We start from the raw sequence: 72,089 nt of genomic DNA on the forward strand, positions 1-72,089 counted from the left end.
TCATCAACATATAAAGACATAAGCATACAACCTGCACGAGTACACTTGAAAAATAATGCGGAATCATGATGACTAAGAATAAACCCAAACGAAGAAATCACTATAGAAAATTTCTCAAACCAAGCACGAAGAGCTTGTTTCATACCATAAAGAGCCTTACGAAGTCTACAAACTTCCCCAAGTTGGTGAGCAACAATAGGAAGAGGAGCCATAAAAACTTCTTCATGAAGATCATCATTCAAGAAGGCATTCTTGACATCCATCTGAGAGATTTTCCGTCGACGAACAGAATCAACAACAATTAAAGTATCGTTATTTTAGCAACGGGGGCAAATTTTTCCTCATAATCCATGTCATGCTTCTGAGAGTAACTTTTTAGCAACAAGACGAGCTTTTTATCGTTCAATAGATCCATCAGATTAATTTTGATCTTGTAAACCCAACGAGAGCCAATGGTTGAGCTCTCCGGGTGGCAACAGAACCAAATCTCATGTATAATCATGATGAAGAGCAGTCAGTTCCTCAGCCATAGCCTTCTGCCAAAGTGGATTACCAACATCTTTGCTATAGGATAAAGGCTCAAATAGACGATAAATAGAGGCAAAAAATGAAACGAAAGAGCTAGAATAACACAAGTAAGCAAAATCAGGTGGTTGAGTAGACTTATGAACATGATTGGACTGACGGAGTGGAGGATCGCAATGCCAGGAGATGATTGGGTTGTCTTAGGGGGATTTGGAGGAGCATGAGTCTTGGGTGTGGTCGTGGGCAAGGTCTCGTCGGTGTCAGAAGTGAAAGGGTCAATACGAATAAGATTTGCATGTGTCATATTATGCTAACTAACAAGTATAGAAAACAGGTATAGAAAATAATGGAACATGTTCAAGGAACACAACATGACGAGAGACATACATTTTTTGACTAATTGGATCAAAACAACGATATCCTTTTTGACCAATACCATAACGCAGAAAAACACAGAGCAGAACGTGGAGACAACTTATTGTGCTCGATCTGTTGTCAGAGAAAAAAAACAGGTACAACCAAAAACATGTAATGAAGAATAATCAGAAGTATGGGCATACATTTTTTCAGAGGGTGACAAATCTGAATTGTGTGAATTGGAATTCTATTGATCACATGAACAACAGTAAGATTTGCTTCACCCAAAAATGCACTAGGAACATTAGAAGACAGTAAGAAAGAGCGAGTTGTTTCAACAATATGTCTATGCTTTCTTTCTGCAACACCTTTTGTTCAGGGGTTTCTCTACACGAGATTTGACGTATTGTACAATCTGAAGCAAGCAAACACGATAAATCGTTAGAAGTGTATTCACCCCCCAAATCACAACGAAAGCACTTGATGACAGCTGAATGTTGATTTTTCACAAGAGCTTTAAAATCATTCAAAATAACAAGATAATCAGACGTATGTTTCATCAGATAAACCCAACAATAACGAGTGCAATCATCGATAAAAGAAACATAATATCTCGACCACCTTTTCATGGGAACATGAGATGGTCCTCACACATCATATGAATGAACCAGGTAAAAAAGAATATGAGGAAAAGAAAAACTTTTATAAAAAGGTAAAGCTGAAAACTTACCAATTTACAACCACTATAATCAGAAATATAATGATTGTTCAACTTTCCTAGTGCTCCCGTAGACACTAAAAATTGCAACCGAGACCCGAAATCGTGGCCTAGACAATTATGCCATAAATAAAAATCAGAAGACGAATGACTCAAGCCAAAAAAGAGAGATCCAAACTAGATGCTGCAACATCTGGTACTCTGAAATAATCCAAAATATAAAGTCCCCCCTGTCTACAGCCTGTCCCAATCAGCCTCTGAGATCGCCGGTCCTGCACATAACAATTTGAAGAAGAGAAATAGACTAAGTATCAAGACTCACATAATTGACTGACTGAAACAAGATAGTGTAAGATTGGAAATATAGTGTACATCAGGAAGAAATAGACAACACGTGACAAGATAACCAACACCTACTGATGGCATCGGTGTACCATCATCATTCACAATTTCAATGGAAGAATTGTGAGATAAAGAAGCAAAAGAAGACAAATCAAGAGACATATGATGAGATGCTCCAGAATCCAAGACCCAGATGGACGAAGATATACCTGAAGTGCTAGAGGATGACAAACCTATATGTGAAGAAGATGACATAGCATGAGACTGTGAAGCGAGGAACAGTTGAAACTGCTCAAACAAATACAGATCCAAAGACGGTGCAGCCACTAGATTGTTAGACTGAAGTGGTCGATATGTCCACTAGTTTGATTGATTACCAGGTTTCCATGGAGTGTTCTGAGATGGCTGATGCTGCTGTTGTGGTTTCCATGAAGTGTTCTGAGATGGCTGATGCTGCTGTTGTGATGGAGTGTTATGTGGTCGTTGTTGTTAATGTTGCGGCTGCGCTATTCCTTTACTCAACAATAGTGGGCATGGAGCTTTCCAGTGCCCCCTTCTCTTTACAAAAATCACACTCATCTTGAGAAACCTTTGTATTTGACCTGTTTTGGTGATTAGCTTGAGGTCGTTGAGGAGATGCAAAGATAGATGGTGTAATTGAGATTGTCCCTTTGTCAACGTGAGATTTAAGACGAATCTCTTCATCAATTCGCTTACAATCGAGTCAACAGAAGGAAGAGAGTTGCTATGAAGAATCGTCCCACGCAGACCCTCAAAATCATTCTGAAGTGCCATAAAAAATTGTACCAAGCGTTGTTCTTCTCTCCGAGCAATATAAGGTGAGAATGCTTGCAATTCTGCAGATTCTGTTAGTACGAATTGATCCCAGAGTGTCGACATGGCAGAATAAAAATCTTCAATGCTCGTATCTTTCTGCTGAAGGGCACGAATATATGTCTCCAATTGATATTGTTTGGCAAAATTAGACTGTGTATACAAGCGTGTCAGATGATCCCAAACCTCCTTAGATGTCTCGTATTATGCCAATTGAGCACATATTAAGTGCACAACAGAATTATTAATCCACGTAATAATCTTCGAATTATCCGGCTCCCAAACATCCAATGATGCAGCATAATTAGGGTTCATCTGGTATGTAGGCTTGTCTCGCACACCTGTGACATAGCCCCACATTGATTTCCCCTACAAGAAATTCTGCATAACATAACCCCAATACGAATAATTTTTTCCATCCAATTGAACACTAATCGACTGAAGAGAATCGTCTTTACGAGTAGCCACGATGCCAAAACCAAAGAAAACGAACGAATAAAGCAAAAGACAATGCAGAGAAGAAATCGTACGTTACCAAAGAGAAAATATACGAACGAAAAGTTGTACGAACACAACAGTTCTTCTTTACAATTGACACATCCATGAGATAGAGGCTCTGATACCATGAAGAAACAAAGAATGAGCGAAAAAACTCTTCACAATATTGTAAACGTAATAAAAAATACAAAAAATTATGTTTATATAGATATGATAAAGAAAAAAAGAATAAATGATTAATTTACTCTTAAGAATTAACATTAATATATTCTAACACAAAGGACCCAGTGTTGTGTCATGTGCGTGCCTACCGACCTACCTACCTCTGTATGCTGAATTTACACCGACACACACCCCTCACGCAAACAAGCACGGAGGTTGTGCTTGTTTTCTTCAGTTTTCTTTCAAAACTCCAGAGAGCACACTCAAGTTCATCCACAGTAAGCACAAGGATTGGATGCTTTCCTCCTTGCACACGAGGGCCCTGCCTTTCTTCCAATAATATTGATCTTTGCCCATCTTCTTTCGATCCATTCTTCCTTCATTCTCGGGGAAATTCAGACGTGGTATTATATCGTTTGATTTCTTTTTCCTTTCCAATTTTTTTCCACATTTTGGCCAAACTTAGAAAAAAATAAAAATAAAAAGAAATAAGCGCAATACACGGAATAAAAATATTAGATAAACACAGATATGACAACTAAATTAATATAAATGATGATAAAATCCACGCTTATTATAAACCAAACTAATATGAATATATGAGTTCGCTTTGTTGGAGAAATCACCAACTAAAACCACTTCTTTTTTTTATGAGTAGGTCTCTTGTGAGACCGTCTCACGGAACTTTATCCGTGAGACGGGTCAACCCTATCGATATTCATAATAAAAAGTAATTTTTTTTCATGGATGACTCAAATAAGAGATCTGTCTCACAAATACGACCCGTGAGACCGTCTCACACAAGTTTTTGCCTTTCTTTAAATGTTTTTCTCAAAAAATACATAGTTTGGTTACAAAATCTATTTTTATCAAGCACTAAAAAAAATTTAAATGATAGAATTCCAACTTAAATAAACGAAAAATATTTTTCAATATTTATTCAAACGTCAATTTTAAAATAAAAGTAATTTTAAAAAGTAAACTTATTTAAATGAATTTTTAAAATACAACTTCTATATTCAAATTTACAGTACGCTAAGATCACCTTTAACAAGGGATATACATAGTTGTTATAAGATTTTTTTATAAAATAAAATTTTGTGATTTTTATTTATTTTAGCTCATTTTAACATAAATTCCAGATTTCTTCCTTTTTTTTTTAATGATATTACACAATATTAATTTAGAAAAGCTCGCTGGAGCTTCAAATATGTTGTCGAACAATCATATATTATCGAAACAGTAGATTAATATCATTGAATATACACATAAAGTAAATATGTTTATGTCGTGGCATAACTAATTGAGTGAGCTTAGATGTAAAATTATAACCAATTGGTCGTGTAAAATTACCTAACTATTATGGAAAAGTTGGGATTTTTAAATCTGTTTAGAAAAATAAATATATTCAAATTTAAATGATCATACAGTGAATTCTATCTGGAGTGGAAGAAAAAGGATCCGGCTTTTGAAATTGGCAAAAACTTTGTCAGACGGTCTCACAGGTTGTATTTTATGAGACGGATCCCTTAGTGGGTCATCCATGAAAAAGTATTACTTTTTATGGTAAGGGTATTACTTTTTATCGTGAATATCGATAGGGTTGACCCGTCTCACAGATAAAGATTCGAGAGACCGTCTCACAAGATACATACTCTTTGAAATATCTATAACTATTTAAACTACTTTTCTTATATTATAATTTTCCGAATACATTTATAAACTCATTTGGCCAAACATTTTCAACTATACTTTAAAAGAAAATTGTTATATATAACCGTTACACATTATTTTTTATATTATAAAGTACCTCAAATATATTTTTGAAATTAAAGTGCATTTGGATTCTCAAAAGCAATATATAACCGTGTGTAACCCTTATTTTATGTATAGCATAATTCATTTTTAAAATATATATACCTTCGATAAATGATTTTCCCCCGCCTCTCATTTCTTGATATGTTAAGTTATAAACAAAAGTGAGGTACTATAGACTTGCTTAATGGGTGGTGATCCCCTCATAAATCCGGATCCAAGTGTTGTAGCCCATTAATAAAAGTGACGGGCCATACAAAATTCCACTGGGATCAAGGAAGAAGGCCCAATAACCTAGCTCGAATAAATCACAAGTGCACGAGTAAAGTTATAATATAATGCACAAAGTACGAATATTCACGACTGCTATTTTCAAAAATTAATCTTTAGTAAATTGTAGACGAGAATTTGAATTGTAAGTTATCTAATAAATTCAAAGCGAGATGTACTGCAAGGAGTGAATAAAGATAAACAATCTAAAATCAATTTTAAAAATCAATTGGAAGCAAAATTTGTTAGTAATCTCGATTCATTTACCCTTTCATACAATTGACTTCGACTTTTGTTCCGATTTTTGACACGATCCCTTAAATTATTAACGTTTTATATTAGGATATGTAAATTAACTCGACACGACGAAATAACTAAATGTCTTTAATTATGTACCAAAGGTGAGTTGCATACATGATTCATAGAATCCCCTAACTTTCGATCTATTAGACTATAACTATTAATATGTATTTGATTTCATATGCCTATGCAAATTGTGATATGAATCTGATCGGTTGTTATGAGATAACTATTGAAAAGAAGTTCAAGGAAGCCTCTTAAGGATTCATGGCGAGCTATCAAGGGCTTGATAATTAAGTTTGAGGCCATTATAATATCATTCAAGTGTTAAAATTCCAAGAGAATTTCATCCAGTCCAAGGACAGCGCGCCACAACGAAAGAAAATCCCTGCCCCAATGCATAGGGCGCACCACAAAGGATGAAAAGTTCTGCCCCTCGGGTAGAATTCTAACAGCTTGGGATTTGATACAATCAATTATGCAAACAATATTTTGGCGTTTTGTTGGAATTCTACCTGAGGGGTACGCGCTAGGCTAGGCGGAACTTTTCATCTGCCGGGGCGTGCCCTACGCACTAGGTGGATTTTCTTCTGCTGAGGCACGCTGCCCTGAGCCTGGATGAACTCTCTCGGTCTACTAACACTTGAATGACATTATAATGGTCTCAAACTTGATTATCATTTCCTTGATAGCTCGCCACGAATCCTGGAGGGGTTTCCTTGATTAGCTCGTAATGCCTAATCAGATTCATGTCAAATTATAAACCGACAAATTGTATTACTCGTTCCTATTACAAACTATTCTTTTGATCTCATTCACAATATAATATATTATCAAATTTGTCTAGGCTTCAATAATCAAGAGAAAATAATAGCACAATCAAACATACTGCAAAAATCAACTGTTTAATTATATGAAACAAAGTTTCGGAGTAGAATCCTCTTAAATCCCAACAAATAAATATTTAGCTACTAAAAATCATAATCAAATATTCAAAAAATAATTTAAAAAAAGTTTTCAAACTAAAAATACTATAGTAGATGAAGAACAGAAAAGACGTTGTGCAAAAATCCTGAATTCTTCAAGTTTCCTCAACTCTAGTTTATTTTCCATGCCCGTGGTGGTTCTCTTTACTCGATAAAAATCTCCAAAGTCCTGAAAATCTCCTTAAAACCGTGTACTGAGGCTTTTCCAAGTAGGTACCATCAAGAATGTTGGAAAGAAATCAATATAATGTTTTTTCCTCTTGATCGCAGTGGGGCGGCTAAAATTGCCTGCCCCAGCATGCCCTTTACGCAATTTCTTTTTTTTTTTTCCATATTTCGTGTGCGCTAATGGGCGGCTGAAATTGCCCGCCCCAACGTGCATGGCTCACAGATCAGCTTTTATTTTCTTCTTGTGCGCCCTCGGGCGGTCAATTTCACCCGTCCCAGCGAGTCTGCCTCACATATCAGCTCTGTTTATCTTCTTGTGCGTGCTAGGGTGATCAATTTCACCCGCCCCAATGCCCGGCTCAAATTTGTCCTTTGGAATCCACCTTTCTTGATCACATTGTCTGCATTTCAACCCAAACACGTAAAAAACAGATACTATACACGACATCTAATAAAAACAACTAAATATAGATGCAACCTAAACGAAACATACATGAACCTAAAAACCACACATATAAACCTCTTAATACTAACTGTTTGCTCACCCTCAGAAAATTAGAATACAAGACACAACACAACAAAAAATTAAAATACATCTTAATGATGCATTCATGGTTCATAGTTATACCTCAATGAATATCCAACATATCTCCCATCCATCGACACACAATGTTTGTGTCCGCACATCACTTTAAGCATGAACTTTGAATGTGTGTGTGCGTGTGTGTGCGTGTGCGCAATTTTGGTCCTAGACTCATGCATTTCAAATAGGTCCATTATCAAAGGTCGTAAGAGACTTCAATCAACATGTCGGCGCAAATTTCTCTCTCTGACACCCTTGTATCCAGGGGCGAGGATTTTGGCATTAGGGGGGGACACTTTTGCGACGGTTTTCTCTAAAACCGTCGCAATATGCGACGGATTTGCGACGGTTTTTGTCGAACCATCGCTAAACCGCGACGGTTTCTATATAACCATCGTTAAAAAAATTTTTTAAATATTTGGGGGGCCGTGGCCGCCATATAGCAACGGTTTGTGATAAAACCGTCGCGAATGTGCGACGGTTTCCGTTACAACCGTCGCTAAAAATTTTTTTAAATTTTTTTGGGGGGGCCGTGGCCCCCGTTCGCCCTACACTAAATCCGCCCCTGCTTGTATCACTAATTACCAATCAACATGCATTCATCATAAGGACCTTTAGGCATATCTGATTACTCAAGTGAGAGTTACCAAAGACAGTTAAGATAGACAAAATGGATATAGTATAATGATAGATCAAATTGTGCACATTCAGATCTTTCATTTAATTTCCTTCAACTTCATACATTCTTCCATTTTTTAGTCAAGAATACGATTTCATTCCTTTATTTGGCTCTCCCACATTTACATATCTTTTTTCTCAAGTATTTTTGCAAGAAACTTTGTTTTAGACTAAATAAGGGATATACTATTGACCACCCCCCCCCCCCCCCCCCATAAATCCCGATCCACATCCGAGTGATGTAGCCCATTAATAAAAGTGACGGGCCTATATTAAACAACATCACGACTAAGGAAGAAGACCCAATAACATATGCGGACTCCTGATCACTTCTCTCTCTGCTCGGGATGTTTCTTTTAAGTAAAATTTAGACATCCGAGCACACTGTTGTTAAATAACCGAGCACAGGGCTGCCGAGCATTTGGATTAAGAGCTCTCCGACCAGGATAGATGCATGAATAAAAATGAATAAAGTCGTATTTGTATAGAACTCTGAAACAAATCTTTGTTATAAGGAAAAAATCCCATAAAACAATGATGTATATTTTGAATTTATGGGATAAGGAAATATCATACACAATATAATATTCAAGGTAACTTACCCGCTAGAAGCCTTCCCATTCTAGAGTTCTTGTCATAATAAAATTCTTACCATACAAGTACATAGTTTCGATTCTATAAATATCATATACTCTTTAAACTTTCATTCATTCACTACTGAGACATTTACTATTATAATCATACTGTTCAAGTTTTCTCTCCGAACTGACTTAAGCATTGAAAGGACTACATTGGAAACACTTCCCGTGTCTTCTAACGTTTGTTCGTCCGTACAGGCTCCATCTCGGCTACGATTAGCTCAGACATATTTAGGCTGGTCACCTCCTGACCTAGACGTCTCTGCTTGGATAACATTAAAAATGCAATGAACATTGAAGTATTTGATCAGACCGAACTCAAGGTAAGTGAAATTTTGATATCATCGGGTGGTATAACCCAGTGTTTTTATAACCGGACCGTTAATCGAACCGGTCAAGCCTTAAAAAATGGTTCAACCGGTTCAACCGGTTCCACCGGACGGTCGAACCGGATCAATAAAATTAATATTTTATTTATTTTATATAATAAATAAAATAGTAAAATATTGATTATTTATGTTTTTATAGTTTTTATTTAATTTTTAAGATGAAAATTACAACAAATATCAAAATAAACATCACTTTTCAAATTCAAAAATCCAAATTACACATAACATGTAACCAAATAGTGATGACCAAGTTTAAGTGCTCAAGTAAACATCAAGATTAATTATAAAAAAAGTAGCAAACATCAAACCGTCGCTATTTAGCGACGGTTTGAAAAAAACCGTCGCTAAATAGCGACGGTTATTCCTTAACTGTCGCTATATAGCGACGGTTTTTGAAATAACCGTCGCCGATCTCTGGGCAATTTTTTTTATAATTTCACAGACCCGGCCGGTTCCTGAAGACCGGCCGGTTTCCAGTTTTTCCGGTTGAACCGGGTTTTAATCGGTTTTTTCCGGTTAAACCTGTTTTTCGGGTTTTTATTTATGTCCGGACCGGTCTGGAGACCGGTTCGCGGTTGAACCGGTCCAACCGGCCGGTCCGGTCCGGTTTTGAAAACATTGGTATAACCTCATGAGTTTATTTATAATCTACTCTTTATCATTTCTAGTATTCGATATGATACATACAGTGTGTTTGGCAACCAGGATTTTAGAGGATTTCGTGGGATTTGGAATTGGATTTGGAAATTCAAGTATTTGAAATTCCATTTGGTGTTTGGTTTAAAATTTAAAAATGGTATTTACAAATCCATTTCTTGTTTGGAGAAAAAAAGATTCGAATTTGGAATTTTAAAATTTTACTAAACTACCCTTAGAAATCATATAAACATAAGTAACTAAAAAAAGTTTAGAAATTAATATTTCTTCTCTATTATTTGTATTTGTAAATTCAAAAATTAATTATTATTTATTAATCATAGTGCACATAAAATAATAATTAAAAAATCATCAAACAACTTCAAACTTTAACATGAAATTAATTATTAAACGTAAAAAGAGGCTTTGATAATTACTATAATTTTTATTATATTAATCAGTAAATAACACAAGAAACTTATAAATTTAAACGAAATCTTTCAACTTCTAAAAAAAGTTAAAAAGAAAAAAAAAATCTAATTATTTAGAAATTTTTGGTGGAGAATGATATGTTGGATAAAAAAGTAATTTTATGTTTTTAAAATCCAAATCCCACCAAATCTTATCAAAATCCGAATCCTTTTTTTTTTTAACATCTTGCCAAACAGTAAAAATAGAATTTTGAAATCCAAATCTCATGAAATCCTCCCAAATCCTGGTTGCCAAACACACTGATAATATTGTTAACCTCTTGAAAATCCGAAAATTTTCTATGAATTGCACTTACCTTCAGTATTCAATGCATGTATCATGCAACTTAATCTAGCCTACAATTTTTTTATCGACGCTGATCCGATGATAGTCTTTTTCTAAGTCGCATCTTATGCTACATCGACTCATAACAAGAACACAAATGTTAGGTTGTAAACCCAAGAGAGATATCGTACCAAAAAGCTTGCCTATTTGATGGAATAAATTTTTTTGATTTTAAAAGCGAATCTTTATTAATTTAATATATGAATGTCGAACATTTGTGACAATCTATTTTTATTTAAATATAGGAATATGCACAATTATATAGAGTGGCTTTATATTTTTCTTATACTATAATTTAGTAAATATGTAGAGTCTTCCAAATAATCTACATAATTTTGAAAAAAAGATCTGTATAATGTATAGGGTTTTTTGTTATAAGATAAGATATAAAATGTTCAAATTATATTTATAGCTAACTACCAAATAAAACTATATAATACTATTGTTTAGCATTTATGATTTACCAAACATCAAAATATGGTTCGGAACTATAAACCACCAATAAAATTTTAAATCGAAATAGTTGGGTAGATTAGTCGGCCACAAAACATTTGGTAAATCGCAAAATTGCATTAATAAAATGGTTGATTGGTCCAGCAGTGAATCCTGTTCGATCAAATTTCAAGATTTGCTAAATCACTCCAATCAAAGAAACAGTGTCACTCTGTTGATGAACTTCTGCCCAGAGATTTTCTGCACCAAAAATGGCAGAGATAAATTGAAAAAAACAAAACCCAAAGTCAATGAAAGTGCGGGGACCGAATCATTCAAGATTTTCTTACAAGATTTTAACGTGGGAACTTACTGGTTCATAGTTTGGTTTTTATTATCATGAAAAAACCGAAATGAAAAATACCAATATATTTTAGGCAAAAATTTGTATGAGACGGTCTCACGGATCGTATTTGTGAGACGGATCTCTTATTTGGGTCATCCATGAAAAAATATTACTTTTTATGCTAAGATTATTACTTTTTATTGTGAATATGAATATGGTTGACTCGTATCACAGATTATGATCCGTGAGACGGTCTCATATGAGACATACTCTATATTTTATGTCAATGAAGAATATATTGAATTTATGTTACATTAAATCTATTTAGTTTTTTTTAATAATGGAATTACTATTTTTTAAAAAATAATGAGTTGAAATTAGAATATAATCATTGATACAGTTACTATATTGGGAAATGTTAAAATAAAAAAAAAAAAGAAAAAAGACCATGATATGTCTAGAGATGACAATTTTTTCACGGTTTCGGAGTTTTGCATGAAACCCGAACCAGAGACGAGGATCTCCGATATTTTTGGATTCAGATTTGGATTCAAGTTTTTTTTAAATCTCCGAAATAGTTAGGTACGAGTATGTGATATTATCTTCATCTCGAACCCACATAGAAAATAATAATATTATTAATAATTAAATAATGATTATTTTTTTAAAAAAATACTATTAAATAATCTTTATATTAATACTGATTAATAATATTAGTACAAAATAGGTTTGAGTTCCGAAAATATTGCTTATTTACCCAAGGCAAAAACTTGTATGAGACGGTCTCACGGGTCATATTTGTGAGACGGATCTCTTATTTGGGTCATCCATAAAAAAATATTACTTTTTATGCTAAGAGTATTACTTTTTATTGTGAATATGGATAGGGTTGACCCGTCTCACGGATTAAGATCCGTTAGACGGTCTCACATGAGACCTACTATTTACCCAAAATCACAAAAAACATCGAATTTTGTTTATCTTATAACGATACTCTCACACGTAGTTCATGTAGTTAGAATAAACTTATATACACAGACTAATATAAATTTAAAAACACAAGGAAAAAATAAAACAAGACGACACTCAATATTTCAAAATGAGAAGAAAAAATCTTGTTATTTTCTTTTATTTTGATTTAGATAATTCTCGCTGTATGAGTCATGTAGAAAAATATCAACGTTAAATAAGTAATATCTAGTTGTTCAGACGAAAAAAAAAAACTAGTAATGGGAAAAAAAAACATCAACAAATTATGATAAAAACAAAAAATAAGTTAAATTATATGATTAAAATTACAAATTTTTCAAAGATTTTTTAATATTTTTTTTTCTTGTTGAGAAAGAATATAATCGTCACCTCAATTTATTTAGTTCAAATCACCATAAATGGTCAAAATCGATTGAATTGGTAGGTCACTTTTAATGTGGATTCAGCGGAAAGTGTACCAATGCATATGTAAGAAAATCATTAGGTATCAGAAATCCAAAACCCATCTTTAAAATTTATTATTATCACAAGTCTTGACTATATATATATATTTATATATATGAACTGCTAAATATGTTTTAAATTATAAGAGTATGTCTTTTGCAAGATGGTCTCACGAATCTTTATCTTTGAGATCGGTCAACTCTACCGATATTTACAATAAAAAATAATATTTTTAGCATAAAAAATAATATTTTTTAATGAATAACCCGAATAAAATATTAGTCAAACATATAAGTTTTTGTCAAATTATGAATAATAAAAAAAGAGAATAGTTGCAAAATAAATTTAAAAAGAGTGTCTGTCAGGGGGCTGAAGTAAGCAGGAGTATTTCTCATATTCAGCACACGTTGCTCCAGAAAAAGTTGCAGACTTTGTTTACCGATTTTTATCGACTACTTTTTTGAATTTTGAAAAGGGTTTTTGGGCTGGAGTAACTTTTAAGTAACATTTTATTTCATTTTTTATTAGTTTTTTTTAATTGCTTTTCCTTGAATTCTGGGCTTTGGTGGAATTGGAGTATATGGAATTTACCCTCTTTTTTATTCAAATATTTCCACTGATTTTGTCTGCTATTCAGGGTTTAATCTATATCATTAGGGTTGACATGCACTGTTTTATTAGTCATCGTTTAAATCATACAATTATGATGCCAATTTAAAAAATTCACACCCAATAATATACTTTAAATCCATGATCACAAACCAATTGTGATGCGATCAAATCGTTCCAAAAATATATAACTGTCTCTCAAAGAAAATGAGTTAGATGACACCGTCCGGAGGCGAAGCCGCTACAACGCTAAAATAAGTATAGTATTTGAGAGAAAAATATAAAATTAATATAAATAGTTGTACATGAAAGCATATCTTGATTAAGATTAGTAACTATTTATTTATAGATGTAAAATTCTAGATAATGTGAAATTTGTAGGCAAAACTTGTGTGAGACGGTCTCACGAGTCCTATTTTGTTAGACAAATATCTATTTGGGTCATCAATGAAAAAATATTATTTTGTATGCTAAGAAAATTACTTTTATTGTGAATATCGGTAGAATTGACATGTATCAGAGATAAATATTCGTTAGATAGTCTCATAAAAAAAGGTCAGTTTTTTAATATATGACAATTAGATTTATATATATATATATATATATAATATTTTGTAATATATCTAAAATATAATTTATGATATGACCATAATAAAATTCTCAAAATTGGTGGAAGTTTTCAAAAATCCAGTTAAGTGTGAATGGATTAGTTCTATCTACTCAAAATATTGTTTCCAATTTATTTTTTTTAAAAAAAATTACTTACGGTATTTATGCCTAAATTGATTAGTTTGAAATCATAATAGTTGACATTTAATCCACGGAACATCAATCACGCATGACATAGAACATAAATCATTAGTGAATTTTAAATTTGTTCGTTTTTCATTTTGGTCATGTTGTCAGTCAATTTACAATCTTAATAGACTACTTGTAACTTTTTTTTTTTTTTCTATTTCAGTAATTTTTCATCGAAGTGTTATTGTAGCGCCGAAAAACGAATGTGATATCGAAAATTACTGACTTATATGATATCACATAAATAATCTAATAAAAAATATATAAAATTGAAAAAAATTACAAATGAGTGGAATCTAACCGAAATTAAAAGAGTAACGATGCATTTATAATCAAATTTGTACACCAATTTTTATAGCATAAAAATTTAATATAGCAAATCTTATTATATATTGAATGCAAAATCTCATTATATAATAATAAAATCTCATTTTTCGATATATTAGTTTGACAAAAATTTGTGTGAGACGGTATTACGAGTCATATTTTGTGAGACAAATCTCTTATTTTGGTATTCCATGAAAAGTATTACTTTTTATGCTAAGAGTATTACTTTTATTGTGAATATCGATATGATTGACTCGTCTCACAAATAAAAATTCGTTAGACCGTCTCACAAAAAACGTATTCTATTAGTTTTATTGAAAATATAAATATAAATTTTGTTTTTCTTCTGCTCTTCCTTTTATTGGGTCCCACGTCACAAATTTCAAAATGAAAGACCCCGCGGTGATTTAATTTTAAAAATAAAAAAAATAACGAAAAGAAATTTCGTTTATTTTAAGCGTCCTTCCGCACTCTCCCGCTCACCAGTTGTCCTTTGCTTACAACATGTGAAGATTCCAAGTGTCTTCACATTTGTACCATTTCTCAGTAAAAAGCCTTCAAATCTTTGCAAAATTACCTCGTTTTAAGCAAAAACCAAAAGAGAGACAATGGGAAAAGCTACGAGGTGGCTCAGAGGGCTGTTCGGGATGAAGAAGGACAAGGAAAACGCGGAGAAAAATTCGAAGAAGAGGTGGGGTTTAGTCAAATCGGTGAAAGATTCGGGCCACATTCCTTCGAATAAAGAAGGGGATATTCCGCCTGCGGACACGACGGCGTGGCTGAGATCTTACATTTCTGATGCGGAGAAAGAGCAGAACAAGCATGCGATTGCGGTGGCTGCCGCCACGGCTGCGGCTGCTGATGCAGCGGTGGCTGCCGCTCAGGCGGCGGTGGCTGTGATCCGGCTCACCAGACAAGGTAGACTGGCTTCGTTTTCCGGTGGCAGGGAGAAATGGGCTTCTGTGAAGATACAGACTGTGTTCAGAGGTTATTTGGTTAGTGGGATTTTTAAAATTATTTTTTCTATATTTTTATGGCTTTTCTGAATTCTTCAGGCTCTTGAGTGGACGAAATTCAATTTGGTATTTGTTGTCTAGTAATTTATGTTGGTTGGATTTATCAATTGATCACGTACTAATTATGATTGGAATCACTGCGTTTATCCGTTTGTTGCATATCTGAAATTTCAAATTTGAATTTTCTGTTCCCTCAACTGGTTCCAATTGCTATTCTTTTTACAAATTGTGCCACCAATTTGCTGTTTTTTCTTGAAAATATTTACATGAATGAAGAAGGGTTCAAATCTTCATCCCTGTTTTTCGTGCGAATTTACTGTTAATATGATCTGAATTTGGTGTTTTGCAAGGCCCGAAAAGCGCTAAGAGCTTTAAGAGGACTGGTGAAGTTGCAGGCTCTTGTTAGAGGCTACCTCGTGAGGAAACGCTCTGTTGCAACTCTAAACAGCATGCAAGCTCTTATTCGGGCTCAGGCCGCTATCAGGTCCCAAAGGGCCCGTCGTTCCGCAAACATCGACCACAGATACCAAGCTCGAAAGTCCATTGTGAGAATGAATTCGTTGTGATTTTGTTGATATTTTATGATTCTGGGATTCCTGATAACAATGGCTTCTTTGTTTAATTTACAGGAAAGGTTTGATGAGACTAGGAATGAGTTTCACAGCAAGAGGTTTTCGGCTACTTGTGATCCTTCTCTCAATCCATACGATGACAGCCCGAAAATAGTGGAAATCGATACCTTCAGGCCAAAATCTACCTCGCGGAGAATGCACGCTCCGGAGTATTTTGAAGACCAGTACTACTACCAAGGGATGTCGTCGCCTCTTCCGTGCCCGACTCCTGCTCATTTATCAATCCCCAATCGTCAAGAATTCGATTGGAGGTTCATTGCGGAGGACTACAAATTTGCTACCGCGCAAAACACCCCAAGATTCGGTAACTTGGGCGAATCGATCACTCCATCCAAGAGCGTGTGTGGAGATGGCTTCTTCAGGTCATACTCCTACTGTCCTAACTATATGTCAAACACGCAATCCTTTACGGCAAAGCTACGGTCCCATAGTGCCCCGAAACAAAGGCCCGAGCCAATTCCGAAGAAGAGGCTTTCGTTGAATGAAATAATGGCATCAAGAAGTAGCTTTAGTGGAGTTAGGATGCATAGGAATTGTTCTCAAGTTCATGAAGATGTTGAACTTTAGGTGTCTTGTTTTGTTGCTTTGCCAATGAAATTCACAAAATTCATAGTGGACCCATAGATGACATGAATGTCTGTTTTTTTTTTTTTTGGTTCATAGAGAAGTTCTTAAAATATGAAATTAAAGTTTCTTCTTATTCAATTTAAAGTAAGTGTTTTTGTGAGACGGTATCATTAATCTTTCTCTGTAAGACGGGTCAATCTTACCGATATTCACAATAAAAAATAATATTCTTAACATAAAAAGTAATATTTTTCCATGGATGATCCAAATAAGAGACCCGATTAACGAAATACGAAACGTGAGATCATTTCACACAAGTTTTTGTCTTCAATTTATATATCAACATTTAGTTGACACAAAAGCTTTGTTTAAGACAATCTCACGAATCAATTTTGTGAGACAGATATCTTATATTGGTCATTCATAAAAAATTATTATTTTTTATGTCAAAATAATTAATTATTATTGTAAATATTAATAAAATTGATCAATTTTACAGCTTTCATAAATAAAGATACGTAAAACTATAAAACTTTTAAAAATACATACAGAAGGTAAATTATGGGTTTATTCTATTTACAGAAATTCTACGGACATTCTCTCCAACCTTTTCTTTTCATGCTTTTTACTTGGGCTATAGATGAACAATGAAAATTAGAAATGTGGGGCCGAGTATGTATATATATATATATATATATATATATATATATATATATATATATATATATATATATATATATATATATATTTGATATCCTGCACACCTATCGTACACATTTTTGTGAACATCGATGAGATGTCACTCGTCAATTGGACGTGGTACGTTGTTAATACACAAGTATCTCTCAATTTACAAAAATATTTAATTTTTATTTAATAAAAAACTATAAAAACATATTTTAATAGTTTTATTATCTCACTTACAAAAATCATATCTCATCAACTTTCCAAAATTAATAAAATTAATAAGATATTTTAATTTATATTTTGAATTTTTAAATGAATATATCACTCATAATATTTAAAATTATAATAAAACTCATGAATTTTAAGGAATATTTTTTTTATCACATTTTAATTAGTTATTAAAAATCTAATAAAAAATCATTTCACCGGTACCAATTAAATTTCTTTTCAAAAGTTGGTGATCCAAATGACCAAATGTATAAGAATTTTGGCTCAACACATCTTCTAAGGTAAAAAAATGTATAAAAAAAATTCCCATTTCATTTTATAACCAAACTTTATATATAAAAAAACCAATCTTGTGGAATTTCATCATAAATTAATTTTTCTATATTATTCTACTTTATTGTTTAAAATAATTTTACAGTGAATCATTAAATAATGTTGTATTAATATTACAATAACTTAAATAATATAATTCATTTCCAACACCATATTTGCTTTGTTACCTTAATTTTCGCGAAAAGTTAATGATCTTTTCCGTTAATTGTTAACTGTAATTTGGCGTATGTGTGCTGTCAAATAAATTAATTCGTATAATTTAACGCTCCTTTAACTATCTTTTTTCTTAAAAAAAAAAATTCAAAGTGGTATTAGATTCTGTTTTGAAAAAAAAGTACAAGCTTTTTCTTTATTTTTTCCATTCTTTTTCAACCTCGAAAAAATTGTTATTTTTACTTTATTTAAAATCGTGTTAGAATTACAAATTGTTAGCTTTTTCAAGTGATTTTTGAATGATGAAGGTTTTTTTTTTGGAAATTGTAAAACTTTTCCCACCTTAGAAGTACTTTACTGGTTAAAAGGCACAACTAGATGGTTGTTTTTGGCTATTGTGCTTTTTTTCTATCTTTATCCATCGAACATGTTATATTAAAAAAATAAGATATGTTACTCTATGCATAAAATATAGAATGAAACGGTCTCACGAGTCGTATTTTGTGAAACGAATCTCTTATTTGAATCATCCATGAGAAAATGTTACTTTTTGTCCTAAGAGTATGATTTTCTATTGTGCATCACAATATACATACTCTAAAATATAATCGACCATGAAAAAATGTTTAAAATTTGATAATCACATAATTATAATATTTAATATGTAATCGAAATTTTATGATATGTTGAGAAATAATAATTGATTAAAAATACTATTAAATAAATAAATAAATCATACAATAAAAGCCTCCATCTTATTGACAAAAAAGAGTACCACAATTTCATCCAAGTTTAACGAAAATTGCAACCAGGGCCTATGAACCGACCCAGCCGACCATGGTGGTCGGCGGCCGACTTGAGCATTACCCAGTATCTGCCTCGGGTCTCCCTAACGACCATGGTCAGACGGACCCAACAATGGTTCAATCTATTTCGACCGATCCTTCAACGATTTCAACACAAACTTCTTGTACCAGCTTGAAAGCAGTAAGAAGCACCGCATGACTGGGCTGAGTCTATTCAATACTAAACAGCTAGATCAAGAAAACCTGCGAGGTATATTTAGAGGTTCAGTAAGGTATGGCGATAAGGGGTACCAATAAGGATGACAATTTTCCTCACGGGTTTGGAGCCCCGCTTGGAAAACTCGATACAGAGGATTGGGATCCTCGATTTTTTCGGGTTTGGAGATTTTTTTAAATCTCGATGTAATTCCCGACGAGTATAAGATTACTATCACCATCTTTGAACCCATCCCAAAAATAATATCAATAATAAAATAATAGTATTATAAGTATTAATAATATTATTTTTTAAAATATTAATATTATAATTAATAATAATAGATAATAATAAGCTTTAGTTTGAAAATTTTTTTGAATTCATCGTCGTTTTACCATATTAATAATTTTTGAAACGGGAATGGGGACGAAGATGAGAATTTGATCCCGAAGTTTCAGGTATGGGGATTCCCTGAATTCGAAAAAGCGGGGATCGGGACGGGTATAAGGATGGGGATGTAATTCGAGGACGGGGATGGTGATAGCAAAACCACCCCCGCCCCGTCACATTGCCATCCCTAGGTACCAGCAGCCACCCCTGATATGTTGGTGAGAGCCTTCATGCAAGGGCTGAGGGGTCTTCCGGTCACTGGTGAAGAAGCCCTCAACCAATATGGACGAGCGGAGAAATTTTTGAACATAGAGGAAGTATACATATCACACAAGGAACATAAAGTTGCAACCAAGGCACCGATGGATAATAGAATCAAATCGAACCAACGGAGAATTGAATTATATCTCAAAAACCGCGGTAACTGGATGAATGAAATCCAATATGATATTTATATTTTTCACTAATTATAATATGGGATTGATAATAATTGATTTCGTTCTGCTTTTAAGAAGTAAGTATTTATGATATTGTACATGATGATGTGCATGTGTCTTAACATATTTGATTTATGAATATGTTGAGTTCATGATGAATGTCACAATGGAAATGACAGCATATCTGTTCGAATTATCATACCTTGATATTGGTGAACATCCAAATGAAAATTTTCTGTACAATATGTTAACTCGATTTTGTGAAAGTCGTCTTAAAAAACATTCAACTGTATCAACTGTACTCCAACGATTACATAAGTGATGCATAGGAAACACTATTTTAGACACGGTTATGGAACATCCTAAAACTTTTCACCTCACTGCAGCTCTTTGTTAGGGGCTTGTACCCGCAAAATTCGGCGAAGGCTCGCTAGATTTCTTCGATGCGACCGGCCTATAAAGAGTGTAAGGCTTGTACAAGTTCAAGCCAGTACCACAGCTCTTTGAAGCTTTGAGTTTCCTTCTATATGGAGGAGTTGTTTTCTTTGCCAAATCTTCTATGCTTGTCACTCTTGACAGGTTTGTAAAAGACTCTGATTTCCCTTCATAAAACTTTGACAGCCCTTTTCTGCACAACAGCATATTCCATCTATGAATAATGTAAATATACTCATTTCTGTAAGTGAATAATCCAAAAAAAATCTTGATTTGATCTTCCCTGAACCTTCGTGTTTGTCAAAATTATAATCCAAAAAGACATACTAAAAAGATGTAACAGTACTTTTGGACATGTAATATTGATCATTTGTTTCACAGAAGATGAAAGATCCATATTATTACTCCTCAAAGTTTTCGAAACAAAACGTAAATCGAAAGGTCTGATTCCACTTACTTGATAGGCAATTGTGCCATCAACTCTGATAAATCATACGAAGCCGGGCTCGAATTCGATGAGGATGCATCATCTGTTGTATCACATGAGGATGAAAACGATCCCGATTCATTCGAAAGCATTGAATCCTCCTCCTCTATGAAGGATGACGATGAATCTTGATCGATGTTCTTGATATGATCTCGATTTGAAAACAATGAATCTTGGAACACACGACGAATCTTGCCTTCTGCCATGTCGATCAGGATGCAAAATTAATTTGTATAAACTCAAATCCTAAAATGTCAGATACATATATATATATAGGCAGGCATATACGTATTGTAGAATATTTCAATCTCTGTGTGTGTGTGTGTTTTTAGTGTGTGAAACATGAAGCTTTTGCGACCATGCAATGGGAACACATATTAAATCGAGGGGATTAGGTTTGGGTGTTTTGCCTGTGGAATAATAAAATATAAACCACATGTAGTTATCGGGTCAAGGAACCGACACGTGGGATATAGGCTGTACTAAAATTCTTATTGGATAGACTTTAAAGTTTGATAAGCTCTCATTTAATTTGCCGTAAGACAGATTCAAATTTTGACAAAAACTTGTGTGAGATGGTCTCACGGATCGTATTTGTGAGACAGATCTCTTATTTGGGTCATCCATGAATAAGTATTACTTTTTATGCTAAGAGTATTACAATTTATTGGTAGGGTTGACCCGTCTCACAGATTAAGATCCGTGAGACGGTCTTACATGAGACTCACTCTCAAATTTTTAGTTTTGTTAACAAATTAAGAAACTAAATGTGGTATTGCACCAGAATCTCATGTTTAAGAAAGATATCTATGGATAGGTCCATCAAGATAAACGCCCTTAATTAAATATCAAGTTTCAGAATGATATCTATGGATAGGTCTTTCAAGATCAACACTCTTAATTAAATATAAAGTTTGAACGTTCGATTTATTCATTTACTATATTGATTTGTAGCAGCATCCTTATCTATTCCCTCACTCTATTCACAGTATCTGACTTGAACGTCGGAAGGACTACGCCGGGATACCCTCCCTAATTTCAATCCTAGAATAAATTATAGGTCTGCATTCGATTAGTATCATCTGCTGGAATATGACTCTAAATTTTCAGTGAGTATCACAAACACTCTCTTTTATATTTAGATTTAATTGTAACAAACTTTTTTATCTCTAAAAAAAAAGCAAATCTTTTACGATTTTTTTTTTAATCTATGCTTCGAATCTATTAATTGGATCTAATACGAAATCAGAAATCGATCGAGACTCTTACTAGGTAGAATTATGCACATCCAAATATTATTAATAATAAAGACCAGAGTATGTCTTTTGTGAGATGATCTCACGAATCTTTATCTGTAAGACAATCAACACTACCGATATTCTCAATAAAAAAAATAACATAAGAAGTAATATTTTTTCATGGATGACCCAAATAAAAGATCTGTTTCATAAAATACGATCCTGAAATCATCTCAAATAATTTTTTGTCTAAAGACTATTACATTGAAATGAAGTAAATACATTTTATTCGAAATTTTTGTAGTCCTCGAAAACAAAATAAATTAGTATATTCGGATAAAATTTTGAATTCTCGTCGAAACTTTAGACGTGTGTTGATAACTGATTCGGTGCATTCACGATGATTTGGTCAAATTAGTTTTGACAATCTTAAAGTGTATTTATCTATTTGGCATCATTTTTCCCCTTTTGTAGGGATAGCCTTATCTTGAGAACCGACGTTATCTTTTCTGATGGGTTTTGACATTAATTATGATTTTCTTTTGGTGCAATGGTGCTCACATTTTTTTTGGTCGTATGAGTAGTGTATTTATTTATTCAACATATTATATGTATATTGAGTAGATAAATCATGATCACTGATTCAACTATAAATATGTAGTTATGATTCATTACTCAATACACATATGAGTAGGTCTCATGTGAGATCGTCTCATGAATCCTAATCTGTGAGACAGGATCAACCATAACTATATTCACAATAAAAAGTAATAATCTTAGCATAAAAAGTAATACTTTTTCATAGATTATCCAAATAAAGATCCGTCTCATAAAATATGACTCGTGAGACCGTCTCACACAAATTTTTGCCTACACATATTATATGATGAGTGAATGAGAACTATATGATATCTATATAAATAACACCTACAAATTGACTTTGGGATAAGTTGTACAGCTTGTAGGCAAGATTATATCCAAGTCACCATCTAGAATTAAAGAAGGATTTATTTAAAGCATATTAAATATTTAAGTTGTCTTTTACATTGTGATTTTGCTAATATTTGGGGAACATATTTTCTTTAATTAATCTCGATATTGTTTTTAATTTCGACCAATTGAATATTCACAAAAACTCTTATAATATCGTCTCACGAATCTATTTTATGATATGATATATATCTCTAATCCAACTACACACATGAAAAAATATTATTTTTTATATCAATATATTACTTTTTATTATAAATATAGATCAAACTTCAAAGACCCGTAGTGTCATAAAAATATTTATTATCATTATTACAACTCTCTCTCTTATGGTGGGTTCCGATGTGGGGCAATCTCCAATCAACTGTTAGGTATGGACCTAGATAGAGATGTAATCGAGTCGAGCCGAGCCGAACTCTTGAATGTTTGAGCTTGGTTCGTTTATTATCGAGCCGAGCTCGAGCTTTATTTAACGAATATATGCATGACTCACGAGCTTATTCAAACCTTTATCGAGCCTAAACAAGCTTAATAAATATGAATTATACATTTAAATTTTCATTAAATTAATTAAAAAGTAAATTATATATTTAAAGAAAAATATATTATTCTTATTAAAATTTATAAATCTATTATAACAAATAAATTTAATAGATTTTTCTATATATTTCATAAATAATATGTAAAATTAATAAATCAAATATCAAAACTATTATTTTTTCATCTAAAAGATTAATAATGAACTTATCAACCAACATGTTTACGAGTTAACGAGCCGAATATTGTAAAGTTTGAGTTTGATTTGTTTATCTTAACGAGCCTCATTAAACAAGCTCAAACGAACTTTTATCGAATCGAGCTTTGAATAGCTCACAAACGATTTGGTTCGTTTACATCTCTAGACCCAGATAAATGAGACAAACGATTTGATTCGTTTACATCTTCATACCAAGATAAATGAGCGAGGGGTGTTAACTCTTTGAAGCTCTCTGCGAGAAATGGTGAAGAATCGGTCATCATCCCGACAGATGTAGGATCTCTTGGACAACAACGGTCGCGTGGGTTAGGTTCTATCCCCCAAAGCAATTAAGCGAGAAACATTTAAGATTCAAACGCCAAATTTTACAGGCCAGCAAGAAGGTTCATATTGAGATCATTGGTGAGAATATTTTTCTACTTTACTTCAATTTTCCCCTTGACCGTCGACATGCCCTTCTTGATGGTCCTTGGATTTTTTTTCACGGAATAAGTGGTTTTTCAAGCACCGACCAGACTACAAAAACTAGCAGACATGGTATTTGATGAAATACCTATGCGGGTGCAATGTCATAACGTTTCGCTGGCGTATATATTGTCGAACATCCTTCACAATATCGGGTTAAGAATAGGAAGGGTTATTGAAGTGAATGCAGGGGAAAATGGTAATTATATGAGGTTTGCTCTTATCCATGTTGCTCTGGATATTACTCAACCATTACGTCAGGGTATTTGGGTATAACCGGAAGGTTCTAAGGAAGAGTTATGTATCATTATAGTCTATGAACATGTGGCCGGATATGACATGTCCAGTTGTGATACACGAGTTGAGGAAGAAGATGCATAGTCCTTTGGTATTTGTTTTAGGGCGTCATCCTTCTCAGGTTAGAGGCAAGCTCAATATCAGAAGACTAACAGCACACAAAGCAATGAATCCCCGAGTGGTCCATCTCAAGAAATGGAAGATGATGTTGATAGGCTGGCAAAGACGCCAATGGGCTCTGCTTCTCCTAAGGAGCAGAGTAAAACAGATGAAAACTCAATGCTCCCAATTGATCGTCAATCAAAAACTAGTCATCTCCAAGTGGTTGAGCCCCAAAGGCATTTGTTGAAACAGAATTTTGAAGAGGGGCTAGTCATGCCAAATATTAACTCTAATAGGAAAAAGTGGAAGCGCATGGCCAGTGGTTATTTGGACATGGATGCAATAAACCAAATTACATCATCAGACATACCTACTGGGAAACGTTTAATAGCAGGCTAGGACACTTCTCCTTAAATTACCAAGCGAGTCAATGCCAACGACAATAATGCAAATGGTGACTCTAATCCAACGATGGTGTGCAGCCCCACTAATCCCATTGAGTTTTCTAATCTGGAATGCACGGAGGCTTGGGAACCAACTAGCAATCTTAGAATTACTATGGCTTATTGCCGAAAGAAACTTACAGCTCTTATTTATTTGTGAAACCAAACTTCGAGTATCATAATGCCGGTTATTGACTCATCTTTATAATTTTAATGGCCATTTTGCTATAGATTGCCAACAGAGAAGTGGAGGGATTTCACAGATCACTTCAATAAAAATAGGCAGAACTAAGTGGAAAATAGTTGTTTCTTGATTAAATAAAATTGAAAAGAATTGAGTTGCAACCAACTGCATATATATTAAATTTGAAAATAGAATTAGTATAAATTGAATGTAAAAATTGAAAATGCCTTGCTCTAGTCGTTGGAAAAATAATTGTATCTCATGGCTTATGAATGCATACGGGGAATGGTGTACTGACAATCAAAGCTTGGCTGTAGTCACTTTAGAATATTTTGATAATCTATTTCATCGTCAAGCTCGACAATGGAGGAAATTGAGGCTGCAACAAATTTCACTGAACCTATCGTGGATGATCACATGAATGAAATTTTGGGTGAGGCATTTACTGCGGAGGAGGTCAAGAGGGCAGTTTTTTATTTGCACCCGTCCAAAGCTTTAGGGGCGGATGGATTTACTGCACTGTTTTATCATAAAATTTGGTGACAATTGGAGCAGAAATTATAGCAGCTACTATATCAATTCTTAATGGTCAGGGGGGCCCAACTGGAATAATACCTTTATTACACTCATGCCAGAATTCCAGGAGTCAACATCACTGAAAGAACTTCGTCCAATTAGCCTGTGCAATACGTGCTACAAAATTTTAGCACATGCTATAACAAACATGTTCAGAACGATTCTGGCCCAAATTATTGATCCCTACCGAGCTCATTCATCCCTGGAAGATTGATCATAGATAAAGTTGTCATGAGGTTCGAGTGTATGCATTAGATACAGAATAACAGAACGGCCAAAGATGGGTTTGCTGCACTCAAATTAGACATCACCTAAAGTTATTTTTCTGTGGCTAGCATCTTGGGACTACATCCCTACGTCAACTAACCTTGTAACGCATCATGTCCCAGCAAATGGTGTGCTTAATATGTATGATTCATAATGCAACTATTAGTCACTGTCTTATATTTTGTCTAATGTTAAAATGTGTTTGGAAAACTACAATTTATTGGGATTTTTTGAAAATGTTTTGCTTTGCATCCTTTCTTAATTGTGTGCTGGAAATATTGACTCGTTTTGGGGGTGAGGAAATGGAATTGTTTGCCATGATAATGTGGGGTGTCTGGTTAGAAACTTGTGAGCATACTCGTGAACTAGTGGGAAACCATCACAATGTTAAGGTTGATTGGGTGTTTGTGCTGCTGGAAGCCTATCGTACGTATAGTTCGGTGTGTGAAAGTTTGTGCAACCGACTGTGATGCTCCCTAAATTTGGTACATCTTTGCGGATCCGAGCCCATCTCGGAATGACCCCTACCCCGCCAAAGGGTGAGGAGTCCAAGCCCACAGTCCTTAGCCCACAATTCCGGACCCTAACACAATTGAGGGATGCGAAGATATGCTCGTCAATAGATAAGGGACTCAATAAATGCGGGATACGGGTAAATCGAGACAAGATAAGGGTAGAGTCCTAGCCACCATCGAGATAGAGTCCTGGTGTTTGAAATCCCCCATCTCAAGTAAGGATCTATCTCGATAGGAGTTTTACCCTGGCATGAAAGCTCATCCTCTCCCTATAAATACCAGGTATTGGCATACGGTTTGATTCATTGACACTCCAATATTTACTTAACGCTATTATATTGCGCACTTAAGTTGGTTTCTCGGACTGACTTAAGCATCGAATGAACCACACCGGACAATCTCCCGGCCCCCCCTAACCCTCTTTTCATCTGTGCAGACTTCCAGAGTCCGACCCTACCTGTCCAGCTGTGAAGATTCGAAGACCCGCTCTCCAGACTGAACCTGAAGTCAGATTTTGGTATCATCAGACCGCATTCAGCCTTGATAGAGAATGGATACCCCCGATAGCATCAGAATTAAGACTTGATGTAGATGCGGGTTTTGATGGCAATGGAAATAGGTATAGCATTGGGGCAGTGATTCGAAACTCAAGTGGTTTTGCTCGGGGTGCAAAAGCGTGGATTGTTAGGCACCCGGGCTCGGTGAAGGGTGCTGATCTGTTGGCAATTCATGAAAGAATGGACCTGTGTTTACGGCTTGGCTTTACAAATATTTGCATCCATTCGGATTCCACCCAAGCTATTAAAGTTGTCCAACAACATGCAGAGGATCTTAGCTTGAACGGCTCAATCGCTTCAGAAATTCATGAGCTTATGCAGTCCAACATTTTCATTTCGATTACGCATATGTATCGGATGACAAATGGGGTAGCTCATCTTCTAGATCGGAAAACCCTTTTATCTTCTTCAATCTTAGAATTTACTAATGGTGGTTTCTACCTTAGCTTTCGGATTTTGTGTCGTTGGATGCCTTGAATTAATATTTATGAATGTTTTCCTTTCAAAAAAAATTTCACGCCACAAACAATATGAACTAAACTTAGAATACTCATCCTCGGCGTGGCACAAGTCATGTTGTTCGGGTATCTGGTAGTTCGTGCTTGGTACCAGATTTTTTTAGGTAGGTTTTTTTTATACTCGAACGGATTGTATGACCACTCAATTAGTCGGGTAGTTCGGGTTAGGGATGTAAATTAACTGAGCTACTTTCGCGAGTTTTTCAAGTCGTCTCGAAAAATATTTGATTCATGTTCGAGTTTATTGAATATCGAGTCGAACTTGAACATGTTCGAATTTTTTTCGAGTAGAACTCAAGCTCACATTATTTGATTCGATATTTCGCGAGCTTTATTTTATCAATATAATATAATTGTATATTAAATAAATAAATTTCAAGCTTTTCAGGTACTTATTTTTTAACAATAATTCAAATAGTTAATGAATATATTCGAATTTTTCGAGCTGATCTCGAACTTTAATCTCAACCGAATTTGAATAAAAAATTTCAAATTTCCAAATCGAGCTGAACTCGAATAAAATTAATTTGAGTCGAATTTGAACTTTCAAATTTTCATCATATTCCACCTTGATTTGGTTCGGTAACACCCTAATTCCAATTCAAGTTCAGTCAAATCGGATTTTACCTATTAGGGCAGCAAGAAATGTAAAGAACAATTAAACAAATATCATGTGTTGCGATGCAATTGAACAAATGTTGTTGAGTGTGTGTGATGTGTTTTGGCGACGTGAATTCCATCCGATAGGGATCGAGTCGGGGCCCAACACAGTGTAATATTCAATTATGAAACTCCATGTTTTCAATTTCGACCAAATTCAATCTCTGACTGATTATATGGATTTATTGCCGAAAAAAATTGGAAGAATTGCGCATGTGAGGACGATGATTATTGAAGAATTTCAATTGGAATATTTGAAAAACAACTGCCCATCGTCCCCAGGTCAAATCGATATCGCAGAGAACACTTTCGAGCAGAGTGCATTCAGATTCGCACAACGCCGATACACACAATCTCTGCTTTGCGATCTCAATCCTAAATAAGAAAATGGGGAAGAAGGTAAAAGAAATTAGGAACAAATCCCAAAAGAAACACACAGATATACATATCTAATATGTATATATAGGTGGCTGCTGTGAACAAACAAAACAGATTAGGGTTTTGAGGAGCACGTGAGCGGCTCCTACCCGAACTACCATTTCGCCAGTTCTTTTATTGAGGGAAGGTGCTTTGTGTTGTTTTTTGGGGGTTCGAGAATACATTTTTTCTTTTTATATTTGAAATTCCTAAGATGATTCGATTTATCTATAGCTCTTACTAATAAATGTCATTAGGGATGATCAAGATTTCGGTTAAATCGAACCGCTCGAACTGAACCAATTCGGAAATTCGATTCGGTTATTTTGGAAATTTGGTTTTCAAATTAAAAAAAATCGGTTATATCGGTTAATTCTGTTCGGTTACGGTTTTTCAAAATTTTGAAATCGGTTAACCGAATTACCGATATAATAAATACTATTATTTAATAAGTTTTTATTATTTATCAATTTTTATATATATTTTAATTTTAAAATTCATATAATATGTATTAATTGTCTTCAAACAAAACTTATACATTTGTGATATGTATGATTTTATGTTTTTATTCATTTTTGTAGACGATAGTGTTCGAGAAAAATTACATATATAGTTAAACTTAAAGCAAATTTTTTTTCTAAAAATTAATCGGCCAAAACTTGTGTGAGACGGTCTCACGGATCGTATTTGTGAGACAGATCACTTATTTGGGCCATCTATGAAAAAATATTACTTTTTATACTAATAGTATTAGTTTCTATTGTGAATATGGGTAGTGTTGACCCGTCTCGCAGATTAAGATCCGTGAGACGGTCTCACATGAGACTCATTCTATGAAAATTAATTCGGTCGATTCGATTATGATTAAATATTTCGGTTCGAATCGGTTATGCTAATTCGGTTCGGTCGACCGAATGCTCACCCCTAAATGTCATCATTGATATAATGGTGCAATCTAATAGTCGGAGAGTAGGTCTCTTGTGAGACGGTCTCACGAATTTTATCTGTGAGACATGTCAACCCTACCGATATTCATAATAAAAAATAATACTCTTAGCATAAAAAGTAATATTTTTTCATGGATGACCCAAATAAGAGATCAATCTAACAAAATATGACTCGTGAGATCGTTTCACACAAGTTTTTATCATATCTGGATAAATTTTCTCTACGTGATGTGGCAATGGAAACCTCCTCTCCTACTGAGCCATAACTCCAAATCAAAATCCTCTTAGATTATTAAGAAAATATCATCAGACTTCTTAATTTTAACACGATCTCTTAATTTTTACACAAAAAAATTTGCACGCAACGAGAATAACTTATATACACAACAAAAATTAGTCCAAACCCTCTTGCAATTAAGCGCATACAGTCAGTCATACAGAAGACTTATTAGACACTTTATTATACTAAAATAAATAAATTATCTCCCATTTATTTTACGGGAAATTGATACGGTGGCAATAAGAACCTCAGCCTTCAACGCTTCGGTAAATGCAAACCAGTATCAGAACAAAGAAAGACACGCCTATAAAAAGAATTCAAGCCCGAAGGGGAAAATTACTATATTCCTACAAAACAACAATCTTTGCAAGGGTGGAAGATGAAATGCCAGAAACTAAGGAACTTGTACAAATATAGGAGATCTACAGGCCCTGGTCGATAAGGTAGTCTCCCATCTTCTCAACAACCATGTTGCACTGTCCAGGCGTCATTGGTTCCTCATAGATGCCGAAAATGAGAGCTTGCCCAGTTTTCTTTATGGTTATACCGCCAGCCCCCTGTAATGGTCAAGATGGAAGAAAATAGAAAAAGTATATGAATTTAATGAAGAATGAAGAGATCGTGCCATGTCAATGTTCTTGTTCTGCTTAAAGAAAATTGGTGATGGGGAAATGGGAATGTAATCATCGTCACTCGTTTTTCAACACCATCCTCGAGACATTGTCCAAACGACCATCCATTAAAGTTTTTGTGAACACCGAGTTTAATGAGAAAAATTCTTTAAAGTCCATTTATTCTGCTGAAAGATGCACCAACTGCCTAGAGTTTCATCAGCCAGCGTCCAGCTATTTTACAAGGAATTTGTATCAATTTACAGAAAACAGACACACATATACCCAAGTGAAAAGACACTAAAAAGCTGAGTCCTGTATAGGTGTTGAAGCAAAGCTTCATGGGGTTTAAGAGGCAATCACACATAAAAGGGTACCGTGGAACATGATCAACGAAACGCAAGTGTCAAATATGATTATGTGCATAATCTGGATTTATAACATGGTAAACAACAGCTTGATAGCAGCCTGAAATTTGAATGTTCACCAAAATTTATCAAGAAACCGCAATCGAATATAAGAAAAGATACCTTCTTTCCACGAATAACAGCACCAGGCTCCCCCTGAATCACCATATACTTGTGGCCTCCTAGGTATAGTCCAGTAGGAGCAAGAAATCCAGGCTCCTCAAAATCCTTTGCAATGTTGGAAATCTCCTCGGGTTTGAACTGCACGAAAATACGTACATTTCATCAACAAGCAGTCACAACAGATGAGGTGTCAAAGCTTTCAAAATCAGCACATAATCCAAATGCATCGTCGTGACAGAGAACTTGTCCATCCAAACAAACGGCACGAGCCAAATTTTGACAAGGAAAATTAAAAATCCAATAAACGGATTTCACAAACCAACAGTAAGCATTGCATAGGACCAAACAACCATTCCATATCATGCTCACAAGGTGGAAAAGTTTCTGCTAAAATACTTAAACCATCCATCTATACAAAAAAATGACAAAATCAACAAAATCACGTCAAGAAATAAAATGAATGTTGGATCAAACACATACTTGATGAAAGCAAACCATAATGATAAATAAGGGCCACATGATGAAATAAATCCGCAGTTAATGTCACTCTACTATTTAGCTAGGGGTCAGAATTATATATATTTTTTAATTATATTTCGACTTTGAAAATGTTTTCAGTTGATTGATGAATGTGATAGATTTGTCCCATTGACGACAAAGAAATCGACTTTAGCATAATTCCAACCAAAATTATCGCAATTGAGAACACTACGACTCATTTTTTTTTATTGGAAATCAATTATTAAATACGTATCACAAATCACGTCATCAAACAATAAAATAACAAAATTTCATAGAATGGGCAAATCCCGATCGATCCAAACAGGACGCCAACAAATCAAACGAAATAATCTTAAAAATGATGGACCTGAGGGAAGGTGGAGCTCTGGGCCCAAACGCTCCCGTCTAGGCCGATGATGGCGGCGGCGGTGAGGTGAACGCCGTCCACATCGCACATCAAGTGATCGTCTACGTAAGTCTGCCACGACATGGTTCCGATTCAACTGTTGTTCGAATCTGGACTAGATTATTTGATTGATCTAACGTTAGCTTCTCTTGGATTCGTGATTGCTTGTGTGGGGCGTGGGGGGAAATAAATACGAACGAAATGTGGGAAAGTTATGAAGGAGAAATGGCGATGATTAATGGCCGTAGATTTTGTCGGAGCGGAGAGCATGCCGTGGGCATGGTGAGCGTAATTTCTTTTTTTTATTTATCGGATAAATAACATTTTTCGTTTTGGTAAAATAAAATTACCATCGCTTTTATGGTCAGAAGGTCTATTCGTGAAACGATATAATCATATTCATATTTATAATAATAAATAATATGATTAGCATACAAATTAATATATTTTTTCGTTTCACAAAATTAATTCTAAAATCGTTCCACATAAATTTTTGTGTTTTGTGCAATCTTCAAATTCAGCCTAATAAATCTAAAAAAACAACCATCCTTCTATTAAATTTATAGATGAGGTACATCATCTTTAGAATGATGAACATTCAGCGGAATTTCTAATATATATTTGTGGGAAAAGATTTAAAGAGCATTGTTCTTGGGTTATAATGTATTTTACAAAATTATAAGGTTAAATCAATTGGTAATAGACCTAGTTTCATGATAAAAGGCAAAGAGAAATTCAATCAATTTATTTGTAATAATCCAATGATCGAGCCTTTTTTGTACTAAAAATCTCCAATAAAAATTATTAAAAATTTCAAACTCAAAATTATCGTAAATGCACGATGCAAGTTACAGTATAGTGTGTAAAGATACAGATATCGTTCCATCGAGATTATATCACACAAATATTGATACGAATCTGGCCGGATATGACGTGCTAAGTCTTGCAACTCGAAACTTCAAAGAATTCGGCAAACATAACAATGAAATTGAAAGATATTTCAATGTTAATCAAGTGCTAAATTATGAAAATGAGGCCAAATCAAGAACCGAACCCGAGAGCCCTGTGCTAGGTAGCCAAATATTACTGCCCCAGCGCCAAAGGACCCGAGAGCCCCACACCAGGGCGGCCAAACATTACTGTCCTAGCGTGCCATGTACTGCCCAAGACGGTGAATTCCAGAAGCCTTGGCGCTAGGGTAGCCAAACATTACCGTCCCAGCGCGCTAAGTGCGTGAATAAATCTAATTTCTTTGTTTAGAGTCCAAATTAATTAGGCAACTAGATTTTTTATATCTTGTGGTTTTGAAAACAATATATACACGAATTTTATTCATTGTAAAGAACTTTTGAATGAATATTGAGTTTTATAATATTTTGTTACTTTTTCTTTCAAATTTCAAAGTTTGGCTTTGTATACACCTTTGTGTATTTCTCAAATCAAACTTATCAAATTTTAATACTTTGCGGCATTTGGCGATTGTTATTCACTCGGATTGTCAAAGATGAGTTCTTTGAAGGTTCGCTTGAGATCAATTATTTATCTCGTTAATAGTTGTTGTTAAGTTCTTTGTAATTTAGATGTGAATATTACACAATTATTTGATTCAAAAAGATCGGGACAACACAATATTTTCTTTGTTTCATCGAATCGAGGGCGTGACTCCGTTTTCGAGCGTGTTTGCTTTTTGTGGTCGAAAAATCGTATCATCTGGTATCACAGCTTTAGATTCATTTGATTCAAGTAAGTTTAGCCATTTTATTATTAGATCTATGTTTATCTTTCGTTTATTATCAGATCTGTTTTATCCTGTCGTTCTTGAGTCGGTGATTCTTGAAATTTCGTGAGTCATTCTTTGTCCTTTTTTTTTCCTTTTTTTTTTTCGAGTTTGCACAGCCACCCTTGTGCAATCCAAAAAAAAAATTTAAAAAGAAAAGAAAAGAGTACCAAAATTTCGAAAATTTTCCATAAATTGATTTTAGTATTTTGTTATATTCTTGGGAGTTATATTCAAGTGTATCTCACAATCAAAAAAAAATATGCGATTATTTAGCATTGAAGCTTGTTATTTTCTCAATTTTCAGTCATATTTAAGTGACTCTCCTAATAAAAAAAAAAAATCAAATTTCTTGTTTTTGCGCAGTCCGTGTAAGTCAGTTTGTAAATGTCGTGAAGTTTGAACTTGTGAGTTAGATGCACACAAGGTACAAAGCCTAAAAGTGTACTCTACGAGAGAACTCTCAAAAATCGAGTGAAATACTTGAGTGTAACGTTTATTTCTTGGAGTGACGTGAGAGGTATTTGTAGTAAGGACAAAAAAAAAGTCGACTGAATTTTCATTGGAGTGATTAATGAGAATTTGTGGTGAGGAAGCCTTATTTTTTATTGTTTTTCTACTAACCTTTACTTGCAGATATGATGTCTAACGATCGAAAATTTCCAACAATATTAGGAGGGTTGGATAAAATATGGGAGAAGGAATTTAAGCATCTACGTGAAAGTATAGGAGGTGCGAAGAAGATGAGACGTATGATATGCAAGATGATGAGAATAGGCGAGGTAGTAGATTTAGAGGGAATAGAGCGTTACACGTGGATCGTTATGATTATAGATGATGTGATGCGTATAATATGTATAGAAGCCGAGAAGGATATAGACTGAGTGGGAGGAAGATGACAGATCCATCTTTCAGTGGGGAGCCGATCCAAAGTTGTACCTTGAATGGGAGGAGAGGATGGAGTGTATATTTGAGAGCCTGGAGGATTATACGGACGCAATGAAGGTAAGACGAGCTTATAGCGAGCTTACCAATGATGCTATTGCTTGGTGGGATAAGTTAGTATTGGGTAGAAGACGACGTGGGCATATAGTTACGTGGAATGAGATGAAAAGGGTGATGAGGAAGCGATTTGTTCCAAATCATGATAATAGGATATGTGGAATGAGAGATGAGCGTGGCTTGTATGAGACTCGTTTGACGTCCACTTGGCGGACGAGATTGGAAGATGAAATTATTGCTAGGCCAATGGAGGAGTTGAGACGTGAAACTAACAAATATGAATATCAAGGTACATTTAAATATTCAATTTCTCGTACTTGTGACATTATATGTTGTTGGTGTTTCGAATTTGGGCAACATATTAGTCAATGTTCAAGTAAAGAGGTGACAGCAATAGAGTCTTATGTTGGGCTTGAACCGCAAATTGAGGTTGAGGTTGTAGTTGAATCTGAGTTTGAGATTGAGGGTGTAATTGAACCTAAATTTGAAGTTGAGCTTGTAGTTGAGCCTGAACTTTGAATTGATGTTGTAGTGGAACCTGAATTCGAGGTGTGATTCGTTGTCGATGATAGTATTCCACTAGTTGGTGAGTCGAATGATGTTAAAAGATGTACAGTGGAAGCTGAATCATTGGGTGAATAAGAAGTTTCCAATTTGTCTACTATGGAGGAAGTGAGGAGGCAAGAAAAAATTATATTGCATACATGTTTGGAGGAACCTTGCTTCTCTTGTTCAATTGAATCAAAAAGAAGTCCTTGAGGTTCGATATACACTTCATAAATTGAGTGAAAAGAAATCTGAAATGACCGGAAGAAAGAAAGAACAAAAGAGTGAGATGATCATAGAAAGAAAATTAAAATAAAATGATGAGATGAGAGAAAAAGAAAAATAACAAGAGGCCAAAGAAAAATAATTTGAAGGCTCAAAAGAATGAGATAGAGAGTTGTTTATTCTTGCATAAACCCTTTCATGTACCTTTGTACAAAGTGGTTTATTCTCATTGTGGTGATATAACTGGTTCAATCTCGACCATTGTTATTTGTCCTTTGCAAGACAATGTGATAAGATGACCCATATGATGTTGAGAGTAATCACCGTGAGGTAAGCATAGTTGTCACCACAACGACGATGAGGTATGACTTTCTTCGCTAATTAATTCCTTGTTTTGTTGTTTTCGAGAGATTGGGGAACATGCTACAAATGTGGTAGTTTTTGAGGCCTAATTTAAGTTTTATTCTTGCCTCAAATTCTTATGGATTCCAAAGTACTGAGATATTTCATGTACTTATTTATTTTTTTGATTTCCCACGATTTTTTAAATTGGTGAGATGTCGTAGTGACAATGGTTTGTATGCATTAGACATAAATATGTGTGTTGTGTCAAAGGATTGCATGAATGGTACATTTGGCATGTTATATTACATGTTATTGTTTGTTTGGTGATAGTGGTGAAAAGAGCATGAATGAATATAATAATTTCTATGTTCATGATGAATATATGTTTAAAGAAAATAAATTTGAAATTCTATATTCATTGCATGAATTATCTGATAGTGAGATGTATTGTAGTGACTTGATATTTGACATATTTCATGACTATATGTGTTGATTGCATATGAAGAGGTATGTTAAGTGGTGTAGTGAAGAGTGCATTGCATATAGGAAGAGGGCACCTGAGCTTGATTTCTATGAGTTGCATGAAGTAATTCTTATTCCTAGTGAATTATGGTCGTACATTGTTATGGATTTTGTTATGCTAACTAGGTCTAAGAAGGACAGAAACTTGATTTTTGTGCTACTTAATGATATTTTATCATTTGGTGTCATTGTTACTTGGTGTATGTTGAGGTTGATGAGTTGATAGTGAAGGCAACCATGGAGTTAGGGATCAAAACGTTGATGGTGCATGTGGGCAATGACATCTACAATCTAGTGTTGAAAGGTAAGCATGATGATAATTTAATTTTTTTTATTACTAATTTGCTTCGTTTTTACGTAGGTAGCCAAGATTTGAGGACAAATCTTTTTGAAAAATGGGAATATGATTTGAATCTAGCAGGGCATAACGTGCTAAATCTTGCGACTCGGAACTTCAAAGAATTCGGCATGCATAACAATGAAGTTGGAAGAAGTTTCAATGCTAATCAAGTGCTAAATTATGAAGAGGATGCCAAATCAATACTCAAACCCGAGAGCCCCGCGCTAGGGCGGCCAAATATTACCACCCCATTGCCAAAGGACCCGAGAGCCCCGCGCTAGGGCGGCCAAACATTGCCGCCCCAGCGCGCCATGTACTGCCCAAGGCGATGAATTCCAGAAGCCTTGGCGCTATGGCATCCAAACATTACCGTCCATGCGCTCCGCCTGCGTGAATAAATCTAATTTCCTAGTTTAGAGTTCAAATTAATTAGGCAACTAAATTTTTGATATCTTTTGGTTTTGAAAACAATATATACGCGAATTTTATTCATTATAAAGAATTTTGAATGAATATCGAGTTTTATAATATTTTCTGATTTTTTCTCTCAAATTTCAAAGATTGGCTTTATATACACATTTGTGTGTTTCTCAAATCAAACTTATCAAAGTTTAATTTTTTGTGGAGTTTATCGATTGCTCTTCACTCGGATTGTCAAAAACGAATTCTTTGAGGGTTCGCTTGAGATCGATTGTTTATCTCGTTAATATTTGATGTTAAGTTTTTCGTAATTTAGAGGTGAATACATTCAAAAGGATCGGGACAATACAACATTTTCTTTGTTTCATCGAATTGAGGGCGTGACTCCGTTTTCGAGCGCGTTTGCTTTTCGTGGTCGAAGAATCGCATCAAATATTATTTTCAATTATATATTCTTTAGCAGTTAATAATTTAATACTGAGTGTTAACTACTAGAATTTAATTAACTAACTGGTTCAATTGTTAAATAAGCATTGTAAAATAAATATTTAAAATTAAAAGGAAGTGAATTTGTTGGAAATCTCAGTTCACATGCCTTTCATTATTTTCAATAATTAATCTCAAATAATGTTCATTACAGTTGACAAGATTTCTTAAATAATTAACATATTTTCTAAAGATATGTTAAACTAATTCGATACGATATCATATTTAATTATTTATCAACGGTGAATTCCATGTAAATCCTCTAAGTTTATATTATTGTGCGCGTTAGGGCAAACAATTTCCCCCATCCCAGTGCGATTGTCTCGAATTTCTGGTCCATTTTTCTTAATTTGTGTGCTGGGGCTGACATTTTCATCCACTCTAGCGCCCCTTTCTCGACTTTAGTCCCCGAATCCATCTTTATCGACCACATTTCTTATAAATCAACTCAAATACAAGAAATAAAAAAACTATAATAAAAAAAACTAAATATAAACGAAATCCCACGAAACATGCATGATGTGACTTGAAATAACACAATAAAAACACACAAAAATGACACACATCATCCTTCTAATAAGGAGCTTTCACAATATGTGTTAACCCAATATCTTGTTTTGCTAGAAGAATAGTAGCACATTTACATACCACGATTGAGCATTACCTCATGAAAATCAGTCTCTGATTATTTTTTACTTGTTACAATATACATACAACCTATTGGAAATATCGTCGTCACTCGTTGTAGCAATGAAAACATTGGTCTAAACGATTGTTGCCCTGGAATCCAAAAATTCACAACTCTACCCTCATGGTGGGCAATCTTATTAGGACAAGAATCAAGGACTAAAAGTGAAAAATGAAATTATGTAGTTTCGAAATAATCGATGATTCGTTTCATTTGCGTAGCCTAATATTGTTTTTAAATAAAAGATTGGCCAAGATGAGTTGGTGATATCGATACTATATTATGCATAGTCTCATGATCATCAGACAGACAGACCGGTCCACCACGAGTTAGTGCTGAATCTTTGTGTGTAGTTTTATGGGGTGAAAGTGGATTTGTTGGATGAAGAAGAAGCACAATGATGGAATCCCAATGCGCCTAGCTTAATTATTGTAGATCATTATGGATTAGACACACTGCCTGAAGCTCCATCATCATGAAACGACTTCTACCATGTGCTCTCCACATGTTTTTTTTTTTTTTTTTCAAAAAAAATCCATGGGGTGGATTTCACCTGTTTTAGGCGAGGTCCAATATCATTTGGATTTTTGGAACATGATAATATTGATCAGCTACTCCTGTGCGTTAATGTATCTGATAAGTTGTGAGCATTTAATGTGTAGAAACATGAATGTAATTTCTGTTTTTTTAATAGTATAGGGCTAAAACAGAAATATCAGAAGATAATGATAGATATTATTTATATATGAGTTATGAACTCCGGATCACGTGTCATCACGTTCTTTATTAGAGCTGTCAATCGAGTGAGTTGGGTCGGGTTTCGGGTCAACCTGCGAATTTTTTTTATTTTTATTTCAACCCGAACCACTCGAACCCGAAGCAACTCGAAAAACCCCAACCCGAACACGAACCCGTATAACCCGACTCAACCCGCCTAACCCGAATTTTTTTAATTTTTTTTAAATTTTTTAAAAAAATTAATGAAAAAAATTCAAAAAAATAAAAAATAATAATAATGTTTTAATTTAAACACATAATAACAAAATTTTCGATTTAAATTTGAAAGTTTAATCGTAGAAAATTAAAAGTATATTTAAATCAAATAAAAAATTGTTGAAAAATAAAAATATGCAAAATAAATATTAAATGATGAAAATTTATCATTTAAATATACAATAAATTTTGTTCAAACATACAATATAGAAAAATATAGGTAATATTTTAAAAAAAAAAGTTCGCGGGTTAACCCGCGACCCAACCCGACCAACCCGAAACCCGCCTAACATGGCACTAACCCGAATCCACCCAACTCGAACACAACCCGAACCCGAAAAACCTCAATCCTAAACCTGATTTTTTTTCCGTGTTGGGTCGTGTCGGGTTGACGGGTCGTGTCTCATTTTGACACCCCTATTCTTTATTCTCTATCCACATCATGGAAGATATTTTGAAGAAAAACTGGAAGATTCTCTCAAATAAAAGAATATGTATATCTGAAATATCAAGACTCGTTGGATTACGTGTTGATCCATAATCAAATTCTTAATAATTTAATACGATAGATGGTATGTTTGATGTATTTTTCTCAACAAATAATTGTCCAAATTTTAAAACGAAAGTGCCAAAAAATTGAATCCATGGTGATCCCTCGGCAATCTCCGTGGACCATGCTAAACAATTTGAATGGAGTTCAAATTCATCGATTCAAATACGATCTTATTAACTTTCAACATTCTTCTACCCTCTATATCCATTTTAACATAGATGTATCTAAGATGAGGTATAAAAATTTAGAATCCCTATCAGATATTTAAATGAACAAGAGCATAAAAAAATCCAAAATCCCTTTTATTTATTTCCGAATTATAAGAACATTTTACACGTGTCATCACGACGATTAATTATCACAAAATACATGATAAATAAATAATAATATTATTATTATTATTAATGATAATCATCAAGCAATGTAGTACATAGGGTCAGGCACTTTGAATGTGCGGCTTCCTACATTGTCCCCAAGCAAATCGCTCCATTGATCTCCGATGTTGCCCACGATTCTGTAGCCTTGGCTCACAAGCTCGGTCCTCCTCTTCGATTTGTAGGCCACTGCCGACAAACCATTATCTCCCTCTCCCCTTCCAATTCATCCAAAAAAAACATCATTAAAAAAATGGGATTTTTCAATCAGTCAACATTGTAGAACAAATTAACATGTGAAAACCCATTTTAAAAAAAAGTGATCGTAAAAAAATTACGACGGGTGATTTACTTGAGAATGATCTTTTCCCAGCTGCGGTAACCAACTTTGTGGAGATTTGAGATCCTTACTTCTTTGAATCTCGCATTCGTTCCCGACAAGAACACATTTTTAATCCCTATAGTCAACAGTTTGTTGTACAAATACCGCACTGCCGGAATCGCCGGCGCCACACCTTCCGCCACCCATTCGTTAAATTTCGTGTCATTGTATGGTAATGCCCTGAAAATAAATATAGTATAATTAAATAAATTTTTTTATTATAATAATATATATACTCGTGAAAAACAATATATATAATAATATATATATATACTCGTGAACCACGACAGAAAGGGATATTTTATTTTTTAACTTCGGTCAACTATTTTTTTAAAAAAATGATCTCCTCAAATATAATTCAAATATATTTGAGAAGGTCATTTTCTTAAAAAAAAAATTGATCGAAGTTATTTAATCAATTTGTCCCGACAGAAATAGAGTAATATTAGTTGTCCTGCTGTCAAGATTTTAACGTATTATGATGGTATAATGTTGTTTTATTTGTAAGATCGTGAAAACTTGTGGTAAACGATGCGTGCGAAAAAAATTATTTATATCGAATAAATTAAGATAAGAATTTGTGTGAGACGGTTTCATGAGTCGTATTTGTAAGACAGATATCTTATTTGTGTCATCCATGAAAAAATATTATTTTTTATGTTAAGAATATTACTTTTTATTGTGAATATCGATGAGGTTGACCCGTCTCATGAGACTCACTCATAAATTAAAACAAGTTGGTTGTCTCACAGGCAAATATTTGTGATTGGTCATGATTAATTTATTTATTCCATGTGTTACGTGTTGTTTAAAAATATGGTGAAATAAACGGGGTAAAATATTTAATTTTCCTATTTTTTGAATTCAAATTTAATGGAAATTTTTGAAAGATTGGTCAAAAAAATTTGAGGGAAGAAATGGAGATCGAAAAAGATGAACACACTCAAAAAAATCGGAAGGCCTGAATTAAAACACACTCAAAATTAAATAAAGCTCAAGTTTATGAATTACCCGAATTGAACATCAGTGCGAGCATAATAAGGAAGATTAGAGAGCGTAGTTTCATCAATATCGAAAACCCAAATATCCTTGCCGTCTCCGGTGAGATTCAGGCTCCTAGCATACTCCAAGGCGGCGTCCGCCACCGCCTTGCAGTCGCGCCTGTACTGTTTTCCCAGCATGTAGTTGCCCACGTATTTCTCACACGAGTCCTGCACCAGCCTCCAGTTGCGGAGGTTGTTGGTCTCCACCGCAAGCCGCCAGCTAAGGCAGTCCACGCCCTTCACAAGTTGGCGGCTGAAACTAGGCCGTGGTCGGAGGAGGTGGATTGATGTATGCAACTCGTGAACTGCATTGCAGGTTGATACGACCATGGCGAATATCAGTAGAAAGACCGAAGCTGCCATTTTCCAAGAAGAAAATAATTAATTGAGAGAATGTGTTTTTATTTTTCAAGGGAAAGATGGTATGTATGTATTTATAAAGACAAAAATTTATGTGAGATAGTGTCGTATTTGTGAGACGGATCTCTAATTTAGCTCATCCATGAATTTTTTTTTTTTTTTTTATGTTAGAAGTATTACTTTTTATTGTGAATATGGTTAGAGTTGACCCGTTTCACAGATTAAGATCCATGAGACGGTCTCACATAAAACCATTCATTTATAAATAAGAAGGTCCGAAAAACCCTCTGTCTACAGAAAATAACAGAATCAATTCATTTTTTAAAATAAAATGTTGATTATTTTATGTCATATCGGAGTATTTCTTCATGTATGATATTATTAAATTTTAATATTTGAATCATCAAAATATATGTCAATTTACATAAAAATAGGAAAATCATGTGATATATCTTGTCCCACATTTTAAAAATTAAATATTTAAAATTAGTTTATAATGAGATACAATGAACTTTTATAACAATTTGGGTTAATCATTTTCATAAAACGAGAACAAATACGAAGTGGCTCCTCTAAGAGCTTATTGTGCAATCACGAAGGCGCGAACCCGAACTCGGAGCGTGAAAAATCCACATGATCTAATAGTATCAAAATATGAAGAAAAACATTTTCAATATAGTAGAAATTAACTCATACTATATTTAGTAGCACGTATTTTTGGGATGTGAGCAGCAATTCACATGCCTGATTACCCGTAAATCTAGAGTTTTTATTAATTTATTATTTATTTTTATAAGTTTTCCAATTATTGATCGTAATTAAAATTGATTTATTTTTCATAAAAATAGCTATATATCTCGAAAATGTTTAAAAATTAAATAAAATATATAAAAAAAGCCTGCCCGCCAATCCAATCAATATCTTATTTTGTCTACTTTTGGAAACAACTTTATATATGTCAGCTCTAAAACGGAAAAAAAAATGAAGAAAAGAAATATATTATCACGATTTTAAAATGTATTATTAAGTGAAAAAAGTAGCAACCTTTGCATGCTGTGAAGCTTTGAAATTTCTATTATTTTTGTTTCTATTCATATTAGAAAAAGAATATTTCCATTTTTTTACAAAAACAAAAACAAAACAAAAAACGTGTTACACATTGAATGGTATGTATATTGTGTGACGGTCTCACAGATTTTTATTTGTAATACGGGTCAATTTTGCTAATATTTATAATAAAAAATAACATTTTTTCATGTATAATTCAAAAAGAAGATATGTCTCACAAAACTTACACATGATACCGTCTCATATAAATTTTCATGAAAATTGAATCACCAAATGTGGGCATACAATTTGGGACAGGGTTGCAACCGTCGTCCACACAAGGCAATAAGAAAAAGCAATATGAGATATTAAATCAAATCAAAACAATGTTATATCATATATCAAGGTTCTAATATCTTATGAAGTTTTAATTTATTGTATTATTCACTATGTTGTAATTTACAATTATGATATCATTTCATCCATGATCAATAGTTCAAGTGTGTACTTTTTCCCCAACAAGCTTAAAACATATTAGGTTTTAGAAATACTAGTTTTTTACCCGTGTGATGCACGAACAATTATTTTATCTAATTGATTATTAAAATTAGTATGTATGATAACTTGTTTACTTTCTCTATAACGTGACTTTCATAATATAGATCTTCACATTGGAACACTGAATAAAAGATCTTTAGGATTCGTAACTCTGGATACAACAACATACAACTGACCATGACTAAAAACAGGGTTCTTCAAAAAAAAAAAAATACTACATAAGACAATGATTGCCCCTGAATTTTGTTGATTGTCGTTGCATATACATGATACAATCAAAGGATATTGTTTTTGCTGAAATTTAAAAGGAAGCCTTAGATCAGAAGGCGTCAATGACATTCTTGGAATAAGCACTTTATTACCTGCATTACTTCCAGTAAGAATTTTTCCTTCCAAAACATGATTTCCGAGCCTTGTCACGATCAATCTAGTGTCATTGTATAATCCAAGAGAATGATCTATACTGGAGATAAAGTATTTCATTTAATTAAAAAAATCATATCATTTGTAATATCACTTAACAGAGATATTGATGTTGGAATCAACATCTTCAATGAACTATGAAAACTAAATTTTTGAGATACTCTAGCTCTCAAATCCATATTTTCTGTTTAAATATTTACAACAAAAAATAATTAAAATAAATGGAACTAATTCTAAAATAAACATTTATAATGATAGCTCACAAGATAAATGTATTAAAGTAAAAAAAAAAAACAGCAATTGGTATTTAATATAAATTTATTTAACAGAGATTGTTAACAATAGCCTACTATACAACTTCATAATCAATTTTGGCCTTAAAATAATTTAACTAACAAAATTGGCATGCTGAGTATGTCAAATTTCATACATATATTTTAATTCTAAATATGTTAATTAACAATTTTTCCTTTTTTTATTATTTTGCATGAATAAAAAAATAATTAAAATGTTAGTTTATATTAAATTTGACATACAATTATTTTTTAATCATCTATATTAATTCAGGAATTGTTGGCCTAAGATTAAAGTTGATATATTGAAGAGAAAAATAATTTTATACTATCATTGAAATAATTAATATATTAGATCTCAAAAATAAAATCAAATTAAAAATTAGTTAATATAAAATATAGATGAAATTTTTTAATTATAATAACCTTACATCAATATATATGTGTAATTAATTTTAAATTAATAAAATGATTTCAACGGAACACAATTTTTGAAACATGTTTCAAATTTTCAGAATTCATATTTAAATTTTGAATAACAATTTGAATTTGGTTTATAATTCCCAGAATAAAATTTATTTCTGGATTTGAAATTTGAAATGTAATTTAATTTGGTTTGTAATTCCAAGAAGAGATTCAATTTTCAAGAAGTTATACACACAAACATTAATATGCAGTTTTAATAATTAATTAAATATATTTAGACATTTATTATAATATATCTTACCGCATTTTTCATTTATTTCTTTTTTAGAATGTCATTTAGGCGGAAACTTACTAAATATAGCAGACAACTCTGTTTTTATATATATATATATATATGTGTGTGTGTGTGTGTGTGTGTGTGTGTGTGTGTGTGTATTCAGTACGTGATTTGTGTTTCAGATATGGCTCGTGGTTCGAATGACATGAATGATCCAAATTTTGTTTCGTAACAAACCAGAGAAATTTGACGTTTCAAATTTTAAGAGGTGACAACTGAAGATGTTCTTCTATCTCACTACCTTTAACCTGACAAGATTTCTAATCGATGATGCTCCCAACCCTGTTGAGGGCGAAGGAAACACGCAAAGTGCTAGTGCTGCCAATTCATGACATCATTTAGATTTTTTGTGTAGAAACTATGTAATGAATGCTCTTATCGATTCATTGTATAATGTATATAGTGAAAATAAAACATCTCAGGAACTACAGAAGTCTCTAGATCGAAAATAAAAAATCGAGGATGTCGGGGCCAAGAAATTTATCGTTGGACGATTCTTGGACTTCAAAATGCTAGACTTCAAAACAATGATCAATCAGGTTCAAGAACTCCAAGTGATCTTGCATGATATTCATGCAAGTGGCAGTAATCATTGAAAATTGTCACCGGCTTAGAAATATTTCAAGAATTATCTGAAACATAAACGAAAAGAAATGAATTTGGAAGAATTATTTGTTATTGAAGAAACAACAAGGTATCTAAGAGAAAGTTTATCAATATTTCTGCTGCTAAATCCAACATAGTCGAGAATGGACACAACTCGAAAGTCAGAAATTGATTGGGTCGGATGATATCAGTTCCAGTTTGCACCCTAGAAAAATGCATTCAAGAAAATATTTATAAGAAAACGCTTCAATTGTAGTGGTCCAAGTCACAGAGATCCTGAATGCAAGAAACATATAAAATAAATATGGAGGAAGACAAGTCTAAAGAGGTTTTTAACATGAATCAATGTGTTTTTATTATATTCGAGAATGGTGAAAAGGTGTACATGGGAAATTCTGTTATATCTGATATCAAGGGCCAAAGAAATGTGATCCTGAAGATGACTCTATTGAAAGAAATGAATCTCAATAATGTGTTGTATGTTTCGAAAATTCGAAAAAACTTAGTGTTCGGTTTTCTTATGAATAAGCACAGCTTCCTTATTGTTTTTTAGTCAGCAAAATTTGTTTTATAAAAAATTTGGAATGTTTCTCGGAAAATATTACGTTAGTGAATGATTGTTTAAGATCAAAGTAATGGATATTAAGCCGAAAATAAATAAAGTGAACGCTTCTGCTTATTTGCTTGAATCTTCCAATTTTTGGTGTGGTAGACTACGACATGTTAATTATTATATAATTCTTAGATTAATTAACTGGGAAAACATGCTCACATTCCATATTGATAAAAACCACAAATGTCAAACTTGTGTTGAAGCAAAACTAAAAGATCGTCTTTCCAAACTATTTAAATAAACATTGAACCCCCTGATTTAATTCACTCATATATTTGCGATTTAAAATAAGTATAAACACATGTTGGAAATAAATATTTCACTATTTTTATTGACAATATCACAAAATTATGTTATTTGTATCTTTTTAAAAATAAAGATGAAGCCATATATAAATTTGTACTTTTCAAAAATTAAGTTGGAAATTAACTTTACAAAAAAATTAAGGCTCTAAAAAATGATAGTGGTGATCAATATGAATCATCATTTGCTGAGTTTTGTGCTCAATATGGAATCATACACGAAATAATAGCAATTTATCCTCCTCAGCAAAATGACATTGCGGAAAGAAAAAATTATTCTTTAAAAGAAATTATGAATGCATTATTGTTGAGTTCTGGTTTACTACAGAACATGTCGGCCAAAGTTATATTAACAACAAATTACCTTCTAAATAAGGTGCCTAGAAAAAAAACATGATAAAAGTCCATATGAGCTATGAGAATGAAGAAAACTTTCTTACCAATACTTGTGAATGTGGGGTGTTTTGCCAAAATGGCAGCACCTACTCCGAAGAAGGTAAAAATAGGACAAAAAACTTTGTATTGCATTTTTATTGGATATTCACAAAACAAAAACACTTATATTTTTTTTGTGTATGAATCTCAAATACATGATATCCAGAAGAATTCGATAATGAAATCAAGAAATGCTTTATTCTTCGAACATATATTTCCATACAAATCTAAGCAGAATCACGTCCTTCTAAAAGTTCATATGAAACCATGAGAAAAGACCAAGAGATTCACAATGAGGTTCAACCCAAACATAGCAACAAAGCTAGGGATAGAAAATTCCTTTGGTACAGATTTTATTACTTTCATGTTAGAAATTAAATCTCATAGCTTTAATGAATAAGTTAATTCATCTGAGAGACCTTATTAAAAAGATGAAATTAATTCAGAAATTGAATCCATTTTACAAATCATACATGAGATTTAATAGATCTTTCACAAGGAAGCAAATCACTAGGTTACAAATGAATTTTTAAACAGAAAATGAAACCAGATGAAAAAATAGATTAATATAAAGTCTTATTGGTTATCAAGGAGTATTGTCAACACGAAGGGTTTGACTACTTTGACATTTATTCTTCGATAATGAGAATAACCTAAATTAGAATGATACTTGCAATTGCTACCATGCAAAATCTTAAAGTACATCAAACAGATATAAAATCAACTTGTTAAATGGAGATGTAGAAGATGAAATTTACATATAACACCCGAAAGGATTTTCCGCAACTGGACATAAAAACAAGATTTGTAAATTGGTTAAGCCTTTGTATGGTTTAAAACAATCAAAAAAACAAACCAAAATGTATAATTGTAAGTCTAAACATATATGTCGTAGACATAATACCAGAATATAATTAGTCTCGACTAGATTTATATTTGTTGATTATTTAGAGTCAAAAGATAACCTAGCAGATCCACTAACCAAAGAGTTAAATAGTGAGTTGGTTGTGAAATCCTCTAGTGGAATATGACTTAAGTAAACAGAATAAATTGTTGTGAAGGTGTTGGAACTTTTCAAGTTCGTAATCTTGATTTTGATGTTAACAAAACCTATTATTTTGTTACTAATAATTTAACTTAAGTGTGCAGAAGCTAGTTTCAGTTACGAGGTGTCTAAATCGCAAATTGAAGACCTAATTGATCGCACAAACTGAATCAGACAAACTGATGTCAAATGAGTATCTCAGCTGATTGTTTACTTGATAAGTGGTTCAGCAGGAGAACCTCAGAAGCCTGGCCAGCGGAAGGAGTGTTCAACTGATGAAGAGCCCGACTGACCAGTTCAACTGAATAAGAGCGAAATCAGTTCAACCGACGAGTCAACTGATTTCACCAGCCTAACTGAAGATCAGTTCAGCTGACTAGTTCGGAGCATCAGTAAGAATATTTCAGTTGTAGATCAAGATAAACTCATTCAAGTGGATTACAACTATACACAAAGGTACAAAGCAATTGTCCAGTCAAAGGACAATAATGAACGTTGCATCAGAGCATTAAAGACAAACGTTCCAGAAGGACAGTCAAAAAATCGAGACACAAAGTCCAAGGAACAAATTCAAGATGCAACAGATACAATAATTGAGTCTCATTGTACGATCAGTTTCCCGCCTATATATAGAGAAGATCAGTGGAGACGAAATCAACAACCAGAGAGAGCGTGGTAAAAAGAAAGTGCACGCTTATTTTCCTATCAGCTTTCAAGAAGCATTCAACCCAAAGGGACACTTCAACGTATTATCAGCTTAGTTTAGAAGCTCACTTCCCTCAGTGTGTGAGAACACCTTTCTGGTGTATTCATTGTTCAGTTCTCATACACGAACACACACCACCACTCAAACACAGTCTTGCACAAAGACATTAAACTTGTTATGTAGTCTTTCTCACATAAAAGTTAAAGAAGTGTTGGCTAAAAGGTGTTGCCTTCAGTCTAGACTAAAATTTCAGTTAGGCAGTGGGTAAGTCCTAAGCTGGCTGGGTTTGTACAAGTAGTTGTATAAATCAAAGTCTTCTAGTGGATCCTACCCGAGGTGGTAGAAGGGGTGACGTAGGAGCATTTGAAGTCTCCGAACATCGTTAAACATATCTTATGTATTTAACTGATTTACTACTGTTAACAAATTGGCTTGATCAGATAGATGATCCGTCAGTTCAGTTCTTACCATAACTGAACTGATATATGCGACAACTGATCATCTGCTTTTCAGTTATTCAGTTTACATAAGTTAAAACGTTTTCTAATATAACAATTTTCTTCACGAAGGATTACCCCAGTTTCTTCCACTTGGTTTTAAACCAAACTCGATTTAATTCATCGATGTTAATATTCTTAAAACACGAGCTATTACAGCTCATTGAAGAATATTGTGTTTGAAGCATCTTCGAAGGTGCTAGCACACACGATCCTTCAGAAGGAAAATTCAACATATGCTGACTAGAGATCCCAAAAACTAAGTTTAATTGGACAACTTAAATGCACTGATTTGGTGAATCACCGTGGGAGAATTATCTCTTGTTCGTTCCTATGGTGAAACAATAGCTTTTAATGATCCTTACGTGTCAATAATTGAGCGGATTAGTATTGATTTTTATGTATTTAGAAACAACTATGTGAGAGATAAGTGAGACACTTCAAAGAAATTTCACGGCTCAATTCTAGACCTTATTGCATAAACAAGAATGTGTTCATGGCCATAAAGAATATAATCATAGAACTGAACTATATCAGTGATACCTTGTGTAAAGTATTTCTTACTTTACAAAAAAACAAAATAATTCAAGGACATCACTTCTAGTCTCAGCTAGTAAATAACAGTACTTTAACAAGGAAAGGTTCAAAGTTTTGGTATTTCGAAAAGTTAGTTTATAAAAAGACAATAAATTTTGATATTTTCAAAGGTCAATTTCTTAAAGGATAATAATCTTTGGCCTCCATGAGATCATCTTTGACTTTTTAAAAGGTCAATAACCTTTGGTAATCAACTCAAGCTGCATGAGATCATCTATATTCTGACCAAACTAAATCTAAAATGAAGTTAATGAGTATAACCGTTAAACTCCAATAGCACTGCAACCGATCATATATGAGCAAAATCGATGTGAATACATTGAACTAAAGCCCTTTCAGTTTAAGCATTATTGCACAATATTTTATCAACTCCTGATTGAAAAATTGTTTCATAAAATGTTCAAAGTCAATAAAATTTTCAAAAGCTATCATGGCTAAAGCTGAAAAAAGCTATATGACATTTAATGAAGTGTACGATGTTAAAAAATAAGACCATTATATTGGAAAATAAAACAGATGATCGTTGGAGTTTTTCAATCATAAATATGCAAACTCAAAAGAACCTTTAAAAAAAACAATCTTACATTTTTCTAATATGCAATATTTCAAGATCTTTGAGTACACTTAATCAATCATACTTCAAGCTTTTCAACTTAGCACATGCATATCATAATCTATGAGATCTTTAAAGATCATATTATGCCACCCTACCAACTCTTTTCATATTTGTTCCTTAAAATATTGTTAAAGATCTTTAGTTAGCTTTGTCAACACTATGACCCTTGGATCCTTAATCTATACTAATATAAATATATGAATTGAATTGTGAATTTACATAAATATCCTTACTTTCATTTAATATTAATCAATAATACACATTTTCATATTAATTATTAATACATATTTTCTTTTTCATTTTCTATTTCATAAAATTAAAATTAATTAATTAAAATCTATATTAATCTATAACTATATCTATACTAATATAAATATATGAATTGAATTGTGAATTTACATAATATGAATTGAATTGTGAATTTACATAAATATTCTTACTTTCATTTAATATTAATCATTAATACATATTTTCATATTAATCATTAATACATATTTTCTTTTTCATTTTCTATTTCATAAAATTAAAATTAATTAATTAAAATCTATCTATATCTATATCTATACTATACTAATAAAAATATGTGAATTGAATACATGTTTTCTTTTTCATTTTCTATTTCATAAAATTAACATATATTAATCATTAATACACATTTTCATATTAATCATTAATACATATTTTCTTTTTCATTTTCTATTTCATAAAATTAAAATTAATTAATTAAAATCTATATTAATCTATAACTATATCTATATACTAATATAAATATATGAATTGAATTGTGAATTTACATAAATATCCTTACTTTAATTTAATATTAATCATTAATACATATTTTCATATTAATCATTAATACATATTTTCTTTTTCATTTTCTATTTCATAAAATTAAAATTAATTAATTAAAATCTATCTATATCTATATCTATACTATACTAATAAAAATATGTGAATTGAATACATGTTTTCTTTTTCATTTTCTATTTCATAAAATTAACATAAATATCCTTACTTTCATTTAATATTAATCATTAATACATATTTTAATATTAATCATTAATGCATATTTTCTTTTTCATTTTCTATTTCATAAAATTAAAATTAATTAATTAAAATCTATCTATATCTATATCTATACTATACTAATAAAAATATGTGAATTGAATACATGTTTTCTTTTTCATTTTCTATTTCATAAAATTAAAATTAATTAATTAAAATTTAAAATTATCATTTAATATTAATCATTAATACATATTTTCATATTTTCATTGTTGGGATCGATTAGGGGGGGGGGGGGTAATCGTTGAGCTACAATAGCTCGGTTCTTGAAATATTGAACACCGATGAATTAAATCGAGTTTGGTTAAAAACCAAGCGGAAGATACTCGAAATAATCCTTCCTAGAAACCGATTAAATATTTTGTAAAGCATTTAAAATATATGCAAGTTGAATGAGTAAAAATATTTCAGTTGAAGCATTTTATCAAACACTTGATATGCAATATTTTGGTATTTGAAGAACACATAAAATGCTTCAACAATGCATCTTTAAAACTATGGAAATGATAAATAAATGCAATAAACAAATAGACACGAATTTGTTTATGGATGTTCGGAGATTTCAAACACTCCTACGTCACCCCTTCTTCCCCTTGGGAAGGATCCACTAGAAGACTTTGATTTATACAACACCTTGTACAAACCCATTCAGCTAGGACTTACCCACTGCCTAAACTGAACTCCTAGCACTAACGATTGTAGGCAGCACCTCACAATCAGCATATTGTTTAATGTCTCATATGCAAAGACTACATACACAAGTTTTACGTCTTTGTGCAAGACTCACTCAACTAATCTTTGAACTTCAACTCTCTTGTATACGTGTGAGTGATTGTGTGTGAGGAATTTATCATTTACAGTGTATATCTCAATTGTATCCTCACACAAGGGCTTGTGCTCTCAACTAGCTAATTTCTTCATGCTAACTGCCTATGCTTTGAATCCACTTCCAAAGCTCTTGTTTGATCTTCAAGATGTTGTATTTATAGGCTCCAACACTGATATATACGTTAGACACAAGAATATGACCGTTGGGAATGTTTCTGTACTGTTTCAGGAAGTGCAACGGTCAAATTCGTCTTGCTGGAAAATTTCCCGACTGGTCAACTCTGGTCAATCAGTGCAACTGGTTCAGTTGGTCTGGTTCAGTTGGACTGGTTCAACTGGTCTGGTTCAGTTCAACTGGTTCATTTCAGCTGGTCTGGTTCAACTGGTCTGGTTCAGTTCAGCTGGTCTGGTTCAGTTCAGCTGGTCTGGTTCAACTGGTCTTCAGCTGGTCTGGTTCAGTTCAACTGGTTCAGTTGGTTGGTCAACTGGTCAGCAGCTGGTTCAGTTTCAGCTGGTGTGCTGAAATCAGTCTAGCCGATTTCAGTTTGTGCAGAACCAGTAGCTTCATCGTCATTTATCAGCATCGTAAGCTTCGATTCAGACTTTGACTTATAAGAATGATTTGTAGATCTTTGTCTTATCTTTCCAACGCATACTGAATCGCTTCGTTTCGATAACCGAGCTGAGAGATATGACCAAAATACCGCAGCTGCTCAAACCCAACTGATTGCTGTTTTCGTGCAGTCAGTTCGTCACTTCAGCGATCAGTTAGCCCTTGATAACATTCGATTTTGCCCAACTGACGTGAAATACGACTTGTTCCAAATTGAGTTTTCTGATCAGTCTAGTTTGCGGATTGTCGTTTGGATCATCCAGCTGAGAGATATCATCAAAATACAGAAGCTTGCCAGAAATTCAGTTTGTGCATAATTCAGTTTCAGCTTGCTTCTTGTGTTTGCAACTTCACACTTGAGTAAATATGTTAGAAACACAATAACAAGTTTTGTTAACATCAAAATCAAGATTACGAACATGAAATGTTCCAACATTCATATTAATCATTAATACATATTTTCTTTTTCATTTTCTATTTCATAAAATTAAAATTAATTAATTAAAATCTATCTATATCTATATCTATACTATACTAATAAAAATATGTGAATTGAATACATGTTTTCTTTTTCATTTTCTATTTCATAAAATTAAAATTAATTAATTAAAATTTAAAATTATCATTTAATATTAATCATTAATACATATTTTCATATTAATCATTAATACAAATTTTCTTTTTCATTTTCTAATTCATAAAATTAAAATTAATTAATTAAAATTTAAAATTATCATAATTGAATACATGTTTTCTTTTTCATTTTCTATTTCATAAAATTAAAATTAATTAATTAAAATTTAAAATTATCATTTAATATTAATCATTAATACATATTTTCATATTAATCATTAATACAAATTTTCTTTTTCATTTTCTATTTCATAAAATTAAAATTAATTAATTAAAATCTATCTATATCTATCTCTATACTATACTAATATAAATATGTTAATTAAATACATGTTTTCTTTTTCATTTTCTATTTCATAAAACTAAAATTAATTAATTAAAATTTAAAATTAATTAAAATTAAATTAATATATATGAATTGAATTGTGAATTTACATAAATATCCTTACTTTCATTTAATATTAATCATTAATACATATTTTCATATTAATCATTAATACATATTTTCTTTTTCATTTTCTATTTCATAAAATTAAAATTAATTAATTAAAATCTATCTATATCTATATCTATACTATACTAATATAAATATGTGAATTGAATACATGTTTTCTTTTTCATTTTCTATTTCATAAAATTAAAATTAATTAATTAAAATTTAAAATTATCATTTAATATTAATCATTAATACATATTTTCATATTAATCATTAATACATATTTTCTTTTTCATTTTCTATTTCATAAAATTAAAATTAATTAATTAAAATCTATCTATATCTACTATATTAATATAAATACGTGAATTGAATACATGTTTTTTTTTTCATTTTCTTTTTCATAAAATTAAAATTAATTAATTAAAATTTAAAATTAATTAAAATTAAATTAATCTATCTATCTATACTAATCTATACTAATATCTATATATGAATGTGAATTGTGATTACATTGACATCAAATTCACACAAAATCACTTTATTTTTTTTTTCAAATTCACAGAAAATCACTTTATTTTTTTATATTACAATTTGTCATATTAATGGTGTTTAAGTCATTTTTTATTTTAGTTTAATAAGATCATTAATAGTGTATTTAACTCAATCAAACTAACTATTGTTTTAATTTACTTTAAATTTAATTTTAAATACTTAAATTTATACATTGCCGTCAAATAATAATAGGAAGACAAAAGAGATGAGTCGGATTGAATAAAAATAAAGTATTAATAAATATTAAGGTCATACAAAATTTCTTTCTCTCATTTAGAATAAAAATATTTTCAGACTCCTCATGTGTCAATAGAAATATACGATTGAGAGAAATATTTTTCTGTAATAGATTTCAAACACTGTTTTTAAGTTATTTAGTCAATTTTTTTATAAATGCTGCTAAATAAATATTATTAAATAATATGCTATATTTGATCATTTTTTGTTCTTGCAATGAGAGGAGTTTTTTTACCCTAGCGTTAACATGTTTGATTGTTATAAGTCATTTGTATTGATCATGTAATTGTGTTTGGATTGTTTTTGTTATTTGTTTGTTTGCACAATGAAAAGAGAAAACAAAATCAAATATCCAACATAAATGGTTATTTTTCAATTTTTTATTATTAAGATATTTTGTTATTTTTTAAACACATAATGCATGTTTTCTGTTTGCTTAGATTACTTAGTTTAAAGTGAGTTAGAAAATATTAAAAAATTGAAATATTTCTTCGTTTTTACCTTATGTCTCAGAATATCAAGGAATAATATTTTTTATTTATTGAGACAAATATATTTCCAAACTTCTGTCTATAAATCAATATTTAAATTTTTTACGACATTATTATATTATCTAATCAATTTTTTTTACTTAGATTGATAGAAGGCATTTTAATTTGAGTTTTTATGTTTTTGTTTATATTATTTTTATAATATTATTTATTATGAAAATAATAGGTGAACTACAAAAATTGGTAGGTCTAAGAGTCCTCAAGTAAACGACAAATATGGATAAATTATTAAAATATATAATATCCAGTAGATTTTTGGCATGCGCTTTTGTTCTAATTCAATGATTATGCATGATTCTAAATTTTCATTATATCACAAGTTAACGCATGTTTTGTTGTTGCTACATATATTAGTCTAATATTTTTCTATGGTTTAAGAAAAATTGTGTGCCTTTGTATTATATTTTTACAGCTGCTTTTCTAAATAGTTTTATTATGATTTCAAGGCACCATTTTTCATTTGTGTTTTTTAAAGAAGTTGAATGAATATCTATAAAACGATGACATTAATAAGACGTCTTCTCTTTATTTAACAAAAATATTGGAAAATTTATACAAATTGTAAATAATATGGGTTAATATTTAATTTGAGAGTGATTTATGCTTTTTATTGTTCGTATATACTTCAATTTCTTTGTTATTGTACTAAATAAATTATTTTTAAACTTTGAGTTATCATTTTTTTTTTCTTATCGAGATTGTTTGTGTTATGATTTTTTTATTCGTTTTGGTTAGTATTGTTGGCGGTAATTGATTTTTCTGATATTATATGATGTGTCTTGTTGTTTATATAAAAATAAGTATGAGAGTACACCAATCAAACCACGTATTTTGGGTTTTCTGTTCTATGAAGAGAATAATAAATGGTTTCTGTGAATTATATAATTTCTTGGTTTTTCATATATATAGTCTACGAAATGCGTCAAATTTTGAACAAAAAAGTTTCGACAAACATAGGATGAAAAAAAAAGACATGTTAAATAAAAAAAATATGTTGTGTGTTACTATGTTGGGTGCGATAATTGTCCCTGTTTGGTAGAGCGGTCGAACCGTGATACTTGAGCTGCTGTGCAGTTTAACAGATTTGAGTTGCACAATTACTACTAGCTATAGTTTTTGGTAAAGCTACAAACGCTCAGTCTTACAATTGGTATCAGAGCCAAGGTCACGGGTTTGATTCCCATTGATTGCAATGAGTGCAATTATAGGAGGAAGATTGTTGGGTGCAATAATTGTCCCTACTTGGTTGAGCGGCCGAACCGTGGTGCTTGAGCTGTTGCGCGGTTTAAAAGATTTGAGTTGTACCATTACTACTAGCTATAACTTTTGGTAAAACGGCAAGTGCTCAGTCCTACATACTATGTCCTAATTTCTGTATGATATAATTCAAGCACATTTTTTTATAGATATTTGAAATTAGATCCAACTAAGTAACATGAAACATATACATATATATATTAAATCATATTTAAAGCAAAATTTTAAGATCAAGAATGATTCAGATTTAAATTTCAACGAATCACAATGAAGAAGAAATTGAAGAATTGTATGTGTACATTAAGTGTTATATAATGATTATGTTGCTACTTCATGGTTGTGCGACATATAAATGTCAATATTTCTCAATAAAATAGTTTTTCAAAAAGAAAAAATTCTTCATTCAGAAAAAAAAAATACATGAAAAACAAATTGTACATAATTTTCATTCTATTTATAATTGTATGAGAACAATTCTAAAGTTTTGTTGACACAATATAATAGATGAATTCTGTGCATTTCATTGAGACATCGAGTCAGTTTCACTTTGTTTCCTCCAATATTATCTCAATATATTTCGAGGTGATACGAGATTGTTTTTGTCTCTTTTTTTTAGTCAAAGTGTCTAACTAGCTAATTCATAACATATATGATGTAGCATAGAAAACTCCTTGTCAAGTAAATTCACTTAGCCAAATATTGAAATTCAAATAAAATTCTACAATATTTCATCAAATTAATTTTGACTATCGTAAAATGCTCATGAAATCTAAATGGTTATATTATTAGATGAGATATTGAATAAAACAAATACTTTGACATATATTAGAATGATATCTCATATGCATATTTTAATTACATTATTCGTATCTATTCTCAAGATTTTTAAAATACAATAAATAATTTTGTATGTCGTTCTACAAGATAAAATATTATAAAACAAAATATAAACTCGCTAGAAGAAAATTTGTTTTGTTTCAATGAATAATATAATATTATGTTCTAAACGCAACAAATGAGATTGAAACTATATCATCCTCATGACATGATGCACGCAATCATTATTGCAAAGCTTCCAAAAAATGACGATCAAAGATGATTTTCTTGAATTGTGTCAAATTAAATGAGGACACAATTCTAAGATATAGTCATTTGAAGAGATTTCAAGTAATTTTTCTCACAGTGATTGAGAAATAGTTGTTGAAAATTTATTAATCTTATAGCTATAGACGATCAGATATTTGCTGAGCATACCAAAATAATTATATGCATATTATAACAAACTACGACAAAGACAGGGGCGGATCCACTGTAGGGCCGGAGGGGGCCACGGCCCCCCTGAATTTTTTTAATTTTTTTTACTATGTAAGATATATTTTATTATTTAGTATATATATTATTTGACCCATCAAAATTTTAAGTATCTATAATTAGTCTAATGGTTAAAGACTTTCGAGGTTTACACATATGGTCCATGTTTAATTCTTTTTATACGCTGTTTTTTGACATTGTTCTGCAATTTTTTTTTTTTTTTGAAAACCTAAATAACGGGCTTTTACATAGTCCCAACTTAAAACCTTTATAGTTGGTTAATACAAACACAATCAAGAAAGCCATTTGAAATAATAACCTTTTGCAAAACATCTGCTATATTGTCGACTGACGAGTGAAATATTGTGGGACGCGAGTTCGGAGACACGTCAGAAGGAAAGACAAGGATTCTTGGAATTTTTTCTACGTTCAGGAATTGAGGTAGACCGGGCCCCCCAAACATATCATTTTGGATCCGTCCCTGGACAAAGAGTTTTTGAGTTGTCAAAATCAACCAAGAAGCATATTGGAAAGTGTGTCAATTGGATAAGATAATTTCTCTGATTCATATACCGTCTATGGTCATGATTTTTTATTTTTTATGGCTTAGTTTGTTTTATTTGATAAATGTTATTAACCATGTTTTAATTCATTTAAATATTATCAAAATTTCGTACATATATTTTCAGCGGTTTAGGTTTTTACGTGCAACGCACGTGCATTTTTCTAGTAATATTCAAAAAGGTCAAACTATATTAAGTGGCGCTCTATATCGTTTAAGCTTTAATACACTTAAGCTCGATTAAGTAATCGCTTTTTAGAGCACAATATTTCATATTTTTTGAATGAATATGTAATAATTTCAAATATGTGTTTACTTGTTATCGATGTCTTTATGTATTTTTTAATCTGTGACCCGAAGTTTACAATTATTTACTGTAATAAAAGCACTTATTTTTAATTTTTCGCCTCACAACTCATCAAACACATATACGACTCATCTGGCATTTTTACCAAAAGCTCGAGCAAGGAACGGCGTTCATTCTTACATTTCAAGCTTAAAGAAGTGTGTTGGTTATATTAGTTTGTATTGGTCATAAATGGCGTTTCTCTTATTTTACGTTTGTTTTCTTTTTTCTTTTTTTTTTAATGAAAGTATTTTTCATTAAAATGGGTAAAAAGTTTGAGATACAAATACACTGGGCATACCCAGGGCTTTCACAAGCCGAATTCAAAGATAATCATATGGAGAACCTTTAATTGCAATGGAGAATGACACCGAGGTTGGTGATAAAGGGTGATAAAGGGTCTCTTGATAGTACCTCAAGACATATGGAGAACAAGATTGGTGATAAAGGGTCCCCTTGGCGCAGCCCACGTTTACCCTCAAAATGCCCATTCATATGCCCGTTAATTGCAATGGAGAATGACACCGAGGTAACACACTCTATGACCCAATCAATAAGTCTTGCCGGAAAGTTAAAGACAGTGAGTACCTCTTTTAGGAAATCCTAGTCCACAGTTTCGTAAGCCTTTTGAATATCCACTTTGAGCATACATCTCGGTGAACCCCTTTTCCTCGTGGGCTAGCCCAGAATGGCCTAATTTCGGGTCATGGAAAGGAAACCAACTTCTTTGTGGGAAAGGAAACCATTTGGCCATGGAAACCTATATTGCCCACAAGTTATCCACTTTTAGCTTGACATCCAACTAGCCTAGCCCAGAATGGCCTAATTTCGGGTCCAGTTTTTAAATAACGGGCCTTAATCGTGGGCTAGCTAGGCTTTCGGCCCGAATTTTTGGGAACAAGCTTGGTGTTTCTAAACCCTATATTTTGTTTTTGTTTTGCTCAACTTAATTAGAATATCAGAAATGGAAATTCTTTCTCAACATTCTTATCCGATATTTTTTGTTTAATCCAAAAGTAAGACTTACATTCAGGATTTAAAGGCATATCAGTTTGATCACTAGTCCGGTTATGAAAACATTGTTACCGACTTATGATTTTTAGCAACTTTTCATAATTTATAAAGTTAATAACTTGTGTAAAAACATAATCTTTTTGCGAACATTCACTGAATATAATTTCAAATTCATTTAAAATTATTATAATTGCATTTGATTAGATTAATAAGAATAAGTCTTTTGTAAGACAGTCTCACGAATATTTATCTGTGAAACGGGTCAACCCTACTAATATATTCATAATAAAAAATAATAATCTTAGCATAAAAAATAACATTTTTCATAAATGACCCAAATAAGAGATTCGTCTCACAAAATACGACCCGTGAGACCGTCTCACACAAGTTTTTTCCAATTAATAAATATTGGATTTGCAATCTACCCAATATAAATTGATTTTGAGTTTCAAATAACTCAATCCAAAATTCCAAATGGCAATTGAAAATTATAAATATTCAAAAGTCATACAAAGTAATGAAATTCAGTTCAAAAACTTTATATTATCTTAAAATGAAGTGTAGAGATGTATTTATAAACTTTTGATGATTTGATTTATAACATATTGACGTGTTTATTACAAATAGATGACAAACCTATTTGGCCCTTATCGTCGTAGACAATATTATATCATGTAAAGAACAAGCTAAACAAAACAGGAAGAACAACAAGAAAACAAACATAATGGATCGGATGCAATAAGTTCATTATAATCAATCGATCAAGTAATAAGACCGATCCCTTGAATGATCAAGCTGTCGGCGAGAAGCTGATTTGCAGCCTGAGACGGATGCACGCTGTCCCAGAACACGTACTCGGACGCGTTGCTGCAGGTGCCTATCGACTTGGGATTGCAAAGCAACGTCGTTGTCTCCACCGTGCCAGTCCCACAACAACCTTTCGTTGCTTCTTTGAACCCTACAAAACAATAACAACAAAAACGGGATTAATCTTGGAATGTATTTTTATTGCCAACGCCGGTTAGGGAATGTTGATTCTTGGTACCGTTTTTGGCAGGATTTGAAATGATGTCGTTTAGAGGTTTGTAGATGTCGAAAATAACGAGCTTGAGGCCTGGAAGTTGTTTCAGCAGCTGTTTTGCCGCCGAGTTGAGCTTCTTGTTAAAAGATTGAGCATCGCTGTTGAGCCTGGATACACAGCCGCTTTGTTGGAAACCGAATAGGGTTCTTGCTGCAGGGAGGCAGCCTGTTGGTGGAAGTGAAGTCGCCCCAATTCTTCTTGCTCCTAACCCATGTAAAGTCTGTTCCAAACATACAAGCCAAGATCCAGGGTTCATTTTTCACATGCTTGCGCACACGCACACGCACACGCAACAGAGTATATATAAAACTTATTTGTACCTTGATTGTATTTGTGAAGATGCCAACAAGATATGAAGAGTACTGATCGGGAGTGTAGGCTTTGTTGAGAAAAGGGTTCACATAATAATTCTGAACAAAATCACTGCTTCCAAACGACACTATGTACACGGCACCACTAATAATTGATGCTGCTTGACTGCTTCCAGCTACACTTTTTAGCTTCCCTTGGTACTCTTTGTAGTACTGTATTTGCTGCGATAATGGAATTGCTTGCTGCAAATATATAGATAATTTAATCCAGCTCCTAGTTAATAAATGGTTGATAAATACTTGAATAAATTAATTAAATTATATAATGGAGTGTCAAATGACTTGTTTGGTGTACTCAGAAAGAGATAGTAGTGACATTGGCATGATTTTATTATGATATTCTCACACTTAGAAGGGCTGTACGATCATCATATCCAGATCCTGCGGAAGCAAAATTGGTTCCTATAAGAAGGCTCTTTCCGGTTGCCTGTGGACTGAGATACGCCGGCGGATAGCTCGTAAATCCAAGATTTTCAGCTGCATCAGTCAAATATACACACAAGAGTCCCATTTCTTCAGCAAATGCCTCAGTTTCACTGGAAATTAGCTAAGTTTAATTTGTACAAGTTCACATACTACTATTATTTATAGCTAGTCACGACTTTGAAGAATTCAAAATCTTGAATTTTGTTAAAATCAAACATCCCATTTAGTTTCCTTAGCAAATGTCATCGATTTTCATGAACTAATAAAAAAAATTTGAACTTGTAATGAAAGTTAGTCAGACTATTATATATATATATATATATGAATGAATCTACTTAGTTAGAGGAATCAGCATGATTTGTGACAAAATCATGGGATCTGTGACAGAATATGTTGATCACTGAACGTAATGAGGTCGCTAAAAGCAAGATTTACCAGTAATATCCGTGGCTAATTTCCCATTACAGAACCTTCCTGTAGCTTCGTGGTTCTTGAAATCCCTGCCGTAAGGTGGATAATTGGCCTTGAAAATGGTGTGAACATAATCATTATTTCCCACATCAACCACAGAATCGCCAAATGTGATGATCGCAGGAACCAATGAAAGGCTCTGAGAGTTAACACAGCTGCACAAAATGGCAAAAGCCAATGCACAGACCAAAGTAAACCCCATATGTTATTTTTTTTACGAAAATATGTGAATTTCAAGAACTTTTAGATCATGAGATTTCGGACTTTAAGGCAGGATGTTTATATGCACATGGAGTTTGATGCTCAGTGCCCTTGGTGTTGAATAAGGGAGTTGAGCGTTGGGATCGCCATTAATGATTTGTTAAAGAAGTGGTTCTGAGACATTAAAAGCATTGCACTCTAGTAAATGCATATATATCCTCTATTTCTTCGAGTACAAATTTTCTGATCTACTTGTAGTTGTAAGAATATGGTTAATATATTTGGCACAAGAAAATATATGAAGTTAGTCTCAATATCCCAGCTCGCAAGCTTAGTTGAGTTTGGTTAGTGCATGCTATATTGAAACACGACTAGTTTATCAAGAACATGACCGCCCTAGCTCGACTCGACTCGATCAAGTATTTAAGATTGGATAACCTACTCAATATTTAAAGAACCTCTCTGCATGGTCGTACCCAAAATTTTATACGACGGAAGATATTGGGGTCTGTGGACAAACTAAAACTTAGATTTTTATGAAATTTAAACCAACAAAATCTAACTTCTTATTTATTTTCAATTGAAGGATGCAATTAATCACTTTCTGTAGCTGTACAATGAAGTCTTGGGTCGTACACGTTACATTTATCTTCAATTCCTTAGTTGTCACACATAAAATAATGATCCAATAATATATAATATGAAGCAAATAAAGTAGTTGGGAAGCATGCTGAAAATGCATCTGGGCTGCGGCCACCATGGGCAGTAATGGTCGCATGTGATTGACTTAATTTCTCAAGCACAAGATTTGGTAGATCTAGCTTTCTTGAGACGGGGAAAAAAAGGAGAGAGACATATAAGTGTTTTTAAATTTATTGCAAGGAGTTGACAATTAAATGGTTGTAAAATAGTTTCAAGCACTTGAATTTATTGCGCAGCATCAAATTTCTTTCGTAACTAAAAAGTACTTTTGTAAACAAGTAGACGTTGGTAGGATATTCTTTGTTTGATCTTGAATTTCGGAAACTATATGTTTGGGATTGCTCAGGCTTGAAAAGTAATCGAAACATGATGTAATTGAGCTGTTTTATCAGTTAAAAATTTGAGTAGCTATCTGCTATCATTTTTGATAAAACGATAAATGTTCGATCTAATATATATATATATTAGAGGGCATTAAATGTGGGCTTTTATAAGATATGAATATCGTCGGCTCATTTTTTGGTTAATATGGTGTATTTGCTTGAAGTTTGAGGTGGATGCAAGAATATTGGGAGATGACAACTGAGTATAATCAGTGACCAACTAATTTGTGCTGCACGGTACGACTCCTTACGACATTTTTCGGCACGTTGGCTGAAAATGTTTCATGTTTGATGGGGATGACAATGTTTTACGAGGGGAAACACACGTAGAAAGGTGAAATCCCGCACCTCTCCACGGCCAACTCAAGCTTTGCGGAGAAGATGTAAATCACGGGGACCGAACGACCTCTTGAGTTGGAGGTTCATTTTATCCAAGGGGAATGCTCCCCACACTGAGTTGAACCTTTTATTAGACCAAGTCTTCCACCCTAATACCAACTTGGTTACGCCGCGAGGACCTCTCTATCTCTATGTGTATGATGACCATTACATGAGAAGGATATTTTCTACCTATTCTATGAATGTGGTTCATCCCAAAACAAGATCCTTCCACCCGTTTTAGGGTTGGGGTTACACCTACTTCCAGTAAGCATACGGCCAAATTTTATATTTATTTTATTTAAGAACTTGGATATTTAAAAAGTGTGCAAGAGTTCGAAATAAATTTTCTATAAAGGGAAAGAGAGACAGGAGATTGTGTGTTTGAATTCTATTCTATAATTGGGCAGGCCTTGACCTACATCCATCACTTTTTTTGTAGGAGATGAATTTAGTCTGGGAGCAGTCGAGGACTTGAAGAGAATGAGCTGTGACCTACGACTTTTATATATACTAGTAGTCCTGGTTGGCGTGTGAAAAATTAATTAGTCAAAATTGTTTTCTTCATCGATTGAATAGACGTTTTTATCAGTTTTTTGAGTTTTGTATGTGTTAATATATGGAGTAGGTCTCTTGTGAGACGATATCACGAATATTTATTTGTGAGACGGGTCCATCCTACCGATATTCACAATAAAAAGTAATACTCTTAGCTTAAAAAGTAATATATTTTCATAGATCTCAAATAAGATATTCGTCTCACAAACGACTCGTGAGACCGTTTCACACAAGTTTTTTCCTAAAAAATAATACACTTAGCATAAAAAGTAATATTTTTTCATGGATGACCCAAATAAGATATTTGTCTCACAAAATACAATCCGTGAAACTGTCTTACACAAGTTTTTGTCACACGGATATACCAGCTTACCAAATTTAGTTACTAAAATAGTCACATTCTTAATAATAATAATAATAATAATAATAATAATAATAATAATAATAATAATACCAACTTCATATAGAAAATCACATAATTATTTGAATTTGAAAACATTTTAAAAAAAAATTGACAATTTCACAAATAAAAAACAATTACTTGTAAGGTACAATAATCAATTTTGAATGTATTAAACTAAAACATGGTTATATTAATTAAATTTATTTAACTATTTCACTGTTCATTATAACAATAGAGTGTGAATTTTTAGCTTTTAAAATTGTAAATCCGAGATTATAAGTAATAAAATAGAAAATTATTTTATATTTTTTATACTATTTTCTAATTTTAAATTTATGTGTTAATAATTGTTTTGGCTTGATGATTAAGTGTTGGTTTTAGTATTCTAAATATTGAGAAACTTTGACATAGTTACTTATAAATTTAAATTAATTCATTATGAAATAAAAAGTTTTATTTTTTTAATTTTAATTATATGAAATTAAGGTTTTTTTAAAATTAGAATCAACTTTTCTTTATGATATGAGTAAAATATTATTTATTTCTTTTGTTAATTATTATATCTGTATTTTTAATTTTTTTAATACCCCAACATAAAAATCCTAGCTCCGTATAATTTATTGTTTTTGTAATTTCAAATTATTTATTACTTGTGATGTAAATTGTAAAATTTTAAAATGAAAGTGATTCGTCGTTTTGCCCTATGCATTGAGGCATCAGGCATGCACCCAAGCATATGCATTGGAATGCTCAATTTCATCATGTATTCATTTCAACTTTTTTTAGAGTTATTGTAAACTAATTTTATTATATATTTATACTTCAAAATTGTTGTATATTTTCTTATTATTCTCTTTTGTTCAAGAATTTAGTTAAGAAATTCAGAAAATAATTTCGAATATCAGGTTTTAAATAAAATAGTCTGGAGTTGACAATATTAAATATTAATTATTATAATTATTTTATTATATAGTAAGATTTGCTTATTCAATTAACTATGATAAATTTTTGGTTGTTCAACGGTTCTCAATAGGGTGATTTGAATTTTAATATATTATTTTATATAAATAATTGAGTAAAACATGTTTAATTATCTGTAAATGAATCACACCTATTTCGGATATTTGTCTCGTTAGCAGTTTCTTTTAAAAATGTTGATGATATTGTATGAGTTAAGAGTTCAGATAATCTTATCGGATATTATATCTTGGGAATAATATAAACAATCGTGTATTGGTGTATTTAAATCATATATGGAGTTCTATGGTATTTTACAGTGTGACTTGCGTTTATTTGATAATCATCTTATTATTGCTCTTGTTGAACGGTGACGTCATGAGACGCGTACATTTAACTTTTATAGGACCAAACGCTTTTCACTTTACCAAATATTATAGCTGGTGTTAACGGTACAATTTAAATATTCAAGCACTATGTTTTGATTGCTCTATTCAGCATGGATAATTATTGCACCAAAAAATCTCTCTCCAAATAATTTCACTTATTGCAATCAATAAGAATCAAACTTGTGACATTATCTCTGATATCAATTATATGACCGAATGTTTAATGCCTAACCGAAAATATAGTTTATGGTAATGGTGCAACTTAAATCTTTTAAACCATACAAGAACTCAAACATCACGTTTCGATTGCTTTACTCGATAGAAACAATTATTACACTCCACAAATTTAGATGTGACGAAGCTACAATCACCTTACAAGATGTGAGGGATCCCAACCCCCACCAACATTTTCGGCCCAAACTATTGGTGTATTAGGCAAACATGAGGGATATATATAGGGTTAATTAGGTATCAGTACATTTTGAAAAAGAGTTTTGGTTTTAGTACATGGAGAGAGAAATTTTCTTTAAAAATACCAAAAATACCCTTAGTCTATATTTAAGTTTAATTGATTTTAATTAATCCCCGCGCTCCCGAAAATGGTATCAGAGCATGGTTAATTTATTTCAAACACAAAAATTTTATTATTACTAGCAACTAAATGTATGAGAAGGAGAATTTCGAAAATTATGAATCCGAACTTTAGTTCGAGAAAAATAATTTACAAGAACTATTCCAATATTTTGGAATATACACAAGTTTATCTAACTATTGTTAGATATCAGAAACAGGAGAACAAAGGAAATTTATCTCCTGATAAAAGACAGCAGGGTTTGCAAAACCGTGCATACACAAAAGGTAGACCCTTACAGGCCGAAAAAACCAGATCTTCATTGATCTGTTAAACATGCCAGGAACTACCATCCAGTTCGAAATTGAACTTATTTCGCTAGAAATAATTCAATTAGAACAAGAATTACAGCGAAGAACATGCTTCACTGAACTCAGCACAAAAGGATGCGTTTACAAGGTCTAAAAAACCGGAGAAACATACTTCAAAATCTACTCAGAAGAAATTCTTCAGAGAACAATGGATCTGTATAAACAGAAGATTTACGAAGGGAAGCTACTGCACCCTCAGGTAAAATCTCAGGTAAACTTATGATCCAAAATAATAAGTTTCTGGAGATAATTCCAGACTCTTCTAAGCTCTCTTTAGATCTTAGAGAAATCCAGAAGACAGTCCAAAATTATGGCAATATGCTATATTTTGTACCGCAACGAGTTGAGAAAATCCTTGAAACCCAAGAAGAAATTCTGGGATTAATAAAGGATATTTAAACAAGAATTCAGAAACTAGAACAACAACCAAGTTCTAGTAGAAGAACTTCAGGAGAATGGTTACCACCATCTTTTGGCACTGAACCTTTGTTACATCAACAAGGGAAGGCCAGAGTGGTGTCAAAACCTTTGACTGAAGAAGAAAAGATGATCAATCTAATCAAGTCTGTCTCAGAAAAGAAATTCATCTGATGACAACTTTAGAAAGGATTGGTTTGGAGGATCTACAAGAACTTGCGGAATCTTTCGCAAATCTCAAAGTAGTAGATCTAAAGATGAATACAGCAGTAGGTGAAACACCACCTGCAATAACCTAGTCATCTTCTCAGGAACCACCAAGAGAAAGTATGGGATCTCATAATGTAAATATGAAAGAATCTCAGATTGATTTCCATACTGGTGGAGGATCACACCCAGCGGGAACAAGGGCAAGGAGAACTCAAATTCCTTTGCACCAAACACCCTATGGGAAAACTGTTTTAGATCCTATACATCCTTACGGGGTTATGCTTAATCTTGATGTTTTGGACTTCAAAAACAGAGAAGATCTCATAGACGATTGGACATCTGCTATGAGGATTGCAGCAGGAACACTTGATCTCAACAAAGAAGGATTCATTAAACTTTTGGAAATGAGTCTTATGGGATCAGTAAAATTTGCTTGGGACATGACTTCATCAGACATGAAAGAGTCAGTCCTAGTTGGGGAATCTCTTAGTGAGATCGCTGGAAAGATGGCTACCCTATTCAAAGCACACTTTATAGGGGTAGACTATTTCAATAGTCAAGATACAGAGAAAAAGAAAAAATATACTCAGGCTCTGTATAGTCTTGAATTACATGATATATGTTTGGTAGATGAATACATTATGTTATTCATCAAATATAGATGGAATTCAGGAGTCGAAGAAGATATAGCTATGCAGCTTTTCTTCGCAAAAATGCCAAGTCCTTGGAGAGAAATGCTCATAAGGGAATACGTACCTGGTAATCCAGATACATTGGCAAGAAGAGCCTCTTTCCTTAAAGGAAAATTGGCAGAATGGTGTCATATGGCAGCGTTACAAAAGAATTACAAACGCCTAAGGGGTATCAACAAAAGAACTCCTTTGTGTTGTAAGGAAAATGATCTTCCAACTATTATTGGAAGTAAACCACAGAAGCATAAAAGGAAAAGTTTTAGGACTCATCCTTATGCACGAAGTGGAAGAAGTTCTTGGAAACCAAGATCCGTATGGTCCAGACAGAAAGCCAGATCTTATAAATCTGGACAAAGAAGCGGACCATCGAGAAGTAGGATATCATCCCAGGCATCGAGTTCATCTCGAAGCATAGGAAGAACACCTACCAAGAAAACTTTCAGAAGAGCTCATACTAGGGCCAATGAAAGTTTCAAGGACTGCAATTGCTGGACATGTGGAGCAAGAGGTCATATCTCGACCAACTGTCCAGAAAATGAAAAAAGATGTATTAAACGCTTCGACCCGACTCCGGATATAGAAGATGCAGTTTATTACCAAGATCTCATTCAAGTATACCGATTTGAGGACATTGCCTCAGATAAAAGTATATGTGAAGAAGAGGAAGTCTTAAGTCAGGAAGAATCTGATGGAACAGAATCGGAATCTGACTGAAGACGAGGTGTTTCGACACGAAACACATGAAGATTTGTCTGGGTTTTTCAGCCAGACAACTATATCTCATAACATGGTTCAAAGAATCATGAGAGAAAATCCAAGTCTACAGAGATATCAAGGTTTCTCCGCAGGACAGGTAGAAAAGTTCTTAGGAAGTCTTGGCCTAAGAAACCGAAAACATCATCTAATCTATAAAGTTTCTAGAAGGGAAATGGCAATCCCAATGGAACTTACAGGAAATAGAATGGAGATGCAGTTAATTCCTTCCGAAGAAATTAAGGAGGAATTACAAAAACTCAAGATAGAAGTAGCAAGGACTATGTCCTGGATTCATATCGGAGCAATCCAAATTATGATAAAGGCTACTTTCAAAGAAGGGATAGATTCACCTATCGATATTGCTATTTGCGATAAAAGAATGGGGAATCTACAAGATTCAGTACTGGGAACAATCTCAGGAAACCTCTGTGCAGGAAAAATTGTAGGGGTAATCTATCCAAGGATAGCCTACAACCTGGCAGATCGAGATTTCAGCCGAGCCTTGACATTGCATCAGAACTTCAAAGAAAAAAGGCTGATGAAAGAAGGTAATAGGCCATATTCCATTACCTATCAAATTTCATATGCTCTATCTAATACACATCATTCTGAACTGTTTATTAGAAATGAGTTTATTGAAATCCCTGAGATATTTGGAAAAGTTGCTCAGGCAATTTATCCAGAAAGAGTCGAGTTTCCTTTAATACAGGAAACAGATATCCAGATCCAAGACAAACCGATTCTACAAAGGAATCAAAGTCTTAGAATAGAATTGAGAAGACTATCTTTTCAAGGAGATAGAATTACAAGTTACAGGTGGGGAAAAACATCTGTCATAGAAACCCAACAGGAGCCAAAAAGTTTTTCTACAATAGGAAAACTTAGATGCCCAGATGGTTGGAAGGAAATAGAAATAGTATTTGATATTACAAAACAAAGGAATCAATTTCCTTGTAATACCATATACTATTTGGAACAACCTACGATAGGAACTTACCAAGGACTGATTAATATCGGAGAATTGGAAGTCCATATCCAAGGGATTCCAGGGAAAGAATCAGATCGACTGATTCTTGGACTAGAGTTTCTCGAGGAACATAAACCTTGGAAACGTCTAGAGTATGGAATGGAGTTTATGGCAGAAGATAAAATGTGGAAAATACAATGACCACAAGTCCATTCTCCATATACATTCCAGTAGGAATGTTGTATGAACAATATAAGGCAGAATATTTTGCTGCTTATATTGATTCAGGTGCTGGAATATGTACAGCAAAACGAGGAGTTTTTCCAAATAATTTGGAAGAAGAGTTACCCAAAATTGCTGGAAGAGATTTTTCCAGAAGAATCTTAATCTTAGGTAAAGGGATTAAGATGAGTGAAATCATGATTGGCGGTGCTGGACAAACACCTTGGTACAAGGTAAAGACACCACCAATTTATTTTCATGACACAGGAGCTGACATATTGTTAGGAAATAATTTCCTACAAATGTTCAAGTCCTATACACAAGAAAATGAGACTAGAAGATTAGTGTTCACAACACCATGTGCTCACAAAATCATAGTCCAGAGACTTAGGGAGGCATTTTACAGAAAATTGCCAATCCAGTTTCGCAGCAAGCGTGGTGATTCAGGAAAACTTCTGAACCCGAAAATGAAAGATTCAAGACGGTTTGGAGAAACAATGCTCCAGTTAAGAGCAGATAAGGAACTCCAACCAGAAGATATAGAATGCCTTAAGATAACTCTACATACAAATGAAGTAGAGTTTGAATCTAAGGTATCACTGGAAGATGTCAAGAAGAGGATCAAAGAAAATTATAACGAAGATCTCTTGGCATGGTGGGACAGAAATCAACTCAGGGCCTGCCTTAAGATCAAGGAAGGCAAAGAGTATGAATTTGTCCGTTGTAAACCCATCCCAATGAACATCATTGATCAGAGGGATATGCAGATTATAATCAAGGAACATTTGGACCTTGGATTAATCAAAGCAGGTATGTCACCATATAGCAGTCCAGGTTTTCTGGTAAGAAATCATGGTGAGATTAAACGAGGAAAACCCAGATTGGTTATTAATTATCAAGAAATTAATAAGATTCTGGAGTTTGATGGGTATTTTATACCTAGTAGAGAACACTTGATTAGTTGCATTCGCAATGCCAAGATATTCTCTAAATTTGATTGCAAGTCTGGATTCTATCAGATTCGGATGCAGGAAGAAAGCAAGAAATTCACAGCTTTCTCCACACCTCAAGGACATTATATTTGGGAAGCATTACCAATGGGATTGGCTAACTCACCCCAGATATTTCAAAGAAAGATGGATAATCTTTTCAAAGATTATTTTAAGTTTATGTTTGTTTACATCGACGATGTTTTAATAGCATCCAAAGATATGAATGAACATGTTAAACATTTGGAAATTTTCTCTAATGTTTGCAAGAAAGAAGGACTGGTTTTATCTGAAAAGAAAGCAGTCATTGCTACAAGAAA

General features: G+C 32.8%; 5 protein-coding genes and 1 non-coding gene across 6 annotated transcripts; 1 reads left to right on the forward strand and 5 right to left on the reverse strand.

Annotated features, from left to right (window-relative positions):
- Positions 1 to 15,129: 15,129 nt before the first annotated feature.
- Positions 15,130 to 16,922, forward strand: LOC140842174 (protein IQ-domain 26-like). Its single transcript, XM_073209991.1, has 3 exons — positions 15,130 to 15,656; positions 16,028 to 16,222; positions 16,307 to 16,922. Exons 1-3 carry the CDS (start codon positions 15,270 to 15,272, stop codon positions 16,874 to 16,876), a joined length of 1,152 nt encoding a protein of 383 aa, XP_073066092.1. The 5' UTR covers positions 15,130 to 15,269; the 3' UTR covers positions 16,877 to 16,922.
- A 3,369-nt stretch (positions 16,923 to 20,291) lies between these two features.
- On the reverse strand, positions 20,292 to 21,413 carry LOC140842175 (uncharacterized). The gene is made up of 2 exons (XM_073209992.1): positions 20,999 to 21,413; positions 20,292 to 20,734 (listed from the first exon to the last, which is right to left on the reverse strand). The coding sequence occupies exons 1-2, from the start codon at positions 21,232 to 21,234 to the stop codon at positions 20,500 to 20,502; spliced, it is 471 nt and encodes a 156-aa protein (XP_073066093.1). The 5' UTR covers positions 21,235 to 21,413; the 3' UTR covers positions 20,292 to 20,499.
- Positions 21,414 to 28,808: 7,395 nt separating this feature from the next.
- Positions 28,809 to 28,960, reverse strand: LOC140842219 (small nucleolar RNA snoR135). The gene has a single exon (XR_012120350.1). It is a non-coding gene; the product is annotated as a small nucleolar RNA snoR135 (small nucleolar RNA).
- A 1,394-nt stretch (positions 28,961 to 30,354) lies between these two features.
- LOC140841147 (profilin-1-like) lies at positions 30,355 to 32,575 on the reverse strand. The gene is made up of 3 exons (XM_073208360.1): positions 32,251 to 32,575; positions 31,383 to 31,520; positions 30,355 to 30,798 (listed from the first exon to the last, which is right to left on the reverse strand). The coding sequence occupies exons 1-3, from the start codon at positions 32,371 to 32,373 to the stop codon at positions 30,664 to 30,666; spliced, it is 396 nt and encodes a 131-aa protein (XP_073064461.1). The 5' UTR covers positions 32,374 to 32,575; the 3' UTR covers positions 30,355 to 30,663.
- Positions 32,576 to 40,467: 7,892 nt separating this feature from the next.
- Positions 40,468 to 42,387, reverse strand: LOC140842176 (acid phosphatase 1-like). The gene is made up of 3 exons (XM_073209993.1): positions 41,954 to 42,387; positions 40,913 to 41,122; positions 40,468 to 40,778 (listed from the first exon to the last, which is right to left on the reverse strand). Exons 1-3 carry the CDS (start codon positions 42,346 to 42,348, stop codon positions 40,601 to 40,603), a joined length of 783 nt encoding a protein of 260 aa, XP_073066094.1. The 5' UTR covers positions 42,349 to 42,387; the 3' UTR covers positions 40,468 to 40,600.
- Positions 42,388 to 60,823: 18,436 nt separating this feature from the next.
- On the reverse strand, positions 60,824 to 62,866 carry LOC140841148 (GDSL esterase/lipase APG-like). The gene is made up of 5 exons (XM_073208361.1): positions 62,568 to 62,866; positions 62,053 to 62,183; positions 61,656 to 61,889; positions 61,300 to 61,555; positions 60,824 to 61,212 (listed from the first exon to the last, which is right to left on the reverse strand). Exons 1-5 carry the CDS (start codon positions 62,803 to 62,805, stop codon positions 61,016 to 61,018), a joined length of 1,056 nt encoding a protein of 351 aa, XP_073064462.1. The 5' UTR covers positions 62,806 to 62,866; the 3' UTR covers positions 60,824 to 61,015.
- Between the last annotated feature and the right edge of the window lie 9,223 nt (positions 62,867 to 72,089).

This window comes from Primulina eburnea, chromosome 9 (genome assembly GCF_022965805.1).
Source record: "Primulina eburnea isolate SZY01 chromosome 9, ASM2296580v1, whole genome shotgun sequence".
NCBI classification, from domain to species: Eukaryota; Viridiplantae; Streptophyta; class Magnoliopsida; order Lamiales; family Gesneriaceae; genus Primulina; species Primulina eburnea.

What these genes read in the sequence shown, in the direction of transcription:
- LOC140842174 (XM_073209991.1), top strand. Translation starts at nt 15,270, where the DNA reads ATGGGAAAAGCTACGAGGTGGCTCAGAGGGCTGTTCGGGATGAAGAAG. An exon ending in CTGTGTTCAGAGGTTATTTG is followed by an intron (nt 15,657 to 16,027) that starts GTTAGTGGGATT and finishes GTGTTTTGCAAG; the next exon opens with GCCCGAAAAGCGCTAAGAGC. An exon ending in ACCAAGCTCGAAAGTCCATT is followed by an intron (nt 16,223 to 16,306) that starts GTGAGAATGAAT and finishes TTTAATTTACAG; the next exon opens with GAAAGGTTTGATGAGACTAG.
- LOC140842175 (XM_073209992.1), bottom strand. Translation starts at nt 21,234, where the DNA reads ATGGCAGAAGGCAAGATTCGTCGTGTGTTCCAAGATTCATTGTTTTCA. An exon ending in ATGGCACAATTGCCTATCAA is followed by an intron (nt 20,735 to 20,998) that starts GTAAGTGGAATC and finishes GCTGTTGTGCAG; the next exon opens with AAAAGGGCTGTCAAAGTTTT.
- LOC140841147 (XM_073208360.1), bottom strand. Translation starts at nt 32,373, where the DNA reads ATGTCGTGGCAGACTTACGTAGACGATCACTTGATGTGCGATGTGGAC. An exon ending in AGAGCTCCACCTTCCCTCAG is followed by an intron (nt 31,521 to 32,250) that starts GTCCATCATTTT and finishes ATTTTCGTGCAG; the next exon opens with TTCAAACCCGAGGAGATTTC. An exon ending in CTGTTATTCGTGGAAAGAAG is followed by an intron (nt 30,799 to 31,382) that starts GTATCTTTTCTT and finishes TGACCATTACAG; the next exon opens with GGGGCTGGCGGTATAACCAT.
- LOC140842176 (XM_073209993.1), bottom strand. Translation starts at nt 42,348, where the DNA reads ATGGCAGCTTCGGTCTTTCTACTGATATTCGCCATGGTCGTATCAACC. An exon ending in CGCACTGATGTTCAATTCGG is followed by an intron (nt 41,123 to 41,953) that starts GTAATTCATAAA and finishes ATTTATTTTCAG; the next exon opens with GGCATTACCATACAATGACA. An exon ending in TGGGAAAAGATCATTCTCAA is followed by an intron (nt 40,779 to 40,912) that starts GTAAATCACCCG and finishes ATGAATTGGAAG; the next exon opens with GGGAGAGGGAGATAATGGTT.
- LOC140841148 (XM_073208361.1), bottom strand. Translation starts at nt 62,805, where the DNA reads ATGGGGTTTACTTTGGTCTGTGCATTGGCTTTTGCCATTTTGTGCAGC. An exon ending in ATCGTACAGCCCTTCTAAGT is followed by an intron (nt 61,890 to 62,052) that starts GTGAGAATATCA and finishes ATATATTTGCAG; the next exon opens with CAAGCAATTCCATTATCGCA. An exon ending in TTCAAATCCTGCCAAAAACG is followed by an intron (nt 61,213 to 61,299) that starts GTACCAAGAATC and finishes ATTGTTTTGTAG; the next exon opens with GGTTCAAAGAAGCAACGAAA.